Source organism: Columba livia, chromosome W (assembly GCF_036013475.1).
Source record: "Columba livia isolate bColLiv1 breed racing homer chromosome W, bColLiv1.pat.W.v2, whole genome shotgun sequence".
Classification (NCBI taxonomy): Eukaryota; Metazoa; Chordata; class Aves; order Columbiformes; family Columbidae; genus Columba; species Columba livia.
Window position 1 is genome coordinate 10096621 of NC_088641.1, and position 60948 is coordinate 10157568.

The window sequence follows — 60948 nt, forward strand, 5'->3', positions numbered from 1 at the left end:
CTGGAGTCTCACTGATGATACGTCCAATGATTCACGCCACGCCAGGACCCCGGTGATTGTGGAACGCCCCTCTTTCCCACAGCAGACTCTGTTTTCAGCTTCCCGAAGCGGCCTTGAGATTCCTTTGAGCCAGACTAATTCATCAACAAAGTCTTTATCTACCAAAACCCCCTCCACACTGAGCAAGTAATTTTTTAATATTTTTCAGTTCCACAAAGGAGAAGCCCTGCTCACTCCCAGCCTCCTGTGAACCAGAAGAGCCTCCTCTCCTTTGCTCCCCATCTTTTGCAAGGAGGTAACACTGGCTCCATCCCTGTCCAGGTCCACTAGGAAAGCAAAGAGTCCCAGACTTCTCTTTGTGCCAATTTGAGTGTTGAGAAGAAAAAAAAAATATATATATATATATATATATATATATATAAAACTTAGATTTGTGTGAAAACTAAATAATTGAATATGAAGGCTTTATGTCTTTTAAGGAATCCCTTGGAAGTTGACTCTTTTGACCTTCCAAGCCCTGCATAATTTTTTTCCTTCTCCTCTCTCCTCCTTTTTGTTGTTCCTTGCGCTCCTGGAATCTTCTCTCCTGGCTTCCTTCATCTCCTCCCACCCTGCTCTGCAACTCCGCTTCTCTGTGCCTCAGATCTGAAGCTGGTAGAGCCTCCTCTCCCTCCCACGAGCCTTCCTCCCATCTCCTCTCTGCTAGGAATCTCTCTGACCGACCCCGTTTTCTCCAGCTAGCATTTTACCTGGGCTCTTTCCACCCCCCTGAATTGCTTTTTTTCCTCCCCTTCCATTGGGAAATGTTAAATTAAGGGACCTGCCTTAATCATCTGGTTGGCCAAGTGCAATACGTCTGCCCACAGGTTTCAGCAGGGGATGGGCTCCCTTCTCTCTCTCTGGACAGAAGTGGGACTCCACCCTCCCGTGCTAATAATATAATAATTGTGTGACCTTCCTGAGATGAATCTGCATCATGTCTAACACCACTGTCTTCTTCTGTTGGCCTCACAGTCTCCCCATGGATGGTCGGTCGTTCCTGCACTGTCCAGCACATCCTGGCATCCCATCAGAAGGCTCTAGCGATGCTCTAAAGTCAGAGTTTGAAATAAGTCAATAAAATAGGTTTCAGCCACTGAAAAGGTCATTTAGGTAGTATATAAAAATTGCTAGAGAGCTTAAATTTTACCAACTGAGGGAATGGTTTTCTCTGTTTACCAGGAGTCGTAGCTTCACTGGAGTGAATGGGAGGACTCAGCTGACTTATAGAATCACAGGATGGTTTGGGTTGAATGGACATTTAAAGGTCATCTAGTCCACCCCTCTGCCATGAGCAGGGACATCTTCACCCAGATCAGGTTGCTCAGAGCCCCGTCCACCCTGGCCTGGGATGTCTCCAGGGATGGGGCATCCACCACCTCTCTGGGCAACCTGGGCCAGGGTCTCACCACCCTCAGCATCAAAAATTTCTTCTTTCCCACTTCAATAAGACAAGCAATCTTCTTTCTAAAGCATAAATTTAGGTCTTAATAAAGGATGTGTGCACATGCACATGCATGTTTCATGGAGGTATTTAGGCAGGAGAGTGCTGGTATTAGAGGGAAAGCAAAACTCTTGCCCTGCATTTATCTGGACAAGGTTTTCTTGCTTATTCCCTGAGAGGGAGGGATGTGGATTTGCTCCTGGTGAAGGTAAATATTCATAGTGATTTCATGAAGACTTGAATTCCTCCTGCAGCAAACATGTGAGCTGAGAAAGGGCAGCAGTGGTTGGCTTTATGAAGAGCTGCTCTCCTTTCTTGCCAGGGTATAGAGTTCATTTTTCCACTGACACATCTCTGACAAACGCCCAGCAAGAGCATGGCATTGGGGAGCCAAGTGATTGTGTTGTCATGGCAAAGACTAGTGGAAGAAGAGCACGATATATATTGTGGCTGCTCAGAGGGTTGGAGAAAAATGACACAAAGCCAGGAGACATGCAGGCATTGCTGATACGGCTCGGTGTTTTTTGCCAAGTGTGGGCTGGTTGGTGGTTTATGATAAATGGACCACATGGTCTTGGTCCAAGTCTTGGTGGGCATGATTCCACATCGCAGAAACCAGCCGTACAGTTGACACTTTTGCTGACAGTCTTAGCAGAAAGATGAGTTGCTGAGTTGGCCCCAAAGACGAAAAAAAAAATGAAAATCTGAAGGATTTTGGAGCTAGAAAGGCTAGAAAGGCACTACCTTCTACCAGGGAAGGAAGAGCAGATGACCCCAGAAAGCCCAGCACACACAATTATGGTGACATTTAATTTACCCAAAAGTAATGAGGGGAAGGCTTTTAATTGGTTTCTGGAGATGGGGCCTCAGGTGCAAGTCCCCTACATTCCTTTGTGCCTTGGCTCCCTGTCTGCAAAACTGGAGCATGGAGTCAGAGACTGGTTTTCGTGGCAGGAACCTTTGGAGGCTCTTGATTCAACTCTAGGTCAGACTCTTGCCTTTGTGTGAGTGAGCGATACGAATCCCAACATCTCTCTGGTTCAAGGTTTCAAGGTTCTTCATGGTTCAAGGCTTGACCAGCCTCTTCCTAAAAAATGTTTTTCTTACATTTTATCTAAACTTCCTTTGGACAACTTGTGTCCGTAGCTTCTTGTGTTCTGAGTCTGACTCCATCTTCTTCATAGGCATTAGGTAGGTAGATGAAAAAGTTATATTCCCTCTTAACCCCTTCTTCTCCAGGCTGAACAAACTTCTCTTCTTATCATGTGTGCTCCAGCTCTGTAACCATCTTGGTGTACCTCCACAATTACAATGTCTGTCTGGTGAGCCCAAATTGGATACAATGCTTCAGATGTGGTCTCACAAGTGACAAATAGAGGGAAAGGATCACTTCTCTTCACCTCCGGGCAGCACTTTTGCTAATGCAACTCAGTGTGTGTCTGGACATGGAGGGCAGCTGGCTTGCTTTTTGTTCCTGGTGGTCCACCGGTGGAGAAGAGCTTCGTGATGCCGCCAGTGTTGGAGGAGATGAGCAGCCACCTCAGCGGCGCGGCCATGTCCCTTCCCAAACCTAGCCCCAAGCTTTTTGAGCGGGACCAAGATCCCCTTCAGCCTACAGGAGCTGGAGAGCCAGTTTGAAGAAACCCAGATGAAGCTCTTGAGGCGAGCCCAGCTGGACATGGAGAAGAACGTGGGCATCTTCGCCTTCGCCCTGGGCCATAACAAAAACCTCACCGCCCAACCCATCTTCCCTCTCCCCGATCCTTGGAGGACAGGCTTCAGCAGCTTGGCGGGGTTTGGCCACATGGCTCCTGTCTCAGAGGTGAGCAACTAAACCCAAGTCTGGTCCCACCGTGGCTCTGCTCCCTTCCCAACAGGGAGATGGGCTCCCTTGGGGTCCCCTTCTGCCCTTTCACATCATCTGGCTCCCAAGAAGCTCTTCGTCCCCATGGTTTGCCACGGGTCTTGGGGCACAGGGACATCCCCGGGGTGGGCGGGTGAACAGGTGCTGCACCCCATGGCCACCAGCGCTTTAGACTCTACGATGCACTTGACTTTGGGGCCGCAGGGCACTTGCTGTCCCCTCCAACCACTCACCACATGTGGGTCCATCTGGGAAGGCCAGACCAGGACTGCTGCTCTCTTCAACACTCCCAAAAATGTCACTTGCCTTAGTCCAGGGCATGGCCATTACCATGAGATGGCTCTTCTGGGGGAGATGTTCCCCATTTTGCATCCACAGGGCCTGCTGGACACCACCAAGCTGTCACATGGTTTTGATGTGTTACATTCCTTGGCCCTTTTGGTCAAAAGGACTTTGGGGGGGGATTGTTTTCTGGTTTTTTGGTTTTTAGTTTTTGGTGGTGTTTTTTGGTTTGTTTGTGGTTTTTTGGTTTTGTTTTTGTTTTTTTTTCAATTAATTCCCATGTCTTGCAACAAAATTCTTTCTACAAGGGATAAAGGGGAGGGTCAAGCAGCCATGTTGGGAGGAGGGAGAGGATCCCGACTGTTGCCTTTCTTAGTGGTATATCAGATTTGCAGAGCTGCTGAAAGCCCTAAAAAAAAAAAAAAAAAAAAAAATCACCCAGGGGCAAAGTAGGGTGGAAAAGTGAGTTTTTACTTATTATGGTTCTTTGGCCATTTCCAAATTTCAGAATGAGAATCAAAGTCTGTTTTGAGTATTTTAACTTCAGTTGCTTGAAAAGGTGAAGGCAAATTAATGAAGGATCAGAAATGTTTCAATCCTGAAGTGTTTTTAAACCCTTGCTTTGTGAAAATAGAACACGTGGGAATTTTCAAATGAAAAAGTCAGAATTCACTGCCACTGACCATTCTGGGGTTTTGTCCTTAATTCCCCCTAATTCTTATGTATATATTGATGACAAAAATTTACAAAACACTTGGGTGTCCCTGAACCTGCAGTGTGGATGGGTAAAAATCGGGTGTGCAAATTTCTGTGCAGCTCATCTCAAGGGACCTTTGTGGATGAGTCCCCAAAAGGTTTCTTGTAGATGAGATTGTCTACTTGCAAACAAGTAGAAATGCTATTTCTTCACTGTTTGTTTGTTGAAAACATGAGGCAGTAACATATGATGGGCTGCTCCAAGCTGAAGGTTGCCCATGGTGGTCACCAGGTCTGGGGTCCTCCCCAGACCTTGGCTTGGCCACCTCTATCTAATATATATTTTGAGGCCAAAAAAGTGGTAGATTGGCTGGAACTGCTCCATTGGCTTCCTTCAGCCCCTAAAAACATGAGCTGCTCTCAAGGAGAAAGGCTTTTGATGGCCACCTGCTTCCAATGGCTCCTCTTAGACATGGTGGGACCCCAGTTTCACCACTGGCTGAGATGATTTGTGGCAGGTGCCCTAGGAAGAGGCAGCTCTCATTGTAAATGCTACAAATTATGGCTTTTTCTTTCAATGTCAGTAGAATTAAAGGGAATGAGAGGACCACCAGGTTCATTAATTTTTTGGTTTGCCCATCAATGGTACAGCTCTGAAGCGGTGGCTGGTTGAAGGTCTCCCCAACGGAGCGTGGGGGACACAAGGGGACACAGCCCCCACATGAAGGCATGAAGGACTTCTGCTCTGAGACCATCCATAACAGAACGATCCCAAGGAACTACTGTCGAGGGTTTTGATTGCAGGGTGACAATAAAACCCTGGCAGATGTATTGTTAACCTCCTCTCCTCCCCCCCTTCCCCTTTTGCCCCTCCCTCTCCCCCCTTCCCACTAAAGACAGGCAATTGGGAGGAAAAGAAGGACAGAGAGAAGAGAGTTGGAAAAATTAAAAATGTTTTACTAATGCTACTAATAAGAATAGAGAAAATAATACAAAATATACAAAACCAATCTTGAAAGTCTCAGCAACTGCAGAGCTGGCACCCAAAGTCCTGGATTGGACTCTGCAGCCAACCGGAGCTGGATTCAGTCTCTCACTAGGCTTCAGTTGGCAGGGACGACTCGCAAGGTCCTCTCCTAATGTCGGCCATAAGCAAATGGGAAAAGGGACCGAGATCCTCGTGGTCTCCCACTTTTATATGAAGTATCACATGAATGGAATGTTATACACAGTTGGTCAGTTTCTTGGTCACCTGTTTCTCGTTGCCCCTCTCGCGAGATGTGAATCTGTCCTTATCAATAAGTTAGCATTCCATTGCTATGTTTACCAAAACATGTGTCTGGTTCTCCAGGAAAATGCAGCTAATACGAAGGCTTTAGCTCACAGGCAAATTCACTAAAAGATAAACTTGTTTTTTAACGAAACCAGAACAACTACCCAACGCTCACTTCCTCCTCCAAAAGTAAACCCAAAAAGACTCTGCCTACAACAAGTCAATGGAGAAAAATAAAGAAAAAAAAAACTTCTTAAAACTGCATCAAACTTTTTTTTCATCTGTATCAACTTCTTACACAAGCAACATTTTGCAGGTGACTGGTTACTTCAGGTAGCGTTTTTTTGTCTATGATTTGGTGTCATTGTAAAGTATCCAAATATGTCAAGTACTGTATAATCTACAAGGACTTGAAGCAAGGTGTTTTTTCTGTCTCAATCTGTTTGTTGGGTTGGTTGTTGGGTTTTTTTTCCTATTTGTCAAGGGGGGAATGTCACGGTTGAGACGGACAAGCAACATAGACCAAGTTCTTCCAGGATGAAAGTAGTAGATGCCATTTATTGCCATAAGTGCATTTTTATACAGTTTTACCAATCCATGTGTCTCTTCACTATTGGTTACAAGTTACAGCAGTAACATCTCATTGGCTATTTTTGCTGTCATCAATGTTACTCTTTTACTCCCTTCTCTCTCACGGGTACATCCTTAACATCTCCGGATACTCCTTTACTTCCATCTTTCTCACAGGTAGGCCTTGATATCTTCAAGGCTAATTTCTGTTCCCATGCCCTCCATCAGGGAATTCACGGACCCACCGTAGTCCCACAGAGGAAAAAACTTTTGCAAGTTTTCTATTTATAACTATTTTTATGTGATTGCTTTATGTACAAAACAATAGAAAAAAATCAAAACAAAAAAAGGAAAGAGAAACACACACACAGACAAATCTGCCTTAGTTACTCACAGGACAATCACTCTTACCTTTTGTTGATGCTAGAAAGTGGATAGAAAAAGAGAGACTAGATCGTCTTACGTATTTATTAAAGTGTATTAATAGATGCTTAAGAGATGCTTAAGAGAACTGATGCTTAAGAGAATTGATGCTTAAGATTGTTAGCAGGACTTGGTTCTCTTGCCTGTGACCACACGAAGAAGGCTAAGCCACTGCAGGTACTGAGCGGTCTCCCTCCTCGGGCTGGTGTGGCCATCTCTGTGGCCTCAGGTCTACGGATCTTTGCCAGACACACAAATTTGGTGCTTTCCAAAGACACCTTTTGGAAAGACAGAATAACCACGCATTAATTAAGCATCTAGCTGGTACAGGCTCCAGTTCGAGTTGGGCCATTGTCATTGCGATGCTGATGACGATTAACGAGTTAAGGTTGATTTTCCCATGTTGCACTGGGTTGGGTTGAGTTGGGTTGGATGGAGCTGGGTGCTGGTGGTGATCACATTTTGTGGTGGGGAGGGAGGACTAGATCAAACCATATTTCTTCCCATTTTGATGTTGTGCGGTGACTCCAGGCTACAGGTATCCACATGGGAACTCAGCTGAGCATGGAGGTGCCTTCCCAGGGCTCTGATCCTCTTCCCCAGGCAGGATGGGTGTGATGAGCACCAAACCTTGGGCTGGAAAGACACGAGGCTGTCTCCCAGCTTGTGCTGTGGTGGCTTCTTGGTCAGCCTGGAGAAGAGAAGGCTCCGGGGAGATTTTATTGCGGCCTTTCCATACTTAAAAGAGGCCTGTAAGAAAGATGGGGACAGACTTTTTAACCTGTTGTGATAGGACAAGGGGTGATGGTTTTAAAATAAAGGAGGGGAGATTCAGGCTGGACGTGAGGAAGAAATGTTTGCCCCTGAGGGTGGTGAGACCCTGTCCCAGGTTGGCCAGAGAGGTGGTGGATGCCCCATCCCTGGAGACATCCCAGGCCAGGAGCAGCTCAGGGCAGGAGTAGGATGCTCAGAGAGGTCCCACCACACAGGGCCAGGACATGATGTGCCCCCCCAGGAGCAGGACTTTACACATTCACACCATTAATATCATTCCTATGGGCCAGTGTTCTCCAAACAACGGTGATTTGTTATTAAATAGTAGCTGAAATTAACTGTTATCAGGTTAAAGATGATATCTTCATTCATATAGATGATATAATACGTATTATATTATATATATGATATCAATCCCAGTCGTGCTGGATGGGGCTCTGAGCAACCTGATCTGGGTGAACATGTCCCTGCTCATGGCAGAGGGTTGGACTAGATGACCTTTGAAGGTCCATTCCGGTTCAAACCACTCTATGATTCTATGAACACAGCTGACACAAATGCAAGCCCTTTAACTCATGTGCACACAATCACAAAATGTTAGGGATTGGAAGGGACCTCAAAAGATCATCTAGTCCAATCCCCCTGCTGGAGCAGGAACACCTAGATCAGGTTACACAGGAAGGCGTCCAGTCAGGTCTTGAATGCCTCCAGAGAAGGAGACTCCACAAACCCCTGGGCAGCCTGTTCCCATGCTCCATGACCCTCACTGTGAATAAGTTTCTTCTCATATTTAAGTGGAACCTCCTGTGTTCCAGTTTGTATCCATTGTCCCTTGTCTTATCATTGGTTTTCACCGAGAGGAGCCTGGCTCCATCCTCATGACACTCACCCTTTATATATTTATAAACATTAATGAGGTCACCCCTCAGTCTCCTCCAAGTCTAAAGAGACCCAGCTCCTTCAGCCTTAGTGTTGCTGCTAAAGTTGCAGAATTTCCTTGTTATTTTTGAAAGAGGTACAAAAACCTGGAAAATACATCCCAGGTATGAACAGTGGGACTCATCCCACATCGTTTAGCCATTTAGAAGTGAAGTAACAGACACTTTGTGCACATGTTGACACTTTAATTTTGGGTAACTGCATCACTTTAATTCACCCCACCTACGCTAGACTTCCCAAGGGTGGGATGAATCACCTTCGATGGCACCTGTCTATCTACTACGTACCAGCATGGGTTGGCAAAAATAGCTTGGACTAAACTGCTTTCCTTTTCTGTAGCTGCAATAAGACAAGTTCGACCATGAGGAGGGATGTTCCCATCACTGTAACCCCCTACTCATCAAGGATGAGATGCTGGCATAGGCCAGGGATCTTTCCCAGTAGGCTTGACTTCTTCCTAGACTCTTTTCACTGGGAATGCAATGGGAAATAAGGGTCTAAGTCCATCCTCCCAAACCTGGGGACCAGGGACTTGGGCTTGCTGGTCACACATCACCCTGCAATCCTGGCAAAACATCCCAAGCTCTTACAGTCACCCATTATTTTCCTTCCCTCATGCTCCTGAGAACCATTCCATAGCATCAGGGACTTGGGCAGGGGTCTGGACCTGCAGGCACAGTCCAAAAATGTGGCTTGAGAAGATAAAAATATCAATCCCCCTCTCAGGGTGGGCAATCAGTCGTTGAGCATCTCGTCTGTGCTCAGAACCCGCGGGACCACAGCCAGGTCAGCACATAAACGGTGCGTTTCTAAGCACAAAAAATCCAAAATGAAAATTAAGCAAATTACTTTTTAGCTATTTAAATACATTTTTAGTTGGCTGTTTAGTTGGTTTTTAATCTTGTGGCTTTTAACCCTATTTTATGGTTGTATTCTGGTTTGCTTATAATGCCAAAAAAAGATTTGCAAGGGGAGGGTGAAAAATCTGAAAATTGCTCGGAGGAGCAGACACATGGGAATCACAGAAAGAAACCAGATTTTGGTAAATGCTTGTTAGCAGCAACATATGGCTCCACTCTTGCTCCTGAACAGCTGCTGTTATCTGCTGGATCATCCAGACCCTGGTGGGGGACATAGTGCTGGGGCGATGCTGCACACACAGCATTTGCTTGCACCAGGTGTTCCTGCAAAAAGGAGCATCTCCTGTGTACAACCGGCGTGGAACTGGATGGGGAACTCATTGGCCTTGGCTCAAAACCCTTTGGTGAGTGGTTGCGAGAGTCTCCTCCTCTGGTTGTGCCGGAGAAATAAAATAACAAAAAAAAAAAAAAAGTTAAAAAAAAGGAAAGAAAGACCCTGCACTTTGGGAAGGGAAAGGCTTTTCTATTTGGCAGTTACCTGCAGGGAAAAAAAAAAAAAAGGTGAATAATTTCTTAAAATGTGCGAGTATGCGGCTGAGGAAAACATGCAGGCCGACTCAATGTGAGTGATAAAGCATGATTCAACTTTATTGCCCGAGATAGCGTGCATTTATACCAAATACCATAATTATGCATACTTGTCTCTATCTAATAGGCTAAGCACTAAAAGGTTACATTTACTCCACCTACTTGGGTTTAGCTAGCTATGCGCATCCCGCATTCTTCTGACTCTTATCTCTTCAAGGATATCCTGACCCTGCCTTAGTTAGTACTTTTCCGTTCCCCCCTTTCCCACGGCCTAATAGACAAGCTAACCAAGGCCTACTTATGTCAACTAAAATGGGCTCTGCTTGTACAGTTGCTCGGTGGACTCATGTCCACGGTCCTTGAGCCAAACCCTGACAAAAAAGCACCCTAAAATGCTTCAGACCTGAATGTTTGGTCCTCAGCTCTGCTCCTTCCCACAGTCTCATGGGACCTGCTATGTCCCCCATTCCAGGCATTTTAGCAACCATTTTGGAGGGGATTAGTGCTTTATTTACAGTCTAAGTGCAGCTGGAAGATTTTGTGATCACAAAGGAAAATTTTAAGATAAGAGAGAAAATTATGTGAGACCCCAAGCATCTCATTTTAAGAAAATGTTGTGTTTTGGAGCAGGTCACCCATGGTTGGGTTTTTTAGGGTCTGCTGTCGCCTTTTGGCATCTCTGACAGCCTGTACCTCCTTGGGCCACACATGAATTTCTTTCCAAGCCAAAAAAAGGGGGAAAAAAATAGGAAAAAAAACCCTTATTGTAGAAAATACACCCACTCGCCCTGTGTAGCCCAACCACATGCAGCCCCATCCCACCTCCCAGCCCATCTCCTGGATCCCCACCACCTCTACAGCAGGAGAGAAAATACCCGTGGCTTGGAAATACCTTTTTTAAATTATTACTTCCCTTGTTTTCCTGTGTTGAACTGATGTTTTACATTACTTGCACTAATTGCTGTAGGGCAGGATGCTGTTGGGTTTCTTTGTTTCCGTCTCTTGTTTGGTTGTAACTCCTCTTGGCTGAGAAAACGTCCTCTACACGTACCTGTTGCACATTTTACACCCCTGGAGAAAATAAACTATTACCTGAAGCGGTGAGTGGCTCATGTATTCTTAATGCTGCTGTGAGACTGGGGGATGGAGAAGTTACAGAATCAAATGATGGTGAGATGGGTGATGGGCCACTCGTGGTGGCCTTCCAAGATGACCCTTCATGTGGCATCTGGAAAGATACAGACCTGTTGGAGAGGGAACAGAGGAGCCACAGAAATGATATGAGGCTGGAACAGTTCTGCTGGGAGGACCCGCTGAGAGTTGGGGGTGTTCAGCCTGGAGAAGAGAAGGCTCCGGGGAGACCTTATTGTGGCCTTTCCGTACTCAAAAGGGGCCTGTAAAAAAGACGGGGACAGACTTTTTAGCAGGTCCTGTTGCGATAGGACAAGGAGTGATGGTTTTAAAGGAAGGGAGATTTAGACTGGATAAGAAATAAATTCTTCACTATGAGAGTGGTGAGACCCTGGCCCAGGTTGCCCAAAGAGGTGGTGAATGACCCATCCCAGGAGACATCCCAGGCCAGGCTGGATGGGGCTCTGAGCAACCTGATCTGGGTGAAGATGTCCCTGCTCATGGCAGGGGGCTAGACTGGATGAGCTTGGAAGGTCCCTTCCAACCCAAACTATTCTATGATTCTATGACCATGAGGGTGTTTGGGCTGAGGAGCAACCCCTGGTGATGGCTGATACCCCAACATGAAACTGATTTGCAGAAAAAAAAACCCAAACATAAGCATAATTTGAGGCTTTTCACTTCTGCTCATCTTCTTTCCACAGCTCAAACTTGCACTGCCCTCGTGTGGTGGGTGTCCTGGTGACAGCTCTGCCACCGAAGCAGCGGTGGGGACATCAGCGGGCTGGTACCAACATCTGGAGGTGGTTTGGGGGGCTCTTGGTTGCACCAGGACAAGAACGATCCTCCATCACTTCCTTGGCAGAGGAAAAACATAGCTGAACCACATTCAAAATGGAATTTAACGGCTGTACTCGATCTTAAGAGTTTTTTCCAACCTAAATGATTCTATGATTCTAAGAGTTTTCTGCACCCTAATTAACCACAACCAAATAATGAGGCCAGGGACATCCCACTCACAACTATCAGTGACCTCATAGGGACCCTAATTTTGAGAAGGTTCTTCCCTGCAACCCAAGGGTGAGTCAGGACTGGACCTTCTGATGCCCAATAGCTGATATTTCCCCCTCATGACACTACTAATAATATCAACCAGTTTAGGCAAGTAGAGGAGCCAAATATAAATCATATTCAATTGTATAAAGCTCATTTACTTAGGAACTGAGGCTAAAAAACATAAATACCAAGAAAACAAAACAAAACAAAACAAAAAACAAAACAAACAGCAGTTTCAAGCTACAACCTACACCCTCTTTATAACTGGAACTTTTATTTTATTCTTTTTATTCCTGTGGTGAAGACACCAACTGAGATGTCACAAATCTGATCGGGCTTCCTAATAGTTAATGCAGTGCCTGAAGCCTGGGGGGTCATCTTGGATGCAGGCAGCCAGTTTGCAGGCAGGCAATGCAAACCACACAAGGCACTGGCTTGCTTAGGCCAGACAGGGGTTGAGGTTTTAAGGACAGAGCCTGACTGGGAGCTAAAACCCTCCTCTGCTCTTGAGTAACCTCCAGCAAATCCTTGTACCAGTGGCTATAAACCTGCCTGCCTTGATATGGGAGAAGGTGTAGATGTTCACAGTATCACAGTATCATAGTATGTTTGGGATTGGAAGGGACCTCAAAAGATCTAGTCCAATCCCCCTGCTGGAGCAGGAACGCCTAGGTGAGGTCGCACAGGAACATGTCCAGGTGGGTTTTGGATGTCTCCAGAGAAGGAGACTCCACAACCTCCCTGGGCAGCCTGTTCCAGTGCTCTGTCACCCTCACTGAGAAGTTTTTTCTCACATTTAAGTGGAACCTATTGTGTTCCAGCTTGATCCCATTACCCCTTGTCCTATCATTGTTTGCCACCAAGAAGAGCCTGGCTCCATCCTCATGACACTCACCCTTTATATATTTATAAACATTAATAAGGTCACCCCTCAGTCTCCTCTTCTCCAAACTAAAGAGACCCAGCTCCCTCAGCCTTTCCTCATAAGGGAGGTGCTCCACTCCCTTAATCATCTTTGTTGCCCTACGCTGGACCCTCTCCAGCAGTTCCCTGTCCTTCTGGAACTGAGGGGCCCAGAACTGGACACAATATTCCAGATGGGGTCTCACCAGGGCGGAGTAGAGGGGAAGGAGGACCTCTCTCTATCTACTAACCACCCCCCTTCTATTACACCCCAGGATGCCATTGGCCTTCCTGGCCACAAGGGCACAGTGCTGGCTCATGGTCATCCTGTTGTCCACCAGGACCCCCAGGTCCCTTTCCCCTACACTGCTCTCTAATATGTAATTTCCCTACCTATACTGGAACCTGGAGTTGTTCCTGCCCAGATGCAGGACTATACACTTTCCCTTGTTAAATTTCATTAGGTTATTCCCCGCCCAACTCTCCAGCCTGTCCAGATCCTGCTGGATGGCAGCACAGCCTTCTGGCGTGTTAGCCACTCCTCCCAGCTTAGTGTCATCAGCAAACTTGCTGATAGTACACTCTATTCCCTCGTCTAAATCGTTAATGAATATATTGAATAATATTCCCCCCAGTACTGACCCCTGAGGCACTCCACTAGATACAGGCCTCCAACTAGATTCCACACCACTGACTACCACTCTCTGGCTTCTCTCCTTAAGCCAGTTTGCAACCCACCTCACTACTCTGTTGTCTAGACCACACCTCCTCAACTTAGCTGTGAGGATGCTGTGGGAGACTGTGTCAAAGGCTTTACTGAAGTCAAGGTAGACCACATCCACCGCTCTGCCATCATCCATCCACCTTGTTACATTCTCATAAAAGGCTATGAGGTTGGTCAAGCATGACTTACCCTTGGTAAAGCCATGCTGACTGCCCCTAATAACCCTCTTATCCTTGATATGCCTTGAGATGGCAGCAAGGATAAACCGTTCCATTACTTTCCCAGGGACAGAGGTGAGGCTGACCGGTCTATAATTACCCGGGTCCTCCTTCTTGCCCATTTTGAAGACTGGAGAGACATTTGCTTTCCTCCAATCCTCGGGCACCTCCCCCGTTTCCCAAGACTTGGCAAAGATGGTGGAGAGCGGTCCAGCAATGACTTCAGCCAGCTCCCTCAGCACCTGCGGATGCATCCCATCTGGACCCATGGATTTATGGATGTCCAGACTATTTAATTGCTCCCTAACCCAGTCCTCATCGACTAAAGCAAACTCCTCCATTGACCTGGCTTCATCCGGGGTCTCAGGGGTACAGGGCTCCTCAGGACAGCCTCCGGCAGAGTAGACAGATACAAAGAAGGCATTCAGTAATTCTGCCTTCTCTGTATCTTCTGCCACCAGGGCACCCACCCCATTCATCAGTGGGCCTACATTGCCTCTGGTATTAGTTTTATCTGCTATGTATTTGAAAAAGTTCTTTTTGCTGTCCTTGACCCCTCTCGCCAGCTGTAATTGTAAGGAGGCCTTGGCTATCCTAGCTGCCTTCCTACATCCTCTAACAGCAGCCTTATATTCCTCCCAAGTGGCCAGCCCCTGCTTCCATGACCTATAAACTCTCCTCTTCTGTTTGAGCATACCCAACAGATCCCTATTCAACCACGCAGGCCTCCTGGCTCCCTTCCTTGACTACCTTCGTGTGGGGATGCTCTGATCCTGAGCGTGGAAGAAGCAATCTCTGAATGCAATCCAGCTATCTTGGGCCCCTTTTCCTTCAAGCAGTCTTGCCCATGGGATTTCCCCCAGCAATTGCTTGAAAAGGCCAAAGTTAGCCCTGCTAAAGTCCAGGGTTGCAATTCTACTTGCTATTCTGTTCCTGCCACACAAGATGCTGAACTCCACCATCTCGTGGTCACTGCAACCCAGGCAGCCCTCAACCTTTACTGCTTTGACCAGACCCTCCTTGTTAGTGAGGATGAGATCCAGCAGTGCACCCCTTAGTCTCCTCTTCTCCCAACTAAAGAGACTCAGCTCCCTCAGCCTTTCTTCATAAGGGAGGTGCTCCACTCCTTTCATCATCTTTGTTGCCCTACACTGGACCCTCTCCAGCATTTCCCTGTCCTTCTTGAACTGAGGAGCCCAGAACTGGACACAATTTTCTAGATGGGGTCTCACCAGGGCAGAGTAGAGGGGAAGGAGAACCTCTCTGGATCTACTAACCACCCCCTTGTAATACACCCGAGGATGCTAACTTGGTTTCTGTAGTGAACAGGACAGCGTTTTCTTGCTGGGACTGATGTTAGCTGGAGTTTTGTATCTTTTGGGAAATATTTAAGGTTTCACCCTTGAGTTCTTAGAACCTGGGTTCTCATTTAAGCAGCTTTTATGAGCTGCTACAGCTCTCTACAACTGCCTGAAAGGAGGTTGTAGCACAGAGAGTGTTGGTCTCTTCTCCGAAGTAACAAATGACAGAATGAGAGGAAACAGCTTCAAGTTGCACCAGGGGAGGTTTACATTGGATATTGGGAACAATTTGCCAGGGGTTATGCTTGGACTAAACAATCTCGAGGGTCTCTTCCAACCAAAATGATTCTATGTTGCCGGGAGTTTTTGATGATAATCACTGAAAAATCAGTTGGAAACACAAAGTTCTCCCCAAGTACTTTGCAGCCCACCAGCGTTCACAACCTTTCTGAGACCTGGTCCTTGGATCTAAAGGGAAGTTGAGCAGTGATGTGTTCTGAGTGCTGTTGCAGGGATGAAGGAGTTGGGCTGTGAGCCACCAAAATTTGAACACAGGAGCTGGACGAGGAAAGGGAAGAGCAAGCAGAGGCTCTGCAGGAGGTGGAAGCATCTCCCATGGTGAAATGGTGGAACTGAGGGCAACCTGCGCACAGACCTGCTCCTCAACCATCTACCTGGTGTCCTGCTCTTTTGCATTTGATCAGCTCAGCCCATGACAAAGGTTATTGTAACTCCAAGCACCAGGGATGATTTTCCCTGGAGCAGAAATAGCCAAGGTGTATAAATATATTAATATATTTCTACTTTTAGACAGATTCAACAACCCTAATACATTTGTAAATACATATGTGGACCTATATGCATATAATGTGTGTTTAGCTGTTATCCTCACTAGATCTCAGATAGAAGACAATATTATTTCTTCCTTTTGGAAGGAAACTGAGGCATGGGAGGGCACAGGAATTTTTTCAAGGCTCCCTTGCGACATAGAGGTCTCTGAGTGCATGCTGCCAGCCTAACCCCTACACATGGTCTTTGCATGGGTGGAAATCATCACTGGGGAGTGGTCAACCTCAGCAATGGATTCATCATTTTCTTAAATTTGATGCCAGGAGGGAGCATCTTCCTGCATCTTTGTCTCTAGCATCTCCATCTCATGTACAAAATAACACAGTGAGCAACACCAGAGACAAATGTTCATGTCCCACTGGTGATGCTCTGAAGCAACAGGGCATGAATGAGGTTGAATGAAACGTGGGGATGACTTCAAATGTCCATGAGAAAGTAAACCCCCTTCCTGATGCCCCCCTGAGTGGCATCAGAGTGAAACCCAGCAGTGGGGAGAGGATCACAGAATCACAGAATGGTTGGGGTTGGAAGGGACCTCTGGAGATCATCCAGTCCAACCCACCTGCTAAAGCAGGTTCACCAGAGCAGATCACACAGGATTGCGTCCAGGCGGGTTTTGAATGTCTCCAAAGAAGGAGACTCCACAACCTCGCTGGGCAACCTGTTCCAGGGCTCTGGCACCTCAGAGTAAAGAAGTTCCTCCTCATATTCAGATAGAACCTCTTGTGCTTCAGTCTGTGCCCATTGCCCCTCATCCTGTCGTTGGGCACCACTGAAAAGAGTCTGGTCCATCCTCTTGACACCCACCCTGGAGATATTTATCAGCATCGATGAGATCCCCTCTCAGCTTCTCCAGGCTGAACAGCCCCAGTTCTCTCAAGCACTCCTCATAAGAAAGATGCTCCAGACCCCTCATCATCTTTGCATCCCTCCACTGGACTCCCTCCAGTAATTCCTTGTCCTTCTTAAACTGGGGAGGCCAGAACTGGACACAGAACTCCAGATGTGGCCTCACCAGGGCAGAGTAGAGGGGGAGGAACAACCTCCCTTGACCTGCTAGTCACATTCTTCCTAATGCACCCTAGGTACCATTGGCCTTCTTGGCCACGAGGGCACATGGGATGCAGCCATGGCCATTGACCCCCGTAATTGGGCAGAGATATCCAAAGCACAGGACATGGTCGGTCATGTCACACACACAAGTTTCTTGTTTGCAGCAAATGTGAGCGCCTGCAGCCAAAGCCCGCACAGCTCCACACCAGCTGCTGCTTTAACGCCCCATATGCTGGGCTATATGCTCAATCCACATGGTGGGATGCTCACATGGGCCTTAAGGGGAGATAAAGGGACATCTGAGCGTGTGGGAGGTTTACAGAGGGCCCTGGTGACTGGAGATACAGAGATGGGGAAGGATGCTCAGCAGGTGCAAGAGCTTTGCAAGGAATACACAAGACAAGTGGTACCATGCCCAGTGGCAGCCCCCCATGTGAAGCAGCTAAAAAAGGAGCTGGAAGATGTTGAGGAGGTGTTGGAGGGTACCACCAACCCTTCGCAATGTAATTCTCTCACACGCGTTGGCAGAAAGTTGCATGTGCAAAATTTATTATGACAAGGGAATTTCAAGACACCAACAAGGTTTGAAAAATATCATTATGGAAATCTGAAGGTGTTGTATGTTTCTGCACATGGGGAGCATGTCCTGCCTGGGTGGCAGCAACGGGGTGGATGAAGGAAAGGGATTCAGCTCATCTAGGTTAGACACAACAGCAGAGATGATGCCATCTCAGCTTGCTGTCTATGTTCCTCCTGCAATCAAGGAGAGAGCAATCTCTCTTAAAGTAAACATCTGAAATGGGTCAAATAAACCACATTTTCAAAGTGTCTGTTGCTCTTTGGTGTTTGGGAATGTCCCAAGTGTCCCCTCTCAGCCTCCTGCCATGCACTCTCCACCTGGTCCTTTGCACAGAGACATCATTATAAATTACGTTCAAAGCTTTCAATAATCATCACCGAAGAGCTTGACACATTCAAATGTCTGGGATGGGATATTGCATGGGACTATAAGCAAAATTCCCTGTGTGGATCAGCAGAGCAGAGAGGCAGGAGACTCTGGGTGTGCCCACAGCTCGTTAGGTGCCAGATGAAGGGCTAAGGAGGGTCACCACCAGCTGAAGCTCCACAGGTTCATCCCAAAGCACTGAAAAGGGGTGTTAGGCTGGGCTGATTTAATCCTAGTTCTCCAGAGGAGTGGATGGTGGGTTCTGCACCTTCTTCCGCACTCACTGTGGGGCGAACATGATTTCTCCTGCATCCTTGATAGCTCAGTCAGATACATGTAATGGAGGATACCTGCATCATACAAATGGTTAGTTAAAATGTTTGAAAAGCTGCTTTTTTTGCTTGGAGAAACTGTTAATTTGGCTGATCTAGAGTCTTGGCCTCAAACAAAGCAGGGGACCTAAGCCAGGGTTAGAACCTTCTACTGAAGAGAAGCTGCCAAATTAATGTATACTGTGATTAAGTTATAGAAGATGTACCCATCATTAACCAATTGACATGAGATAAATGCTTTCTGACCACCTGCAAAATGAAGGGATGCTTTTCAAGTTTTAGATCCTTCTGCATGACAAGAGGGAGATGGAAGATTAAGTAATACATTGTTTAGAAGCAGAGTGCTTAGTTTATATTTAACTAATAATTAATAGGTGTATTGTAAGTAAGAAATGAAACAGTTATAACTAACATCATCAATTATTTCTTAGTATAGATGTATTGTATGTCAACATTTTCAAAAATTGTAATGCATATGTAATAATTATGTGAATATAAGCAACACAAGATCATCCAGTCTTTGGAGTACTTATGGAGGATGATCCTCATTGTTCCCCAGCACTGATAAAATAAAGAATGCTGCTTAACGATATAATTGACTCTGCTGTTAAGTTTATTTTTGTTTCACTATTATGTTTAATAAACTATCTTGTGTCCTCTCCCACCAGCCTACCTCAGGCATGCTGTGATTCCAAGCCCCATCTCCCTGCTTAGAGAGAAACTCATTTGAGTTTAAGACTGAGATTCAGGTTCCCTGAGGGATGGCAGTTAATCTTTCTGCCTTAGCTTCTCTATTTGTAAACTGGAAATGATGACTTGATCCATCTTTGTGGGCTGCAGTGAGGATTACTACTTAATCTGAGACTCTGCTGTGCCTTGATGAGGGAGCTCAGTGTGAGAGTGTGTATTAGCTGTATTGATTGGGATGCTGCTCCCCTGCTATGGCCATGATTGCTTCAAGGATGTGGTAGGATTTGCAAATTAAGAAGGGGAGGGATTTGGGAGCTAATTTGGATGTCAGGGCGAGCAGGAGAGCAGGTACATGCTCATGCTGTTGTGATAGGACAAGGGGTGATGGTTTTAAACTAAAGGAGGGGAGATTCAGGCTGGACATGAAGAAGGAATGTTTTCACTGACAGTGGTGGCCCAGGTTGCCCAGAGAGGTGGTGGATGCCCCATCCCTGGAGACATCCCAGGCCAGGCTGGATGGGGCTCTGAGCAACCTGATCTGGGTGAACATGTCCCTGTTCATGGCAGGAGGTTGGACTGGATGCACTTCGAAGGTTTCTTCCAACCCAAACTATGATTCCTGTTGCCATTTGGGGTGCAGCTTGCTCAGGCAGAGATGGGAAGATTTAACTATAAGGAGACCTGAGTCTTGCTGTGCCGTTAACCTGTGTGCGTGTACTGGATGCATTCATGTGTGGGTCCACAATCTGCTAAGATGTGGGCAACATCTCTAAGCATTGAAAAGTATGAAAAATGCAAAAGCTGAAACAAGGAGGTGACAAAGAAGCTGTAAGAAAAGGCAATCAGGGAGCTGGTGGGACAGCAGTAGTTGTAAGAGCCTGGAAAGGGGAAAACATCAGGAGATTAAAGGATGGCAATGATGTGCAAAGTGTCCCAGATCCATTTTAGAAAAATTAAGCCCAGGTGTTCAGAGTCCTTTTTGTCAAGCTTTTTTTGGAGCTCTCTCCCCTTGTGCAGAGAATTTATGTGGACAAGGATTTGCTTTGGTCTTAGAAGGGGGTCTGAGCTGGGATTTAACCCAGTAATGTAGGCAAACCCCTAATTTCACAGAATTACAGAATGGTTGGAGTTGGAAGGGACCTCTGGAGATCATCTAGTCCGACCCACCTGCTAAAGCAGGTTCAGCCTACTTCACTCTACATGTCCAAGTTTAATGCTTAAGTCAGAACGCTGTCTTGTCTCCTGATGTCCTGGAGAAGCCACAGGGGCACCTCCTGGGCACATGTTGAATTTTGGGTGAGCAGAAACCACTTTGAGTTGGTTATTTCTGACCACCAGATGCAGACAGATCAAGTACAGTACTGTTGTGGGAGGATGAAGGGAGATGGGATGAGTGTGGGTCAGGAGCTTGCATGATGGGGGTACAAATACCACTGAACATGCCAGATTGACCTGACATCCAGTCTTTTCTTCCTATTACTCACAAATTTGCTAACTAAATGATTAAGTTCAATTTGATTTCTTTCCCCACACAGTTGTCATGGGTAACATAGTTGATAATATGCAGAATGCAAGCAGTTTAGGTGCCTCACACCAGTACCTTGACCAAAGACTCTTCAGTGTTTAAAGTCACCATCGGCTGTTTAGTGTTTTTCGTTCCATATCTTGCTCCTGTTGCTGTGGCATCCAAGGGGAAAAGCTTAGCCTGCTTCAGGATTGTTAATTCCTAGAAGATGCTTAAAATCCTAGAGATGCTGTTGTGTACCACTAAGTGAAGCCATAGAATGGTTTGGGTTGGAAGGGACCTTAAAGATCATCTAGTCCCAACACCCATGCAACAAGCAGGGACATCTTCCACTAGACTGAGTTGCCCAAAAGCCCCATCCAACGTGGCCTTGAATACTTCTAGGGATTGGGCATCCACAACTTCTCTGGGCAGCCTGTTCCAGTGCCTCACCACCCTCATGGTCAAGAATTTCTTCCTAATATGGAATCTAAATCTCCCCTCTTTCAGTTTAAACTACCTCTTTTCCTATCACTACACTCCTTGATAAAGAGTCCCTCCCCATCTTTCCTGTAGGCCATTTTTAAGTACTTGAAGACCACTATAAGATCTCCACAACCATTGATTGTTGTGCTCAGGGACTTGGACAGTTTGTAGAAACTGACCCCAGCATGGGGTGGGTTTCTTTTGTTTGCTTCAGGTTTGGAAACCCAGTCAGAAAGGAAAAGGTGATTTTTTTAAGTAATGCATTAAACCAAGATGTGTAAAATCTGTGCTCAGTTTTCTACCCTGTGCAGGCTTTCAGTGTGATCTGGGCTGTGTTGTGTCCACCTACAGTCAACAAGGCCTCTGGGATCTGGCCATGCATTGTTGGGTTGGATTGACAATGGGGCTGGACCATCTGAGCTCATTGCTGTGGTCTCCTCAGGTAGTCACTGTAAATAAATAGGCAATTGTTCTCCTTATCTTCCTTTAAATTGAAGGGATCCAGCTGGGAAGTTTGGCCTTGCGCTTGTGGGCATGGAGGAGGAAGAGTCCCCACAACACTTTCAGAATGTAAACACCAGTCCTGTCTGCGTGAAAGGCAAAAAAAAGGAACTACTAGAGGGAGTCTGGAACATCTTTCTCATGAAGAGAGACTGAGAGCTGGGTCTGTTCAGCCTGGAGAAAAGAAGGCTGAGAGGGGATATTATCAATGCTGATAAATATCTCCAGGGTGGGCATCAAGAGGATGGATCAGTGTCTTTTCAGTGGTGCCCAAAGATAGGATGAGGGGCAATGGGTACAGAAGGTTCCATCTGAATACAAGGATAAACTTCTTTATTTTAAGGGTACCAGAACTCTGGAACAGGTTGCCCAGAGAGGTTGTGGAGTCTCCTTCTCTGAAGACATTCAAAACCTGCCTGGACGTGATCCTGTGTCATCTGCTCTGGTGAACCTGCTTTAGCAGGTGGGTTGGACTGGATGATCTCCAGAGGTCCCTTACAACCCCAACCAGTCTGTGATTCTGTGAAAATCCAGCTGTGCAGCCTTGAGCTTGGATAAGGCAAGAGGACAGAGCTGCAGTTGCCTCTGTTGATGGAGGACCAAAGCTTAGGAACTGCATGCGCTTACTGTCCTCCAGTGTCTTCATAATTCATCATGGTATGTCTGAAAAAAGCTCCCGGCAATGTGTTTTTATTACTGCCTTTAAAATAGGATGCAGAAGGAAAGGTTTATGGGAGATAATTAATTTTATTGTCTCTTCTGCACCAGAATTAATTGCAGCCGTATTTATTGCTCAGGCAAGTAGAGATGAGGGTAGATAAGGGAACGTCTTTGTTTAGGGCAATGAATAATTTATGTCGTAAATTCACCAGAACCTTGAAATTTGAAGGACTGATTTTCTTGCTTCCTTCCATGTCCACAGAGTGTGATTGAGCCTTAACCCTTGTGTGTGACTGATGTTTTATGACTTTCCTGTCACTGTGATCATCTGCTCAGCCTTCTGTAATGCAAAATGTAGGGTGCTTGGGACTATCTATAGGGTTGACATCCAGGTGACTTTTGTGTGCAGTGGTGAGAAGAGTATCCGAGCAGTAACCCATTCTGTCCTATGACAAATGTTGAAGGCAGAATAAAACATACAACTGACTACAGAGGGAGTTTTAATGGCTAATTTTCCATCCGCCAAGACAAGAGTTATGTGACAAACCCATTCTAGTTGAGCTGGAAAAGATGGTTTTAAAATGGCACCCTAAACAACATCAACTAAAAACCTCCCAAATGTTACCAGAAAGTGGCAGTTTCTTTCCCAAAGTGACTTTCCCCCAGGCTGCAGGTGTTTGATGAGTATTAGGATTTTTGTCCCAGGAAATCCATCATATCTGCAATGTCTTTTTTTTTTCCTAAGAGGACAGATCTGTCAAGACCTATTCTGTCCCCTGGGGTGAGCACCACTACCTACCCACTCCCCTGAGAGTCTCCACCACTGTGCAGATGGCATGTGTCCTCCTTCCCAGGCTGGGAATAAGACAGTTTTGTAAAGCTTTTGCCTTGGAGATGGAGGATGAGCATTGATATATCAGCCTTGCCTGCTTGTGCTCTGGAGCAGAGATGGAAGGCTCTCAATCATGTGTACATTGGTGTCCCTTGGATGATCTCTTACTTCAAAATGACCCGTTGTGTGGCATCAGTGTTACCACCTTTACAAAGGAGAGGACTCTCATGGCAAACTTGGGTTAAAAGGGAGACTTTGGGGGAGGAAAAAAAAAAATATATCTCTGTGGCTTAATCCTGCCTCCACAGAAGCTAACATTGCTCTAAAAAAAATCCCACTTGCAGAGTGGATGTCCAAGTTTCCCAGTCTGAAGGGAGGTCACCAGCAGCTCTCTGTTGGATCTTATTCCATTCAACATATGCAGAACTCTCTTCAAAGCATGAAAAGGAGGTGGACAGGTGTTTGCAGGGAAAATATATATATTTTTTTTTTTTCAAGGTAGGTGAATGCAAAAAGTAGAAGAGGCCTCATGGTGTAGAGTGAGCAGGCCACAGGATGGCAGAGGAAACTCAGGCTTGATAAATGACAAGTGCTGAATGTCACAGTGGGGAAATGATGCCACTGCAGTGACTTGGGTGGTTTGACTGGAGTCGGATTGATGATGATATCAACAGTGGCTGAAAACAGGTATTCAGGGCTTGGATTTTGGATGTGGGCACCTCAAATGGTGATTTGGTAGTGATTCATCAAGAGTTGCCCTAAGTCTGAAGCACGAGTGTGATGGAGAACAGCTGAGGGACCTAGGGGGTTCAGCCTGGAGAACAGGAGGCTGAGGGGAGACCTTCTTGCTCTCTGAAGCTGCCTGAAAGGAGGTTGGAGCTGGGAGATCAGGCTCTGCTCCCAAGTAACAAGTGACAGGAACGAGAGGAAATGGCCTCAAGTTGTGCCAGGGGAGGTTGAGGTTGGATCTTGGGAACAATTTCTTCCCAGAAAGGGCTGTCAGCAGATTCTGTTCTCAGCTTCTCGAAGGGGCCTTGAGAATCCTTTGAGCCTGACTAATTCAACAACAAATCTCCATCTATCAAAACCCCTCCACAGGAACCGGTTTCACCACTAAAATAACACCTTGCTCCCCCTTAGGATGTGTCCTTACACATTAGAGCAATTGCTTATATTGTTATCTAATAATTTTGAGACCAGAAAAGTATTGAAGTTGTTTAACTAATTCGCATTGAATTTATGTGTTTGTTGGAGGTATGGGAACTAAAACTAAATGCTATGATAGATGCGAATTTGGAAGAGGTTGTATTTAAAAGTTGCTAGAATATTAACTGATTTGGATCTAGGAAAATAGAATCATGGACTGATGTTTATTATACTGGTTTTTGACATCTGTAAATTGTTAAAGGTAAATGGAGCTAAGGAATGTAACTATTGCTGAGCTACTTAGAATTGCATATAAAGTGTATTATGGTTGGAATGAAATGGGAGAACAAAAAAGCAAAATATCCCAGGCCTGTCCTATTTGAGCATGGATTTCGGGCCTGTATCGGGCTGCAAGATAAACTCATCTCCCTGGCAGCTCCCACTTAGCACCAGCAATTAACACCACCTGCGTGGCCTTGTCTGTATCTAAACTGCAGGAAAACAAACAAACAAACAAACAAACAAACAAACAAACCCACCAACAATAACAAACAAAAAAAACCTGGCTGCCCACTTTTAAAGCGGTGAAAGGGGGGGTTTTCTCTCCCCCCCACTGCAGCAATGTAATACTGAATGGAGCAGTCTGAGGGTGAAGTTTAAAGGCATCCCTAGCTGACCTGTAGTTCTACTGAAACTGGAAAATTAAACCAAAAATTTGTTAATAGACTTATTCTGTGGTAACTAGTTGTAAGAGACTTCTTAGTAAATTCACCATGCTAGTTTTTGAGGTCATGGGAGAGAACGAAAGAAAGGCTGTTTTTTGAGACCAATAGAATGCCAAATTTGGAACAAAGTTTTAATACATGAATTCTTGTAGTTGCCAGAAAGTCCTATACCTCTCCTGGGTCAGGATTTGTTAAGTAAATTGTAAGCTCAAATAATGTTTTATGAGAATTCTGTTTAGTTGCATGGCCTAAAAGAAGCTGCTTGGATGGTGCAGATCTGCTTGCTGCAAGTGAGAAATATCCAAGGAAATTTCGAATGCTGTATTTCCAGTAGTATTAACAGCCAATGTTTTGATAAAGCAAATACTACACTGATAGATCTGAAACAGGACTTCGATCCGGTAAGGGAAAACAATATCCAATAAATATGACAGCCAAAATGGAGTTGGAAACTTTGAGGAATAAATTTATGAAAACCTTACAGGCTGACTGCATTCGATTGGACTTGCAGATTTGTCTATGAAACAACCTGTGGCTATTGTGGGACAGTATGATGAGAATGCTAACAGACTGATATACCGACAGTTATATACCAATTGTCACTCTGATCAAGAAAATGCAGGGAATGAATTAAAGTCTTAATAGGCCATGATCCTTTTGTCATATGTGTACCATTTGTGAAATTTAGTTTTGATTTTTTTATTTGTAACCTATGTCCTTGTGAATTGCACTAGCTGGTTTTCTTAACAGCACAGCTTTTGGCATGCCTAAATGTAAACTGATGCAGAACATGCAAGTCTTTAACATCAGGTCACAGACCATACTTGTATTTGGTCTGATCCTACATACTTGCACAGTTTTTGTTGATGGTTCTGGGAAATCTCGTAAAGCTGTAGTGGTCTGGCATGAAGATAACAATTGGCATCATTCTGTAAAAATTATTGAAGGCTCAACCCAATTAGCAGAACTCGGCATAGCTTTATATTACTTAGAGCTTTTTAAGGAGGAACCTCTGAATTTGATTTGTGATTCTGAGTATGCAGTCAAGGTCCAGCGCGTGTATCTGATTCCAAACTCTTTTTTGAGTTTTTTGTTGTTTTTTTTTTTTTGTTTGTTTGTTTGGTTTTTTTTTAAAAAAAAAAAAGAGGAAGTGGGGGAAGTGATTGTATTACTCCACATGACAGACTGAGCAAAGCATTATATGTTTTGAACTTTTTACGCCTCCCCCAAGGGTTCGATATTCCACCTATGATTGCCCATGGAACAAGTTTAAACGGCCATCTGACAGACCTTAGGGAAAATCAGTGTCAGGTCAAAGTGCGCAATGGTGTTACAGGTGAATGAGAAGGTCCTTTCCAATTAATAACTTGGGGAAAAGGTTATGCTTGCGTTGTTACAGGCCAAGGATTTAAGTGGATTCCCGCAACATGGGTCAAGCCATGGCTGAATAAAGACAACAAAGATTCAACGGATGCAGACGGACAGGAGGGAGATAAGTTGTGAGGACTGTTTCAGATGTAAACCATGAATCCTAATTCATTGTTACAGATGCTCACAGACCTGGTGGTCTAGAAGCAAGCAGGTGGTGTACCTTCTGTAGAGAATGGCAATTTGAGCAAACAGCAGGAGAGCCAGAAGGGTAATATTACTTTTAGATAATTAATGCAAAGATGAGGTAAAATTATGAGATATTTCTACCATAGTATCTATTGCACTTTTCCTCCCTGATCTAGCAGCTGGTAAAGCTTTAAGAGGCGTATCAAAGTTAAGCTCTTGGTCTCCTAAATAGGTTAATCTAATTTCTGAGATACTAACTCAATTAATAGTAGATGTTGATGGTATTAGACATGCTACTCTACAAAATTGCGCAGTTATAGATCTCTTACTTTTAACACTAGGTTATGGTTGTGAAGAATTTGAGAGAATGTGTTGTATTAACTTGTCTGATCATTCCGAATCTATTCATAGTGCTTTAGACAAACTAAAACAGCACGTTAATAAAATTGTCGTAGTAGAATTAGGGCTTGAAAAATGGCTTAAAAGTTTGGGAATAGGTGGGTAGTTGTTTGATCTTATTAAGTAAGGCTTAATTGCATTATATGTAATTGTAATTATGTTGTTAATCACGTATTGTATGTTGCAGTGCACTTCAAAGATGATTCAGCGTGCTGTAAATAAGGCCTGGCTGGTTCAAGAACAAAAAGGGGAAATTGTGGATGGGTTTCTATTAGATGGAGATTTGTTGCTGAACTAGCCAGGCCTAAAGGAATTTCAAGGCCACCTCAGAAAGCTGAAAACAGGACCTGCTGTGGGGGTGAGGCAGTTCTGCAATAACAGGGCATCAACATGACGTAAATCAACGGACCTATCAGCAGTGAGACTCCAACGCACAGACAGCTCGTGAACATAGATGATATCCAATCAGTGAATGCATGTTTGGAGTGTGGACGCGTGATCAGAAAATAGTTGCATATATAAGGAGGCTTGTTTCTGTAATAAATGGCTTTGCGTGCTTCACATTGAATCGGAATGCTGAGTCCTTTATTCGTTCCAACAGGTCACAACTTTTTTGAGCCAGCTGCGAGATGAGGAAACTTGGAGGAGAGTCTGGGCAGCGATTGAGGACTCCAGGTTAGCACTGGGGCTGGGCAGCAAGTTCTTCACCTTGTCCACAGATGGGGAAGGATGTGGTTGGAGGGCACAGGAAGGCATGGATCATCACAGGCAAAAGGGTGAAAAATCTCTGTTTACCTTGTCTCAGCAGGCTGTAGTTTATGCAGAGGCTTCAGGCTAGCAGGAGGATCATAGAATTACAGAATAGTTTGAGTTGGGAGGGACCTTCAAAGCTCATCCAGTCCAACCCCCTGCCATGAGCAGGGACATCTTCACCCAGATCAGGTTGCTCAGAGCCCAGAGATGTAACCACACCAGTTAATGTTTCATTTCTCAGTCATGTCTGTTTTCTAGCTGTTACCTGCTCTTGCTCATCTGATTTTTAACTTGCTTGGCATTTTCCATGTGTGTGAGATGTTTGGTTAGATCCCTTTTGCTGTGTTTGTGTAAATAAAAGGCCAGCTAAGAACAGACAAGTGACTAGGCATTAGGTGAGGTATAATCCTCCCTAATCACATTTCTAAACCTGGTAGTTTGGAGGTAGGATTAAAGTTATTAACATGTGGACACTAAAGCATATAATTTATTTAACAATTACTGGCTCTTTGTGAAGAGGGGGGATCTGCACAAGCTGCAACTGCACGTCAGCTCCATCTCATGCAGGATCAAGCTGCTGTCGGTGACAAAGGCAGCAGCTATGGCTTGTTGTCTGCTGGCAAAAGTGGCAGCAAAATAGGAATATAAGCGGAAGTGAATCTGAAATCCCCTTGGAAGACCCCTATGCAGTCCTAGGAGGAGCATACCTCACATCTAGATATTAAAAAATAAAATATCACAGGGTGAAAAAAATATCCAGTGTTTCTTAGTCTTCTCTTTTCCTGAGAATACTGTAATACAAATGTATAATAGTTTAAAAAACTGTAACTTGTAGGTTGAAGAGCAGGAGGCAAAGGCAACAACTGGCAAGTACTGATGTTGTGCAAGAGCAGCAGGGAAGGGAATTTCAAACACTGTGATGAGCATGCCATAGCGTTTTCCAAGATCGGCTGGTGTTACCCCAGAGATTAACATGCCAGATAGACATCCCGGTAGTCAAAAGATCAGTATTTTAGTTCTACAGTCTAGTATGCCACTGTACCTGTCTGCCTTCAGAGAATTGAGGTTTGACCTTCTGACTGAGCTGAGGATGTTTGGAACAGCAACTTTTTTACCCGATTTGTCAAATAAAAAAATAAAACTCTCTGCTTCAGCCTGTTGCCTGGTAGGTATTTACCTACTAAAGGATAATTCCAAGTTGCTCTAAGAAGGGTGTCAGGTCTTCTCTGCAGCAAAAGGACAGGATGCCAAAGCCTGGATGCAGCTTGGTTTGATCCCAGGACCATATAGATGAAGATGGGAAGTCCCAGGGAAAACCCAACACATGCAGCTCCCTCGTCCGTGCTCTTTGGCTGCCGCAGTCACAGAATCACAGACTGGTTGGGGTTGGAAGGGACCTCTGGAGATCATCTAGTCCAACCCACCTACTAAAGCAGGTTCACCTAGAGTAGATTGCACAGAAATCTGGCAAAGACTTGTCCCTGGGTCCGTTGCACTCTTCCAGACAAACCCTCGGCATGGTTTGGGATTTAGGTCAGGCCAGGGACCATTTGCTACAACATTTTTTCATTCACTTGCCTTGTTTTTAAAGACAAAAGTCTAGTACTCTGGGTGTTGCTCATTCCATGGTGGTTGGTGTGGTACCTACACCATGCGCTGCTCCACACTGGTACGCCAGATGCTATGGACAGGTTTAGACTGTCGTGGTTGAGATGGACAAACGATATAGACCAAGTTCTTCCAGGATAAAAGCAGTAGATGCTATTTATTGCCACAAGTGCATTTTTATACAGTTTTACCAATTCATGTGTCTCTTCACTATTGGTTACAAGTTACAGCAGTAACATCTCATTGGCTATTTTTGCTGTCACCAATGTTACTCTTCTACTCCCTTTTCTCTCACGGGTACATCCTTAACATCTCCGGATACTCCTTTACTCCCATCTTTCTCACGGGTAGGCCTTAATATCTTCAAGGCTAATTTCTGTTCCCGTGCCCTCCATCAGGGAATCCATAGACCCACCGTAGTCCCCCACAATACCCCCTTTTTGGTTTTGTGCTAAAAAAATGGCCTTCGTTGTCCGCTGCAGGGCCCTTTGCAGCAGAGAAATCATGCATAGCAACATTAGTAACACAACCACAACAATCATCTAAACATTCAGTCCCGTTTTCACTACTGATAACAACCATCCTAAAAACCCCCAACCACTAAGCAATTTATTTAATGAATCCCATCAAAATCTTCACACCCATGTCCTTGAGCTAACAACAAAAAGTCTGTTGCGGCTCTATTCTGCAGTGTGGCATGTCTTACAGAATCTACATCTAACAAAATCCACTTAAAACCTTAGAAGTTCTGTTAGTTTGCTTAACTAGCCAGCATCCTAATTTTTCTAAAGTATTTAAAGCTTTAGCTGTGCCAACACCAGATACAAGAGATCCTAGAACCCTTAACCCTGATCCCCAAAAATCTACATTATCATCACATTTTGACTCATATACATGCAAAAAGTGTTTTTCTCGTCTTGCTCTTCTGTGATCTATTATCATAGATACATTGGGTGTTAAGAGAGTTAATCGTCCCAAAATCCACAGTCCTCCAACAGCATTAGAAGGAATTCCAGGCCAGGCTCTATCTCCACAGATCAAGAATACACCATGCAGGAGGTGTTGGGGTCACTGTCCCACATTATCAATGACATCCCTTGGATTCTTCTGAGAGGCATTACACCATCAAGTTTCATTTCTATAGTCACCAAGGGTAGCATTAACATTTTGCAGTTTATTCATTTATGTTCTCGTATATTGTTCTGACACTTTTCACAAACCAGGCTGATACAAGTGTCCATGGGCATAGATGCCAGCTATTTCAGTTCCTGTGGTTCGATATCTGCTTCCAGGAGGCAATTAATCCAAAGTGCCATGTTGGTATTATTACAGTTCGCTGCAATGCCTCTGCACCAACCATTATCTTGAAACAGTTGTGTGATGCTGCTGTAGTCATCAAGGGGGATGCCACACAAGCATGTGTGGAACGGGTTTTCCGGAGACGTCATAGCTAGGCATATAGAGTCCTGGTCAGTCATGTTGGCTAAAGTAATCCACATGTTAGTCTTTGTCTGTGCAGGCACCCAAAACGCAGCAGCTGCAGCAATCATTGTCAGGAAGATATAACATAGGTTTCACATTTCGTGCTGGCAACCATTGCGGCACTTGATCTGTGAAGACACAAGCATAGCCTCTCCCCCAGGTTATCAATTGATGTGGCCTTTTCCATTGACCATTAACTAGTGATTTGACCATAACTAATGGAGGTTCTTTCTGATTTAGCATGTTTTTGGGTCATACTTACAAAGTGTTTCATCACAGGGCAAATTTGGGCTGCACCCCTTAGATACAAGTGATTCATCACATACAATGCTTTTGACAATTGGTTTTGTGGTGTTTTCCCTACTTCTCCCCCCTTTTTGTTTAAAAACAAAAAGAAAAAACAAAAAACAAAAACACAGTTCGGAATCAGATACGTGTGTTGGACCTTGACTACTACTTACTCAGAATCACAAATCAAATTTAGAGGTTCCTCCTTAAAAAGCTCTAAGTAATGTAAAGCTGCACCAAGTTCTGCTAATTGGATTGAACCTTCAATAATTTTTACAGAATGATGCCAATTGTTATCTTCACACCAAACCACTACAGCTTTATGAGACTTCCCAGAACCATCAACAAAAACTGTGCAAGTATGTAGGATCAGACCAGATACAAGTATGGTCTGTGACCTGATGTTAAAGACTTGCAGGTTCTGCAGCAATTTACATTTTATATTTATGCATGCCAAAAGTTGTGCTGTTAAGAAAACCAGCTAGTGCAATTTACAAAGACATAGATTGCAAAAACAAAAAAATTAAATTTCACAAATGGTACATATATGTCAAAAGGATCATGGCCTATTAAGACTTTAATTCATTCCTTGCATTTCTTGATCAGAGTAACAATCGGTATATCAGTCTGTTAGCATTTTCATCATACTGTCCCACCATAGCCACAGGTTGTTTCATAGACAAATCTGCAAGTCCAATCGAATGCAGTCAGCCTGTAAGGTTTTCATAAATTTATTCCTCAAAGTTTCCAACTCCATTTTGGCTGTCATATTTATTGGATATTGTTTTCCCTTACCGGATCGAAGTCCTGTTTCAGATCTATCAGTGTAGTATTTGCTTTATCAAAACATTGGCTGTTAATACTACTGGAAATACAGCATTCGAAATTTCCTTGGATATTTCTCACTTGCAGCAAGCAGATCTGCACCATCCAAGCAGCTTCTTTTAGGCCATGCAACTAAACAGAATTCTCATAAAACATTATTTGAGCTTACAATTTACTTAACAAATCCTGACCCAGGAGAGGTATAGGACTTTCTGGCAACTACAAGAATTCATGTATTAAAACTTTGTTCCAAATTTGGCATTCTATTGGTCTCAAAAAACAGCCTTTCTTTCGTTCTCTCCCATGACCTCAAAAACTAGCATGGTGAATTTACTAAGAAGTCTCTTACAACCAGTTACCACAGAATATGTCTATTAAAAAAAATTTGGTTTAGTTTCCCAGCTTCATTAGAACTATGGACCCACTGGCAATGCCTTCAAATTTCACCCTCAGACTCCTTGATGCAGTATTACAGTTCTCTAGCAGTAACATCGCCCGGGGGGTGAGATAAAACCTCCCTCTCACCCCCACCTGAGATGGCAGGATCTCCAGCTCAGCATGAAAACAAATCAGTTCGAACTCCACATCAAACCAACCTGGCTCCACTCCACACCCAAATCAGTACCACTTTGACCCAGAGAAGCACTGAGCACTCTGGTCTCCCCCAAAGCTGACCAGTGTGAAAGACCAACCTCAGCAAGGAGGTAAAATGATGAACTCTCTCCCCAGATGTGCCAAAAACCTAGGAAAAAAGACAGAAGCAAAAAGAAACAGCACCAACAACCCCTGATTCGAAGCCGAGAAGCAACACAGTGCCACAACAAGGATGGATCACAATACTCCAGGAGAAAAAAAAAAGACAGAGCAGGGGGAGTAAAGCCCCCCTTTCTCCGCTTAGCAGCAGGAAAACAGGCTTTTTTTCCATTTTTTTCTTCTTTCTCTTCTTGCTGCAGTTCAGATGTAGCCAAGGCCACGCGGCTGGCGTAATCGCTGGTACGAAGTGGGAGGCTCTGGCAAACTCCTTGACTGCAATGAGCTGAGTTTTATACACAATTCCAATTAGCTCAACAGTTGTTACATTCCTCAGCCCCATTTACCTTTCACAATTTACAGATGTCAAAATACAGTATATTAAACATCAATCCATTATTCCATTTTCCTAGATCCAAATCAGTTCATATTCCAGCAGCTTTTAACTTTTAAATACAACCTCATCCAAGTTCACATCCATCATAGCATTTAGGTTATTGTTAGTTAGTTTGGGTTTGGTTTTTTTTTGTTTGTTTGTTTGTTTGTTTTTTTCAATGCAAGGCAGAGTTTAACAATTTAAATTCTTTTCTGGTCTCAAAATTACTAGATAACAATATAAGCAATCATTCTATTGTGTAAGGATACATCCTAAGGGGGAACAAGGTGGAATTTTAGCAGTGGAACCGGTTCCCATTTTGTAATTATCTCCCCAAACAAAATTATTTTGGTACCAAATAGAAATATGCAAATTAAAATGCTGAGCTCAGATATGAAAACAAAATACCAAGTTCAAATATGCCGATGGATCACAGTTACACTTATTCAAGACAATATCTCAGTTTTAGCATTGCACCTTTGGGCCGCTTACTGCTCAGCAAGGTAGTGGTGCTGCTGGGTCTCCCTGACAAAACAGGTCGGTGTGCGCTGGAGCCCAATTGGCACCTGCCCCCCCGCCGCCGCAGCAAGCTGGACTGGGCAAGGCTTTTATTAGTGTCTCATCTGGTACGCTACAAATGTTATCCCAAAACTAGGATTCTTTACCTACTGTGCATACAAAAGAGCCAAATCCAGCACATCGAGATGAGACACAGCCTGTCACACAGTTGCGCAAGTTTGGATACTGGAATAAAGCTAGCATGCTAGAAAGAAAAATAACAGCTACTACACACAAAATTTTACCATCACATTCACTCAGTAAAGAACTAAAGTACTCAGGGTCTTCTGTATTATCACAAAATGCACATTTTGAGTCCATGGATTCTCATGATTTAACAGTCTGTGAACTTATCGTAACATATAAGAAAATTGCAACATGCTTAAACAGATACCCACAAAGAAAACAGGTTAATGAAGAAAGCATCTTGCAGACTTCAGCAAGTTTACTGTGACCTGTGTGTTATCAGTTAATTCTCTCTCAGCTTGTTGAAGTTCAAACCACCCCACCTGTAAAACTCTTTGTAATGATCTAATGATCTCTTGTAGAGATTTATTTTATCCTGCTCTTCTCACCTTAATAACAACATTAATTGCAACAAAGCATTATACATCAAGGTTCTATCCTCCGGCCACTTTTCCCATTCATCTAACTTACACAGCAGCCACCATTGATCATAATATTTCACAAGATCTTCCTTCCTCATATTTCCAAGTGCATCCCTATGTTTTAAAACACCTCCCAATAGCGATTTCTTAGGAACACAACTGAAAACAGTAGTTTCCGACCCCATCTCGTAAGTAAAAACCATGAGAAGAGGGAGGGAGGGGGGGAAGCACAGGGCTGCTTACAGCGTGAGTGGGAAAAGTGGGGAGAAGGTTTTACGGCGTACTTATACCACAAAGAAACAATTCTAACAACAACCAATAAAACAATTAACTCACATTCCTGACAAGCTGCTTGATTTTCAGAGGGGCAACACACAGGAGCACATAATATGTACTGTAAAACTCGCAGATAACACATTGATAGCAAACATTAGCATTTTCTACTGCTAATTTCAACACCAGTGCTTCCTTAGCTTCTAAGGTTTCAACATGCTTATTGATGGCCTCTTGAAGATGGTCAATAAATTGCATGTAATATTCATTGGGACCCTGACTAATAGTTGCAAATGATTTGGCTGCTTTGTCGGTTTCAGGCACCTTTATCATAGCTTGATATGTGAGGTCTGTTGACTGCCTCAGGATTTCAGAAACTAATCGTGCCTGTAATTGTGGTGTGCCAATTAGTGTCTCTTCCAAGAGTTGGGGGGTACCCGCCCCTTTCAATGAATCCCCATCGTTCCGTCTGAAATTATCTATAGCTGTTACATTGCATAGGTCTAATTTTGCTTTGAGTCTTCCATGGTTTTTATCTGATCTCGAGGCAACTCGTACACATACTCCTTTTAACTTTTCAAGAATATGCTGCAAACCCTCATCTTTATCCAAGTCATCAGATAATGCGGACTTGAATGGTGCTGGAGAATCATTAGTAACAGGGGGGTTCGGGGTTTGGAACAGTACCCTTTTTTTTTTTTTTCAATTCCAGCCCAGAGAAACCACCCCTCTCCGCTGTCTCTGCATGTTCCCATTGCTCTTTTAATCATCTCAAAGTCTCTAGCAACAAGTGCCATATCGTTAACAGTTCAGTTGTTTCTTTGGATCTTTCTGTAGTGCTTTGCCCCATAGTAACACAGTCCTTCCTTTGTAAAGTCAATTCCAGAAGGCTAATACCCTGCTTCTTCAGAAGCAACTTCCACGTAGATGATATAATACCCTCTTCTTTAGATAAGTTCCACCCCCCCCCACCCCATTCCCGGTAGCTCACTAACTCTTGGCGTGGTATCTTTTCAAGGATCCAGATCTTCGGCAGCTCCCCCCTGCTGCTCTATCAGCTGTACCGGGGTCTGTCTCCACAGCTCGTCTTCGGCTGTCAAAGCTTCACCGCTGTCTCTTCTTCATGCGAGATCCTTCTTCATACAGGATCACGTCGGGGTCACCATATGTCGTGGTTGAGACGGACAAATGTCATAGACCAAGTTCTTCCAGGATGAAAGTAGTAGATGCCATTTATTGCCACAAGTGCATTTTTATACAGTTTTACCAATTCATGCGTCTCTTCACTATTGGTTACAAGTTACAGCAGTAACATCTCATTGGCTATTTTTGCTATCACCAATGTTACTCTTCTACTCCCTTTTCTCTCACGGGTACATCCTTAACATCTCCGGATACTCCTTTACTCCCATCTTTCTCATGTGTAGGCCTTGGTATCTTCAAGGCTAATTTCTGTTCCCATGCCCTCCGTCAGGGAATCCATGGACCCACCGTAGTCCCCCACATTAGACCCCACAGGTTTAGACCTCACGTGCTCTGCTGGGAGTCTGGGGTCAGGCTTGCAGATTTGAAGCATTCTGAGGGATCTAAAAATTAAGAGGCTCCCCATAGAGTTAAAGCAGAATAAAAGGAACTATGGTTGGACTTGATGATCTTAAGGGGCTCTTCCAACCAAAACGATGCTATGATTTTATTCTATTATTCTAACCCATCTTAAAACAAGCTCTAAAATAGGCCAGGTGAACTTTGCTCTAGAAGGACCTCTTTTCCTGATGACTGTAGAAAGTTCAGGGTGACTAACTTGTGTTAGGGAGTGGCTTAAAGATAAAGGACATGAATCTATGGAGCAGTTGCACGATCAGAGTTTGTTCTAATAAGAATCATGTTCTAATGTTTATTTTAATAAGAGTTGTGTTCTGATAAGTTAATGGTTTGACATGTTTTAGGAGCTTAGCATAACCAGGCCTCAATAGGCCTCAGCAGACACTGCTGATCATGAGGGCACAGCAAGAACACTGTGACCTTAACAAGTCTTGTAAACAACTCCAGGGAGGGGGGAGTTGAAAAGGCGCGAAACTCACGCAGCCAGCTAGCCGCAGGTAGGAGGGTCAAGGCAAATGTAACCTTTGGATCTAAGCCAATCAGCAGGTGACAAGTATGCATAATTAATGTAACCTGTATAAATATGTGTCGTTAATGGCAATAAAGTTGAACAATGCGTTATCACTCACATTGAGTTGGCCTAGCTTGTTCCTCCGCCGCTCGCAAACTTGGACTTTGATATCTAAGTTCTAGCATTTGGTGAAGTGTGTCCAACCATCTGTCTGCATGGATGAGGGTCTGGTGTTGGAGGTGGTCTCAAAACAACACAGGCCTGTAAATCCATCAAATACCTTTTCTTATGTACATTAGAGAGCAAAACCATTTTCAAAATGTTATTTTCTGGGACTGTATGTGTATCAGCAAGGCCAGAGAGGTTGCCCCTGTTTCTCTGATCTCCCTCTTCTGGGCTTTGTTCTTGACCCAGACAGTGGCTGTGCGATGCAGGTCCTGGCTCGAAGCATGGAGATCTGTCAGGTAATGCCTTTTATGAGCCATCTGACACCTTTACCAGCATTTCCAGCTGAGACTGTAATCAGACCATGTCACAGATTTGGGTCATATCAGCTGCTGTTAAGTCATTGTGCTCAAAAAATGGCAAAAAGTCAGGGGAGGGGAATGGCAGGATCCCTTATCTGTCTGGAATCGTAAATGGTTAAACAGGGAGCTGCTGGGTATGCTCAAGTGGAAAAGTTTATAGATCATGGAAGGAGGGGCTGGCCATTTGGGGAGAATATAAGGCTGTTGTCAGAGGATGTAGGGAGGCAACTAGGAAAGCAAAGGCCTCCTTAGAATTAAACCTAGAAAGAGGGTTCAAGGACAACAGGAAGAACTTTTTCAAATACGTGGCAGATAAAACTAACACCAGAGGCAATGTAGGCCCACTGATGAATGAGGTGGGTGCCCTGGTGACAGAAGATACAGAGAAGGCAGAGTTACTGAATACCTTCTTTGTCTCTGTCTACCCTGCCGGAGGCTGTCCTGAGGAGCCCTGTACCGCTGAGGCCCCAGAGGAAGGCAGGACAATGGAGGAGTTTGTCTCAGTTGATGAGGACTCGGTTAGGGAACAGTTAGGCAATCTAGACATCCATAAATCCATGGGTCCGGATGGGATGCACCCCTGGGTGCTGAGGGAGCTGGCTGAGGTTATTGCTGGACTGCTTTCCATCATCTTTGCCAAGTCTTGGGAAACGGGAGAGGTGCCTGAGGACTGGAAGAAAGCAAATGTCACTCCAGCCTTCAAAAAGGGCAAGAAGGAGGACCCGGGTAACTATAGACTGGTCAGCCTCACCTCCATCCCTGGGAAACTGATGGAACGACTTATCCTTGGTGCCATCTCAAGGCATATCAGGGATAAGAGGGTCATTAGGGGTAGTCAACATGGCTTCACCAAAGTGAAGTCATGCTTGACCAACCTCACTGCCTTTTATGAGGACATAACAAGATGGATGGATGATGGCAGAGCAGTAGACGTGGTTACCTTGACTTGAGTAAGGCAATTGACACAGTCTCCCACAGCATCCTCACAGCTAAATTGAGGGAGTGCCATCTGGATGACTGGGCAGTGAGGTGGACTGCAAACTGGCTGAAGGGAAGAAGCCAGAGAGTCGTGGTCAATGGGGTGGAGTCTAGTTAGAGGCCTGTATCTAGTGGAGTGCCTCAAGGGTCAGTACTGGGGCCTATATTATTCAATATATTCATCAATGATTTGTATGAGGGAACAGAGTGTACTATCAGCAAGTTTGCTGATGACACGAAGCTGGGAGGAGTTGCTGACACGCCAGAAGTCTGTGCTGCCATCCAGTGGGACCTGGACAGGCTGGAGAGTTGGGCAGGGAAAAAAATAATGACATGTAACAAGGGCAAGTGTAGAGTCTTGCATCTGGGTAGGAACAACCCCAGGTTCCAGTATAAGTTGGGGAATGACCTATTAGAGAGCAGTGTAGGGGAAAGGGACCTGGGGGTCCTGGTGGACAACAGGATGACCATGAGCCAGCACTGTGCCCTTTTGGCCAGGAAGGCCAATGGCATCCTGGGGTGTATTAGAAGGGGGTGGTTAGTAGGTCGAGAGAGGTTCTCCTTCCCCTCTACTCTGCCCTGGTGAGACCTCATCTGGAATATTGTGTCCATTTCTGGGCCCCTCAGTTCAAGAAGGACAGGGAACTGCTGGATAGAGTCCAGTGCAGGGCAACAAAGATGATGGAGTGGAGCATCTCCCTTATGAGGAAAGGCTGAGGGAGCTGGGTCTCTTTAGCTTGGAGAAGAGGAGACTGAGGGGTGACCTCATTAATGTTTACAGATATATAAAGGGTGAGTGTCACGAGGATGGAGCCAGGCTCTTCTCGGTGACAACCAATGATAGGACAAGGGGTAATGGGTACAAACTGGAATACAAAAGGTTCCACTTAAATTTGAGAAGAAACTTCTTCTCAGTGAGGGTGACAGAACACTGGAACAGGCTGCCCAGGGAGGTTGTGGAGTCTCCTACTCTGGAGGCATTCAAGACCTGCCTGGACACCTTCCTGTGTAACCTCATCTAGGTGTTCCTGCTCCAGCAGGGGGATTAGACTAGATGATCTTTCGAGGTCCCTTCTAATCCCTAACATTCTGTGATTCTGTGATGGTGCTGGGATGATTCTCTTGCTCCTCACCCTTTTGCTGAGAAGTAACCTAAGAAAAGAAACTGGTGATCTGTTTCAAAATAGATGGTTTTTTTTTCCTAGCCACTAGCCTTCATTTTTAAATGTATGCCAAGTGTAAAATGTCATGGCTTTTCTTTTGGCTTTATCTACCAGCAGGAGACCATTATCTACTGAAATTACTTGTTAAATAAGTGTAAACTACCTGTAACTGCAGCACTGCATGTGCCTGGGGAATTTATGTAAACCTGAGCTGATACTGGAATGGACTTTGGAAAAAAAACCCTGGAACATCTTGAAGAGGCAGAGTTGATTAATCAAATCATGGCTTCATTGGAAAAATGTTGCACCTGCCACTCAAATAACTCAAATAACCTCCAAGATGATGACTGAAAGAAAATGCACAGGGAAAATATTCTCCCCTCTCATTTTGTTAACTTTGTGCGTTTGATAGCCCATTGCCACGTCTAGATGGGTTCAGGGGTGGGCTGCCAATCAGCTGTCTGGCACTGGCACGCAGTAGGTGAGACACTCCACACACGCTTTTCCTCCCGATCAACCAGAGGAGAAATAACAGGAATATCAGCTGAAGGACGAGAAGATAGCAGCCAGGAAGGGATAATCACAAAGAAGGCCATGCGCACTGGCTGTCATTTCTCTGAGTGTTTCCAAGAGAGGACTATCCATACATGGAGTGTCGGAGCTGCCAGTGCAGAATCATTAGGGTTTGTGCTGGAAGATCTTCTTGGGCAGAATGACTCCTGGACTCAAAGTGCACTCAAGGGATCTCTCCACCAGATTTTTGAAGGGTGGACAGGGTTCAGACTGACATTTCTTGACTTTCTTCCTCACCAGATGGTGTAGTCACCTGGAACACTAAGTTTGGTGCGTTGCAAAATCCACCCAGGACCTGGGTAAGGCAGCCAGCCCCGAACTCCATGTTAATCTGGTTACAGCGCTTGAAAACCCTGAGATACTGAGTTAAATCAAGAGGTTTTTCAACACAGAGTAAATTATAGACACATCCTGTAAAGGGCTTTCCAGACAATTCTTCTGTTTCCTTTAACTTCAAAAGCTCTTTCTTGTCACTGGTGGGCCAGAGGCAAGCTGAGCTTCATACACAAAATTTAACAAAAATAATTGCACCCAATTCAAGGTCCTCTGAGGCTTTGCATTTTGATAAAGCTATCCATCAAGCCCACTTGGGGCTTTACAGGGCCAAAATTGTCAGTCTCTGTCTTGCAAAAGTGCAAACATCACCTGTGTAGCTGAGGAGAAGCCCATGGTTACACTCAACAGAGTTCAGGTCAGAACTATAAGAATAGTCCAACTGTCTTTGGGAATCAACTAGCCAAAGAGCTCGAGGAGTGGACTACAAGAGGCCATATCAGCATATCGGAATTCCCCGACGATGGTATTTGTTGCTGCAATATGTGGATGATATTCTGATTGCTGTTGAGACCCAAGAACTCTGCATCCAGGTAACAATCGAAATATTGAACCAATTAGGAATGAATGGATATAAAGTGTTGAAAAATAAAGCTCAGATTGCATCCATGACTTTGATCTATCTAGGATGCGAAATTTCTCGAGGACAGCGAAGACTAGGTATAAACCGTGTGCATGCTATCTGTGCTATCTCAGAACCTCGAAACTTACATGAATTAAGATCTTTTCTAGGAATGACAGGATGGTGCAGGCTCTGGATCATGGACTATGGACTTATTGCCAAACATTTATATGAGGCACAGAAGAATAAGACCTTAGTGTGGGGAAAGCCGCAACAAGAAGCTTTCCAAAAAAAAAAAAAAAAATTGAAACAATCTTTAATAAAAGCACCTGCTTTGGGCCTACCTGACTTAAGTAAAGATTTTCAGTTATTCGTACATGAACAACAGAGACTTGCCTTAGGAGTATTAACCTAACGGCTGGGATCCTGGAAAAGGCCCGTAGGTTATTTCTCTAAACAACTTGATCTGGTAAGTGCTGGATGGCCAGCGTGCTTGCGGGCAGTGGCTGCTACTGTGATATTAATCCAGGAAGTTCGAAAATTGACCATGGGGAAAAAGATTGAAGTATTTGTATCCCACATGGTGACTACGGTATTGGAACGAAAGGGGGGCCATTGGCTTTCCCCAAGCAGAATGATGAAATAGCAAGCGATCTTGACAGAACAAGATGATGTTATCCTAAAAACAACTAACCTAATGAATCCAGATGTGTTTTTAAACGCTGAGACTGAAGAAGAAGATGTGGAACATGATTGTGTGGAGGTCATCGAATACACCCACGCAAGTCATCCTGACCTGAAGGATACCCCATTGGAGGAGACAGATTGGGAACTTTTTACTGATGGCAGTAGTTTTGTGGAAAGTGGAGTGCAGTACGCAGGATATGCGATTACTACTGTCAAAAGAGTAATCAAAGCCAAATCCCTACCACCAAACACATCAGCACAGAAAGCTGAGTTGATTGCCCTAACTAGGGCATTGGAGCTCAGTGAGGACAAAAGGGTCAATATTTGGACTGATTCAAAATATGTGTTCGGTGTTGTTCATGTTCATGGAGCCCTCTGGAAAGAGTGTGGACTACTTTCCTCTCAGGGAACAAACATCAAATACCAGAAGGAAATATTAAACTTGATTAATGCCGTTCAAAAGCCATTGTGAGTTGCCATTATGCACTGTAAAGCTCATCAGAGTGGAACATCGAAAATTATTGAAGGAAATCGACTTGCCGATCAGACAGCTCGATCAGTGGCATGACAAGTTTGGACAATGGTGGGTCTTGTCTCCCAGAAGGTAAGAGCAATTGATTTATTACCTTCAGAGGCACCTAAATAGTCTACAGAAGACGAGAGATTGGCAAATTTAGTAAAAGCCAGCAAGGATAATTCTGGGTGGTATGTAACCACCAATGAACAAGTTGTGGTGCCAATTACGACTGAGAGGAATACTTCAGGCGGAACACCGGAAGTGTCATTGGGGTGCAGAAGCATTGGTAACAGATCTGAGAAAATGGATTATCTCAGTCCAGATGTTAACAATGGCAAAGTCTATCACAGCTAAGTGTGAAATTTGCTTGAAAAATAATCCTTTAGTAAAAAGAAAGATAAATATGGGGAAAATTAAGACAGGAGTACAACCAGGAGATTATTGGAAAATAGATTAGGTGGAACTCCTCAGAACTCGAGGATTCAGATATCTATTAGTTGGTGTAGATACCTTTTCAGGATGGCCGGAAGCCTTCCCTTGTCGCACCAACCAGGCACAAGAAAGTGTAAAATGGTTACTAAGGGAAATGATCTGATAGGGGACCACACTTTGTTGCTCAAGTGGTAACACAGTTTGGGAATTAAATGGGAATTACATCCCACATGCATGGAGACCCCAGTCTAGTGGACAGGTGGAGAGAAAGGAAGAGAAAAAAAAAAAAAAAAAAAACCAACCCTAAAAAGGCAACTTAGCAAGATTTGTCAGGAACCAAAAATTCAATAACACTGTAACACTGAAGCCGCTGCGTATTAGGATTAAACCTAGGAGCGGAATGTTAGTAAGCCCATACAAAATTTTGCGTGGCAAACCATATAAAGCACCTGATCCAAATCCAAGTGTGTATGTAAAGGGTAATCAGAATTTATACAATTACGTGTTTCGTTTGCTAACAGCAGGACAGCAGGGGGTGAACCCCAGCTTGGCCCGCTCCGCCGCTGGAGGGAACAGTGCAGCGCTGCATGGGGACCAGCCCTGCCCGGCCATGATGCTGCCCGCGGCCGGTCCCAGCCCTGGGCAGACCTGCGGGGCCATGCTGGCCGCCACCGTGTTCCTGCAGTCTGTCTGCGTGGCCGTCACCTTCCTCTACCTCACCAACGAGCTCAAACAGCTCCGGGACACGTACTCCAAGAGCAGCATCGCTTGTCTCACTAGGGAGGAAATGGGAAATTTCATCCAAAACTTGGATCTAATTGAAAGTGAAGACAGAGTGGCTGACCCCTGCTGGCAAGTAAAGTGGCACCTGGGAAAGGTAATTAAAGGATGTCGAAAAGCTACAAGAAAAACATATCTGCAGTCAATGCTGACAGAGTGCTGACGCTGTCACAGACCGATGGGCAGCAGCCGCGTGGTCCCACCAACAGGATTGTGGCACATCTGACAGGCGACAGCAAAAGGAAGAATTCCCTGTCCCCATGCATAGATTCCTCACCCAGGAGAGGGAATGAAGAAAGAAAAAACAAACAAACAAACAAACAAAAAAAAAAAGCAAAAACAAAAAACAAAAACTGGGAATCGTCAAGAAAAGGCCACTCTTTCCTTTACAATGTGGAACAGAGAAATGGCGAGTTAGTGATACCCCAGACAGGCTTTTATTACATCTACTCACAAATTTATTTTCATTTCCGTGAAAACGAGAAGGAGGACTCAGTTCTGACTAATTACCCAGAGCCCATTTTGATCATGAAAAGTGCAAGAACAAGCTGCTGGTCTAAAAAGGCAGAATATGGACTTTACTCCATCTACCAAGGTGGCGTCTTTCAGCTGAAAAGAGAGGACAGGATTTTCGTCTCCATCAGTAATCGTGACATAGCTGACATGGACAAAGAAGCAAGTTTTTTTTGGAGCCTTTATGATTGCTTAAAAGATTAAAACCGTGCTCCAAAGAAGCCATGATCAGGGTCAGTTGTTGAAAGAGCTGATTAAAATGGAGTGAAAATGCATTGTCTAGGAATAGAAAAGCATTTTCAAAGGGGGGAAATGTTATAATTGTAACTAAGTTTTGTGAACTATATCCAAGATTCTTACCTTATCTTGAGGTTTTGCAGGTTCTATACAAAAAGAGAACTGAAAGTTAGTCCTCAGTTAGTCCTTATCTTATCTTGAAAGGATAGGATGTGCTGAGAATGCACATCTAAGAAATCCAAGAATGTTACATGATTTCACAATGAACATAGGAAGAGCGCGCATGTGCAGTGACAAAAGGTGAAAAGTAGACGGGTGAAGAAGACTCCTTACTTCATCCTGAAGACCCCCTGAACGACCACCAGAGGACACTGTGCATGCTTAGAGTAGTTCCAAGGTGTTGCAACTGATATTGTGAAATAGTTGTGTAATCTGATGAATATGCAATACATACGTTGTAACCCTAATGAATATGTATGTAACCAAATTGTATAAATGTAGCGGAGTTCGAATCAGTGGTCGAAGCCAGCTTTGGGTGCGAACCCCTGGTTTCCCAGCGCTGAAATAAAAGCACCGCATATAACTACGTCCGTGGTTATGCGTCTCGTTTGCTAACAACTTCTGCAGCCCATGTGCTCTGCTTCCCTTATCTCTGGTGCTTAAAACTATATGATCTGTAATAAATTTGCCTGCGGTCCTGTCAAACTTGCATGAAGAAGCTAACCTGGCTAGACCACAGCTTCAGATTTTGTTTGGTTGCATCTATCAGAACACATACCTCTTTATTTCCATTTTCACCAGCAAAATTACTCTAAAGTGTTTAAGATCTCATTATTGTCTGGCATTACTTCACCTGTAAATGCTAAGGTCTGGAAAATCAGCAGCTGTCCTTGCCTGTGGCTGTAAGCTGGGAGTCTTTTCCTACTGACATGTTTCATAAAAATTGACAAATTGCTTTTATAGAGTGATCCACACAGTGCAATAAACATAGTCACCGAGACTGGTGGTTTTAAGACAGCTGTCTCAAGGAATCAAAGCTGCACATCTCAACTTTAAGTGTGGGGACTGCATTTTGGAAAGCAGTGACTTCAAAAAGGATTTACAGGTCGCTGTTGAAAACACTGTGAGCATATATTCCTGGTTTTACATAGTAGAGAAAATGGGGCCTTTGGATCCATAAGCAGAAGACAATTGAATAAAGGCAGAGAAGTGTTATATACCTGTCAAGGTTTAAAGCAAGGCGACAATAAACTGTGGCAGATGCTCTCTGTTACCCCCCTTGCCTCCTGCCACCCCTTCCTTCAGATCAGAAAGATGATAGGAAAGATAAGGAGGAAGGGAGACTTTGACTTCAAGTTGCAAGGTTTTAAAGGGTTTTACTAATGCTACTAATAAATAGAGAATATATACAAAATATACAAAACCACTCTTGAATGCTCAGTGTGGAGTTGGCATCACTCCAGCAGTGGCAGAGCTGGGTGAGCGGAGCTGGCGTGGCTCCAGCAGCTGTAAGGCAGGTACTCGGAAGTCATGAGCGGGGCTTCACAGCAAACCGGAAACTGGATTTCAGGGATGCAGGGCCTGAGGCCTATAGACAGGCAGACAGACAAGGTCCTCTCTAGATGCCGGCCATGGTCAAAGAGAGCTTGACCCTTGTGATCACTCTCTTATATAGGGGGTATGATGATTATGGGATGGAATACTTCCATTGGTCAGTTTTAGTCACCTGTTCTGTCTGCCCCTCCTAAAACACGCCCCTCTCACAATGGAACGTGGGAAATCTTATCAATCTTTCTTGGCGACCATAATAATAAATCTAAAAATGAGATTCTTCAGCATTTCGTTGGTCTTCTTATCAGCACCGAGTACAGCATCCAAGGAAAAATATGCAGGCAAAAAACTCAGAAAAATACAGCCACTTAGAAGAACTTAGCTGAAAGGAAAATTCACTAAAAGAGAACTGGTCTTGTTTTTAACAAAACCAGGACAATACCACTGTAAATGCATTTAAACAATTTTGGTTTCAGGGTCCATAATTCAAAAAGGAATTTGTAAAGGTAAAGAGGATTTGGGGTAAATGTGAAAGTTTGGAGATCCTCCTTGTGGTGAAAGACCAAAGAAACTAAGTTTAATTTGTTTATTTGAGAAAAACACTGAGGTGCAACTGGCTCCCAGTCACCAAATGTATGCAATAAGTATTTCTATGTAAAGACATCATTCTGCAAAAAAAAAACAACAAAAATGTATAATGAGATCTAATGGCATGAAGTTGAAGCTAAACAGATCCCTTACAGATAAAAGAGAATAGTTCTCAAATTCAACACACCAACTTACCAGGCAGTTGGTGGTTCCTTCGCACCACAGGTTTGTAATTGCAGTCAAACTGCCTGTTCCATGGCTGAAATGGAATAGCTCAGAGCTGCAAAGATTACAGGCTGGAAAAAGGATTCTGAGGGGGGGAAATTATTTGGCCTCTGAAATGAATAACATAGAGTAGATGGTTGTAATGGTCCATCTTAGTCATATATTTGAAGACTCTGGTAAAATGTTGATTTTTTATTTTTTTTTTAACCTCTCAGTGCCTTAAATACTGAAGCCAGGATGTGGCAACAGGACAATATTCTCCCAGATATTGGTGAGAAGCTGGTCTGGATTGCCAGAAAGGCGCTTCCTAAGTATAACAGGGCAAAACTTAACTTTTGCAGAGACTAAATCTTGCTGTGCTGAGAGATTACATGTGCCCAGCACCAACATGATCCCAAAATGGAGGAGGACAAAACCAGCTGATTCTTACACCAAGCAGCAGAGGCAGGGATGGCTCATTAGGTTCTCCCCAACCTCCTCTGTAAATATGATGGATGTCACAGTGTCACACCACGGCTGTCCAAAGCAAAGAGCTTCTTCTGTCATCCCAGTTGAAGAAATCAGCCCGAGTAATGCGGAGTGCCAGGGATGGAGGCTCTAATGCAGGATTCCCTGTGAATTAAAAAAAAAAAAAAAAAAAAAAAAAAAGCCTATCAGTTGGCTTCAAGCATTGTTAAAAGGACAGAGATTTTTTTTTTGCATCCATTATTCATCATGATAAAAGTCAAGAGCTGAAATAAACAACATGACAATTTCATAATGATATAGTCCCAGTATATTTTTAAGGCCTAATTTTTTATTATGTCAACACTTTTATTCAGTGATAGCTTCACCTGCATACCAGTAATATATGGTTTTTATCTCTGAATAAAACTAAGCAAGAAAGGATTGTTCTGGTTCTGTGAGTTCTTGCTTGATCTGTTCTGTTTATCAGAATAATGATAACTTTTTAAATTATATTGTAATAAATCACCAGTTTTTGAAAGCACAAAGAGAATGTTCAAAATCTGTAACTGAAGCTTTGCAAGACCAATAATAACATAAAGAAAACTTTTACCTCAAAGGATTTTAGACCCTTCATCAACTAATATAGACAATATATATAGAGATCACTTCCAACTCGGCTACCGATCTTGCACAGATGGTGTAGAAAACTGGGGTAAATCTAACTGAGACTAATCTATACAAACATATGCTTAATTAGCATAGTGCATCTTACACAGTGTAAAACAAAACCAGACTGTATTGCAATAACTGATCAAAGCATAAATCGGTTTATTTTGATCCTTCCTAGGGAGGCAGTGACTATTTTTTTTTTATTATTTTGCAGATTTCATCATAATGAATTAATTTCAGCTTGCTGGAAAAAGCAAACAGAAAAAGGAAATAAGGATGATAGAAAAACTAATCATGTCAAGGTTTGTGTTTATGCTGAATTTTGTTCCTATGACTGATCCTCACTGCCTTCAGCTGGCTTATTCACCGTGTAGATTTAAACACATACACAAATCCTTGCTGGACCAGGGCCTACCATTAATTCAGAAACAAAGCTATTGTCCCCCAGGCTCACTCACAAATTATGCTTGTTTATTTAAGTCAATAAAGATAAACTCGTGTAAATTTCTTTGTAAACAAGGCTATTTCACTTTAACGATGGCGTTTCTAATCAACTTTGACTAATCCAAAATAAAGGATGTTGGCGGATGAATGGTGTGGTATTTGGAATAATAAGAGTGAGGGATAACCTGATAAAAAAAACAGAAATGCTGATAACATTAAATGTTACTAATCTATAAAAATCAGGAAAATAGAGGAAAGAAAAGCCAATTTTGGTGACTACTGATGGCTGTGAGCAGACAAGCCCTATCTACTACAACCTCCGCTGCTAGCCAAGTGTAATTAAAAAGTGTTTGGAGTTCAGGCAGTTTAAGACATTAAGACATCACCGTTCCTCAGTGGTGGCGTAAAACCAAGCCTTTAAAGTCAAGAGACTAGTACAAAAAGGAATATAACATCTGTGATTGCATCTGAGCTCCTTAGATGGATCCGGGCATTTGGGATTTTCCTGTAGCAAGATCTTTACTGTTTGGTTGTGTGAAAGCTCCCGATCCACTTCAGCACAAAGTTGAGCAAGTTAACGCAGCAAAATAATTCAAAATTCAAGTGTTTGATAATGCCAAAGTTGTTTCAACTCACTCTACTTTTGGTTACTCAGGGTGTTATAGTTGAATTTTGTAGCATGCGTGTGTTACAAACACCATTGAATAACAACACATCAGTGTTATAAGCTGTGCTGCTAAGGCTGAAAGTCTCAGCTTGTCCCCTGTATAGTCCTTACCCAGAACCACGAGCGTGGTTACCTTATGCTTGCTCTGTACCTTTAGTTAAGACATTGACAAATGCTATTCTGATTCTGTAGGCTATATCCAAGATTCCTACCTTATCGTAAAAGCTATGCAAACTCATATTTTAGAGAACTGAAAGTTAGTTCTGTTAGTTCTCAGCAGGTCTTTATCTTATCTTGAAAGTGCTGAGAGGGTACATTTGCTATCATCCAAGAATTTGTATAATTTTATATGAAGTGCGCATGTGCAGTGACAAAAGGTGAAAAGTATACTCGTGATGAAGACTACTTACTTCATCCTGAAGACCCCCTGAACGACCACCAGAGGACACTGCGCATGCTTAGGGTAGTTCCAAGGTGTTGCAACTGATATTGTGAAATAATTGTGTAACCTAATGAATATGCAATATACACGTTGTAACTTTAATGAATATGTATGTAACCAAATTGTATAAAATGGTGAAGTTTGAATCAGTGGTTGGAACCAGCTTTGGGTGCGAGCCCCTGGTTTCCCAGCGCTGAAATAAAGCACCGCATATAACTACGCCCGTGGTTATGTGTCCTGATTGCTAACATTTTGGCGACCCAGATGGGACCTCGCGAGCATTGCTGAGGCGGATCGCGTCTCGATCCTGCTCCAGCTAGCACCGAGGTATTCTTGGGGAGCACATCGGACGCGACCGACCTTCTGCTGCTCACGACGGACCTCTGACTGGTAAGAAGGTGCTTTATTCGGGTTTATCTGGATTATTGGATTGGGTACCCATCTGGTCTGGTTCTGGTCTGGTAGCCTGTCGATCAGGCATCTGGTAGCCTGCCGGTCAGACGCGGCGAAAGCCACGCTCGGTTGGGCAGGGAGCTCCCGGGGTATTGCCTAGGCAGCCGTCCGTCAGACAGAGGGAAACCTCTGTAGGCTCGGCATCTGGTCTGGTCTGGTTATTTGTGCGCACCTGGTCTGGTTATTTGTGCTGTTTAGCATTTGGTCTGTAGTTCTAGTGATTTTGTCTGTGCTTACTGTGAAATTAGTGATCTGATCCGTATTTTCTGTTGTTCTGGTAAAGTTTCCTGTGTTATCTTTCTGTGTCGGTATGTCTGATTCAAAGGTATCGCCGTTAAGTTGCTTACTGAAACATTGGAAAGAAGGTGGGTTTGGACAGTCTATGCATAAAAAGAAGTTAATTGAGTATTGCACTCATTGGTGGCCTGAGTATAAGTTACCAAATGGAGTGCAGTGGCCGCCGGAGGGCACTTTGAACCATGAAATAATTGGTGAATTAATGAGGTTTTGCCAAAGAGAGGGCAAGTGGGACGAAGTTCCATATGTCGATCTCTTCTTCTATCTCGAGCGAAAGCATGATTGGAGGGAGGGCTGTGGGTTAATGTTAGTACAAGGTAACAGCAATAATAAGTGTAATAAGTGTACGGGATGCGCAGTAGACAAGAAATGTATGACGTGTTTAGCTGTAGAAAATAGCAGTGGTAACGATTCAAAGACGGATTTACTGTGTCTTGATGTTGCGCCTTCTGAGGAAGCGGTACCAATTAGACCCTCCGCGCCTGTCCTTCCCGTTGATAGTGATGATGAATCAAGTGATGAAAAGGAGGCAATAACTGGTGTAAAAGGGATAACCGTAACCCCAATATCTCACCGAACTAGAAATAGGGAAAAAGAAAAGGATGGGCAAAAGGGGGGAGGATCATCAAATGTGATAGCACCCCTGCGGCAAGCAGTAGGTGTTGGGGGGGAACCAGTCTATGTAAAAGTCCCGTTTTCGCCGGGGGATTTAGTGATCTGGAAGCAGTCGGCTGGCCCTTATCGGGAAAACCCAGATAAGGTTGCAAAGGTGATTAAGATGATAATTAAGACACAGAATCCTGATTGGGATGATTTGCAAGTCATTTTGGATACATTAATGGATTCCACAGAAAAGGATATGGTTGTACGGGCTGCAAGGGATAAGGTGAGAGAAGATATCCGGACTGGGAGAGTAGAGGGCAATGTTGATGAGAATTTTCCAAAGGAAGATCCCCGATGGAATTATAATACAGGAGGCGGGTTGTGCCGTCTCCGGAGATATCAGGAATGGTTATTGATTGGTGTTCAAACCGCTATGCCGAAGCAAATGAATTGGTCAAAGTTGTATAATGTAAGGCAGGAGAAGAATGAGTCTCCCTCAGTCTTTTTAGAAAGATTGAAAGAAGCTGCCAAAAGATATACAGATTTAGACATAGAAACGGAACAAGCGAAAACTCAGCTGGCTCTAATTTTCTTAGGGCAATCGCAAGATGACATTCGGAAGAAGCTGCAGAAATTAGAAGGTGCACAATTAAGGGATTTGGACGTAATGTTAGAAACAGCTTGGAAAGTTTATAATAATAGAGAAAAGGAACAATCGAGACGCCACCAGCAAAATTTGCTGGCCTTGATTCAGGGACAAGGCAGGGGAATAGGAGTCCGGGGTAGGGGAGCTGGAAATAGTCGAGGAGGAGGTCGGGGACGCGGTTCGTGGAGTGCCCAAGGAACTCCCCTGAGACCCCTCATGAGGCTTGGCATAAATCAGTGTGCCTACTGTAAGCAAGAAGGACACTGGAAAAATGAATGTCCGGCTAGGAGCCCTGTGGGTCAGATGTCCGATGCGACGGGAAATGCAGTACAGACTATGGTGTTGGGGGAATACAGTAATAACAGCTGACTATATGAAGGCACAGAAGTAAAAACCCAGAATAAGGAGCCCTTAGTGACAATACAAGTGGGAGACCGGGACGTAAAATTTCTAGTAGACACGGGGGCTACTTATTCTGTATTAAATTCCTTACAGGGGGCGGTGGGTCACAAAGCTACAACGATTGTTGGTGCCACAGGGAAGGAGGAAGTACGGCCATTCCTGCAACCTTTGGATTTGTGCTTTGGAGAAAAGGAACTAACCCACGAGTTCTTATATGTTCCAGACTGCCCAATTTCTCTTTTAGGACGAGATTTGTTGACTAAATTAGATGCCACGATAACATTTGAGGATGGAAATTTGGTAATGAAAGTCCCGGAGTCAAAGGTAGGACAAATTTTACTATTAAAAGAAAATCCAATTGTAAAAATACCGCAGGCAATAGAAGATGCAGTGATTCCCACGGTATGGGAAGCTGATATACCTGGGAAGTCAAAGGCAGCTAAACCTGTGAAAGTAGAGCTGAAGGAAGGTGCTGAACCGGTACGATTAAGACAGTACCCATTGAAATTGGAAGCCAGATTAGGAATAGTATCTTTGATCGAGAAATTTTTGAAATATGGAATTTTAGAGGAATGTGAATCAGAATATAATACTCCAATTTTTCCAGTAAAGAAACCTGACGGTAGCTATCGACTAGTTCAAGACTTACGGGCAATAAACCAGATCACTAAGGACATACATCCAGTAGTTGCAAATCCATATACCTTGTTAACATCTGTGAAAGAGAAATATAAATGGTTTACAGTACTTGATTTAAAAGATGCCTTCTTCTGCATACCCCTTGACCAGGAAAGCAAAAAGTTATTCGGTTTCGAATGGGAGAATCCACACAATGGGAGAAAGGCCCAATTAACCTGGACACGCCTTCCACAAGGATTTAAGAATAGTCCGACAATCTTCGGAAATCAACTAGCCAAGGAACTTGAGGAATGGACTACAAGAGGCAATATCGGAATTCCTCGACAATGGTATTTGTTGTTGCAATATGTGGACGATATTCTGATTGCTGCTGAGACTCAAGAACTTTGCATTCAGGTAACAATTGAAATATTGAACCAATTGGAAATGAATGGATATAAAGTGTCGAAAAATAAAGCTCAGATTGCATCCACAACTGTGATCTATTTGGGATGCGAGCTTTCTCAAGGACAGCGAAGACTGGGTATAAACCGTGTACATGCTATCTGTGCGATTTCAGAACCGCGTAACTTACATGAATTGAGATCTTTTCTAGGAATGGCAGGATGGTGCAGGCTCTGGATCATGGACTATGGGCTAATTGCCAAACCTTTGTACGAGGCACAGAAGAATAAGACCTTGGTGTGGGAAAAGCCACAACGGGAAGCTTTCCAAAAGTTGAAACAGGCTTTAATGCAAGCACCTGCTTTGGGCCTACCTGATCTGAGTAAAGACTTTCAGTTATTTGTACATGAACGACAGAGACTTGCTCTAGGGGTATTAACCCAACGGCTGGGATCTTGGAAAAGGCCCGTAGGTTATTTCTCTAAACAACTTGACCCGGTAAGTGCTGGATGGCCGACGTGCTTGCGGGCAGTGGCAGCTACTGTGATATTAATTCAGGAAGTCCGGAAACTGACTATGGGGAAAAGGATCGAAGTGTTTGTATCCCATATGGTGACTACTGTATTGGAACAAAAGGGGGGCCATTGGCTTTCCCCAAGTAGGATGATGAAATATCAGGCAATTTTAACAGAGCAGGATGATGTTATCCTAAAGACAACTAACCTAATGAATCCAGCTGTGTTTTTAAGCGCAGAGACTGAAGAAGAAAATCTGGAACATGATTGTGTGGAGGTCATTGAATATACCCACGCAAGTCGACCTGACCTGAAGGATACCCCATTGGAGGAGACAGATTGGGAGCTTTTTACTGACGGCAGTAGTTTTGTGGAAAACGGAGTGCGATACGCAGGATACGCGATTACTACTGCCAAAATAATAATTGAAGCTAAATCCCTGCCACCAAACACATCAGCACAGAAAGCTGAGTTGATAGCCCTAACTAGGGCATTAGAACTCAGTGAAGACAAAAAGGTCAATATTTGGACGGACTCAAAATATGCATTCGGGGTTGTTCATGTACATGGAGCTCTTTGGAAAGAGCGTGGACTGCTCTCCTCCCAAGGAGCAAATATCAAGTACCAAAAGGAAATATTGAACTTGATCAATGCTGTTCAAAAGCCATCACTAGTTGCCATCATGCACTGTAAAGCTCATCAGAGTGGAACATCGAAAATTATTGAAGGAAATCGACTCGCTGATCAAACAGCCCGATCAGTGGCACGACGAGTCTGGATGATGGTGGGTCTTGTCTCCCAGAAGGTAAGAGCAATTGATTTATTACCTACACCTTCAGAGGCACCTGAATATTCTACGGAAGATGAGAAATTGGCAAGACTAGTAAAAGCTGTCAAGGATAATTCTGGATGGTATGTAACTGCCAAAGGACAAATTGTGGTGCCAAACACAGTTATGAGAGGAATACTTCAGGCAGAGCACCAGAAGTGTCATTGGGGTGCAGAAGCATTGGTAACTTATCTAAGAAAACAAATTATCTCAGTCCAGATGCTAACAATGGCAAAATCCATCACAGCTAAGTGTGAAATTTGCTTGAGAAATAATCCTTTAGTTAAAAGGAAAGTAGATATGGGAAAAACTAGGACAGGTGTACAACCAGGGGATTGTTGGCAAATAGATTTTGTGGAACTCCCCAAAACCCGAGGATTCAAGTATCTATTAGTTGGGGTATGTACTTTTTCAGGATGGCCAGAAGCCTTTCCTTGTCGCACCAACCAAGCACGAGAAACTGTAAAATGGTTATTGAAGGAAATAATTCCTAGATTTGGAGTACCATTGGGAATATCATCCGATAGGGGACCACATTTTGTTGCTCAAGTGGTAAAGGAGGTCAGTAGATGTTTGGGAATTAAATGGGAATTACATACCCCGTGGAGACCACAGTCTAGTGGCCAGGTGGAGAAAATGAATCAGACGCTAAAGCGACAGCTTAGCAAAATTTGTCAGGAAGCAAAAATCCAATGGCCCCAGGCCTTGCCAATAGCGTTATTGCGAATTAGGATTAAACCCAGGAGTGGAATGTCAGTAAGCCCATACGAGATTCTGTATGGCAAACCATATGAAGCACCCAATCCGAACCCAAGTGTACATGTATAAGGTAATCAGGATGTGTACAATTATGTGTTGTCTCTTGGCAGGACATTGAATCGGCTCAGATCTGTATTAGTGTGGAATCGCCCACTAGCACTTGAGAATCCAGTACATGATATAGAGCCTGGAGACACGGTGTATATAAAGACTTGGAGAGAAGACCCTTTAAAAGAACGTTGGGACGGACCTTATCAAGTACTTTTAACTACATTTACCGCAATCAAGGTTGCTAAAATAGACTCCTGGATACATTACACCCGAGTGAAGAAAGTTCCAAAACGGTGGCAATCACAATTAGTGGGTCCAACCACACTTAAAATCATAACGCAGGATGTCTAATTTCTATTACCGCTTTGTGTTTATAGTAGTTTATGCACCTAGACTGTATGCCACACTGATTTGCAAAGTCACTGGAGAACAATAATGCAAAACACGAAGAGCTATAGGAGATAGTGATGATGCTCAAATGCCGCAAGTAGTGCAGAGTGTACAGAATCAGGCAGAGAATCTGATGATAGGATTAATTCGAGATTTTGCACGAACCCAAAATGCCAGTAGCATCACTGCTTGCCTTCCCATTCCGAAATCGGCCGAGGACCCAATACAATGGGGAATAATATCTACAACCTTACCGAGAATGAATAAAACTGGTAAGATAGTATGTGAATCTCATACAAGGCTGGAGCAAATGCCAACCAAGCAATGGGTAAAAAGTGGACTTAGAACAGATATAATGTCAAGAGAAAGTTGTAGAAGTCGCAAAGGAAAAATAGGAGATATCATATATGACCTTAAAGGTCCGGTAGAATTACAAAAGGAAATAGGAGTAGAGTGCACATATGAAAAATGGGCTGCTAAAATGGCATACGAAAAGGTTAATCGGACCTATTGGGAATGTAAAGATCAGGATAATCAGAACATAACTGAATCATGGAATCACATGTGGACGCTGAGTATAGTACAGCAATATCAATATAGTGAAGCCTTCCCATGGTGTATACGATGGACCAATGTAACAAGAGGAGTGACAGTACCATGGTGGAACTGCTCTCGAGTGATGACCTGCCAGACAGATGTGAAAGAAATACCATTGTCCATCATTAAAGTTGCAGTAATCGCAGGTTGCATTTGTCAGAAACAATTAGATCCAAAGGAAGCAATCAAAATAGGCATTGATGGAGATAAGATAGATTGTAGAGGAACTATAGGTAGTGTGGGACATTTGGTTTGGGCCTTAAGTGATGGAACCTGGACAACACATTTACCGATAGCAGGACCTGTAAGGGAGGTTACTTTGGGGTTACCAACCCTATGTCCCATTTGGAAGAAGTCACCCTTGAAGAATAGGCAAGAACTCCTACAAGTTAGGCACAAGCGAGAGATGGATGAAGATGACGTGTGGCACGAGCCATCAGGTAGTGTTAAATTCGGTTGGGCACTAGAATCTTTCTTTGCACCAATTGCAGCCTATAGAAACAGAGAAATGATTGACAAATTAATTGGACAGATGGATCGATTGGCAAGAATAACCAAAAAGGGTTTTCGAGACTTCAATATACAATTGCAAGCTACGACCAAAATGACTTTGCAGAACAGAATGGCACTTGATATAATGTTGCTAAAAGAGAACGGGGTTTGTGGGTATTTAAAGGATAGGGTTGATCATTGCTGTATTCATATTCCAAACGTGACATCTGAAGTGGAGAAAGATATTTCCCAATTAACCCAAACAGAGAAGGAACTGCAAGCGGAAAAACAAGATGCAGAGCAGAGCTGGATTGGGGCCTTGCTGGGCAAATTGAACCTGAACCTGGGAGGATGGGTATATTCGTTATTGGAAAGTTTATTTTTGCTTGCTATTATAGTTGCTCTTTTCTTTCTGTTGTATGCTTGTATTAAACATCAGATAAGTCAATCAAACGCCAGGAATAACCGCATCTTTACTGTTCTTAGCAGATCCACTTTTGACAACCCCCTAGCTTATAAGGAAGACACAGTATAATTAATGTAGTGAAAATGCATTGTCTAAGAATAGAAAAGCATTTTCAAAGGGGGGAAATGTTATAGTTGAATTTTGTAGCATGCGTGTGTTACAAACACCATTGAATAACAACACATCAGTGTTATAAGCTGTGCTGCTAAGGCTGAAAGTCTCAGCTTGTCCCCTGTATAGTCCTTACCCAGAACCACGAGCGTGGTTACCTTATGCTTGCTCTGTACCTTTAGTTAAGACATTGACAAATGCTATTCTGATTCTGTAGGCTATATCCAAGATTCCTACCTTATCGTAAAAGCTATGCAAACTCATATTTTAGAGAACTGAAAGTTAGTTCTGTTAGTTCTCAGCAGGTCTTTATCTTATCTTGAAAGTGCTGAGAGGGTACATTTGCTATCATCCAAGAATTTGTATAATTTTATATGAAGTGCGCATGTGCAGTGACAAAAGGTGAAAAGTATACTCGTGATGAAGACTACTTACTTCATCCTGAAGACCCCCTGAACGACCACCAGAGGACACTGCGCATGCTTAGGGTAGTTCCAAGGTGTTGCAACTGATATTGTGAAATAATTGTGTAACCTAATGAATATGCAATATACACGTTGTAACTTTAATGAATATGTATGTAACCAAATTGTATAAAATGGTGAAGTTTGAATCAGTGGTTGGAACCAGCTTTGGGTGCGAGCCCCTGGTTTCCCAGCGCTGAAATAAAGCACCGCATATAACTACGCCCGTGGTTATGTGTCCTGATTGCTAACAAGGGCAACTGGATTTATGTGCAAATTAAGATTAGTTAAATCATTTACTCATCAGAATTATACAGCGTAAACAAGGAACGTGAGCATATATTGAGATCTTCTGATTGTGTTATGGATTTCTTACAGATGTCACTTGGAAGGATTACTGTCTAACTCCATTCCATTTGATAAACGTAACGTACTTTATAACATAAACACCAACTATTTTGTGCTACAACAGGTCAGAGAGGCATATCTTTGCTTTTAGTGCATTATTTTAAATACCAGTAATTTCTTAAGTCCACCTTGACAAGGCTATAAGACAAACACATCAGGTTTACATCAAGGGCTGCCATTTTTTTTTTGTACTGTGGGACTGTTTCCTTTTTTTTTTTTTTTTTTGGTTTGCTTTGAAATCTCCCAACAGCCCAGTCTGAAATGACAGTGATTTATGTAATATTGGAAACATACTTCTGCATTTCAGAAGAGGTAGCAAACAGATTTGAGTTTCAACAGTTCAGGGAAATTTCATTACTGAAAAGATAAATAAAAGAACAGAAACATGAAATGATTTTTTAATGTAATTTTTCTGTTACTCACAGCCTTAAGTCACAGCTTTTTAAAAAATTTGTGGAGTACTTGGCATATTTAATCTACTACATACTTGCACATATTTAATCTACTATATGCTGGTATGACCGAGCAAAAGTTCCTACTAATTTTGGAGATTTTTATGCCTCATGCAGAAGCTTCTTTTTCATTTATGATGCTAAAGCTCTTTCTCTAGTCACTTTAAGGCCTGTTTGGACAGTACAACGCCAGCAGTTAAGTCATCATGAAAACCAACCACATGCTCCTCATTAAGGGATGGAAAAATGCCCAGTGTGGTGTCCTCTTTAACCCTCTCCGTGCTGCCACGCAAAGTGGCATCCCATATTGAACACCCCCGAGGCCGAGGGAGACGCAACCTCGATCCTAGAGGAGTTTTTTCATGCCATTACCTACATGGGGGGATGTTTTTGTGAGCATTGCGCTGTTTGCCTCTGCAGCAGGCAGGCAGGCATGGAAAGGCTGTTTTCATGCCATTTGGCCACAAAGTAATGTGGCACGGAAGGGAATCTGTCCCTCTCACAGTTTCTAGACCCTGCTCCTCAGTGCGCCATCCTCTTTTTCATAATTTTTTGCAGATTTGTGGAAGATGAAAGCTACCTTCAAGTTTAGAGAGAAAAGAATGTGCTCAAATGGCATTTACAGTGAGCAGGACAGCAGCACTGCAGTCACTGATGGAAGAGACAAAGCAATTCTTGAAATATATGTCAATAGAGCCAGTTAAGAAATCTGGGAGCAGTGGTTCTCCATGGATTTATGGTCATTTTTGTCATACGTTATTTCCTGTCTTGAACATGCTGGCTGATCTTTGTGTATTGCAACTCTGTTCAAAGCTCTTTTTTATTTTGTTTTACATTTAGCAGATGATTTTGACATATTGGTAATCTGCTTGCCAGCCCTGCCTTCCCAATATCACACTTCACGCTTGTCTCCACCTTCAGGCAGTGATATCTGATAGTGTTGGGTCATTTAGAAATCCGAGGTGTCTTTGAATTTATCTGATGTTGATGCTGTATTTCTTTTATCTCTTTGCGAATTTGGTCACAGCCTTTGGGAAGTCAACATGTATTCTCTATAGCACAGTGCAGCCAGCTACCATTTCATCATGTTTTCTTTAGATCTTAGATTATTTCCCTTGTTCTTCCTAGCAGACAGGCGACTATGAAATTCCACTGTACTGCCTCTGTCCCTCTGTACAAAAATGTTGTTTGTAAACCCTCTGACACATTAACGCACCTTGTGAGATGCTGATGCTCTTCCACAGCAGGTACAAATCCAAATGGGACTGTCAACCATCTGCACCCAACCGCTCATGTCCAAAATGCACTGAGCCACCGGGTTTATAGTATCCAGCTTTGGTACCAGGGATTGAGTTTTACTGTTGCTTTGTTTTTACCAAATCAGGGACTATTTCTGCCATTGCAGGTGTGTGGCCGAGAGCCCTTTCCAGAGCGGTGTTTAAGTTACAGATGCACATCTTGCCCGGCTTCTCCACAGCAACCACGCTTCTCAGGTAACTTGTGGTCTCTGTGATTAGCAGCCCCAACGCTGCCTTCTTCCATTTGTTTTATTTCTCCTGCTGCTTGCAATTTCCTTCCCTAAAGAAAGGAGATTTATGCAATTGCTGGGGTTTTTTTTGTTTTGTTTTGTTTTTTTGTTTGTTTGTTTGTTTGGTCGGGTTTGTTGTTTTTTTTTTTTTTTTTTTCCAGTATAAGCTTGTCAACCTTTTGACCTGTTTTGACCAAACCGAGCAGAGAAGAGGGATGCAGAGCTTTTGGAAACACAAGGTCTGCCAAGTTTCACGGCAAACAGTGGCCGCGTTAGAAAAGAAAAACTCATTAGTGCCGTGCCTGGGATAAAGGCAGAAAAAGCTCAGCCCTTATCAGCGCTGTTTGGCTTCCTTGGCAGTGGAAAAATGGTGGGCAGCTGGCCAGCCCCTGAACCAGCCATGGCATGTGCTGCTCTGTGCCTGAATGAAAAGCCAAAAAAAAGTAGATTGGGGACACAGAAAGAAGCTTTGGATATATCAGAAGTCAGCCTCGGGGATAGAAAAGGAGAGGGGACTGTGGATTTATTGCAGCGGAGAGGTGAAGGGAATGTCTGACACAAATCCACACAGAAATGGAGCTTAATTAATTTGCTGTTCATAGAAGAAATTCCCTCGGAATGCAGTGAAAGCATCACAAAGCAAGTGCTGTGCTGGCTGAATAGCCTGGATCTGTTTCCAGGTACAACATGCCTGGAACACCTTCTTATCTTTCAAAAACATTATGGTAATCTGTTAGCAGCTCTGCGTTGTCTGCAGTGGGTATCTGTCTTCTCTGTTCTACTTATTTTGTGACCGGCTTGAATCTCAAACTGATGGAACTGGGGGAAAAGAGAACAAAAAAAACCAAATAAGCTGCATGTCTGCTTCAAGCTGGGAAAATCCAAGGACAGACAAGACAAGAGGGAGGTTTCTGTGAGCCTGCATCTATCATTCCTGGCAGGAGGGCTAAATGATGGGAGAGGTATCTCACCTGGCTGCTGGGGATATCAAACCTGTTGAGATGGGAGATGTGCCCAAGATGCTGAATCACAAACACCAACGTCACCAAGCACAGAAACCGTTTCAGTCTGGAGGAGGGACAATACCGCTAGAAAGCAAGATTTTATGTTGGTGAGATGGGACCTCAGGTAGAAGTGGCCAGCAGTTGAGCTATACAGGGGGAAGAACAAGGAAAAGTATCAAAAAGTGGAAGTGAAAAAAAAATAGAGCATCTCCAACAGACTAACAGCAAAGCAGGAACAGACCTTTTCACCCAAAGAAACCCCAAAGGATCCCTGTTCAACACGTCTTGTGGCTTCCATCCCTGGAAGGGTTTGTAAGGAACATTTAACAAAGAACTGTTGTTTTTACATAACTGAGGACCTAGCACCTGACCCCAGCAGGGGGGAAGGACTGAGAGACATCGGACTATAAATTCTTAATGTAATACACAGTCTCTTCCCGGAATATGTACTGACACCTGTATATATACCGATACCTGTATTGATAAGTTAATTTAGGGGGAAGTGTAGCCAAAGTACCAGGAATCCATATCTTAAATAGATTGATAAGGGGAAGGGTATTGTGTGCATCAGGATAGTCTGTAAACCCTGATGTACCCAACCAATGGGGAACAGGGTAGGGAAATTGCGGCCGGGATTTTGAGGAGATATAAGCAGGGGCTTTTTGTCCTATTAGGTGTGCCTACCTTTAGGTAGAACACCCGGTGTTGCAATATTGTTATTAAA

General features: G+C 43.7%; 2 protein-coding genes across 4 annotated transcripts; both read left to right on the forward strand.

Moving 5' to 3' along the window:
- The first annotated feature begins 42358 nt into the window (after positions 1–42358).
- Positions 42359–43660, forward strand: LOC135577001 (tumor necrosis factor ligand superfamily member 10-like). The gene is given in 3 exon segments (XM_065044444.1): positions 42359–43055; positions 43058–43632; positions 43634–43660. Coding segments are annotated over 3 exon segments (1086 nt in total). The 5' UTR covers positions 42359–42571.
- Positions 43661–48293: 4633 nt separating this feature from the next.
- Positions 48294–57055, forward strand: LOC135577107 (uncharacterized). 3 transcript variants are annotated; one of them, XM_065044822.1, is made up of 3 exons: positions 48294–49124; positions 51380–51459; positions 51925–57055. In XM_065044822.1, exons 2-3 carry the CDS (start codon positions 51439–51441, stop codon positions 54328–54330), a joined length of 2427 nt encoding a protein of 808 aa, XP_064900894.1. In that variant the 5' UTR covers positions 48294–49124; positions 51380–51438; the 3' UTR covers positions 54331–57055. The 3 variants fall into 3 exon arrangements, 2 of the variants coding, with proteins under 2 accessions (XP_064900894.1, XP_064900893.1); XR_010468700.1 differs by lacking the exon at positions 51380–51459 and having other exon boundaries at positions 54372–57055; XM_065044821.1 differs by having other exon boundaries at positions 51380–57055.
- Positions 57056–60948: the final 3893 nt, after the last annotated feature.

Coding starts and splice junctions, on each gene's coding strand:
- LOC135577107 (XM_065044821.1), top strand. CDS start 51,439: ATGAAAGTCCCGGAGTCAAAGGTAGGACAAATTTTACTATTAAAAGAA.